Raw genomic sequence first — 70,806 nt, forward strand, 5'->3', positions numbered from 1 at the left:
GGTGGTCATCAGGGATCTTCAGATGAAGGCCAGTAGTCTTTCTCACTGTGTTCGCTGACTGACCCCTGCTTCTGTGCAAACTCAGTCCTGGAATCACATAGGCCATGTCCTTCCAGGTAGCTGTTGCAATTCCCTTATCTCTGTGCTCTCCTGCATCCGCCCATCCCAAGGCCCAGCCATCTGAAGTGAGACCATCCTGGAGTCTCCTTATCTTACAGCCATTACCACTCTCCAAATTGTAAAGGCTTCGCTTTGTTTAGTTGAGCACCCAGGACAGTTGAGTGATTAAGGTATTTACGACATCCCCCTTGCTCTTGGTGCCCCAACGGTTTCAGGTTGTAGCGAGGAGGGTGGGTATTAGGCTCTTCTCCCAGGTAACAAGTGATACAATGAGACGAAACTGCCTCAAGTTGCACCAGGGGAGGTTTAAATTGTGTATTAGGAAATATTTCTTCACCAAAAGGGTTGTCAAGCACTGGAACAGGCTGCCCAGGGAAGTGGTGGAATCACCATCCCTGGAGGTGTTTAAAGACGTGTAGATGTGGTGCTTACGGACTTGGTTTACTGGTGGACTTGGCAGTGTTAGGTTAACTGTTCGACTTGATGATCTTAAAGGTCCTTTCCAACCAAAACAATTCTATGGCTCTATGGTATTCAAGGACACCATTTCAGCCCCAGCAAGGTTCTCCGTGCCATGCCACTAATCCCACAGGCCTTTGCCTGCACGGACCACCCTGCCTGTGCGCTGCTGCCGCAAGGCATCGACTGACATCCAGAGCCAGGCAGCGGGTCCTGACCCAAGGCTTCACGAGGAGGGGCTGTCCCATCCGTGCTGCCAAAGGGACACACTCCTGGAAGTGTGCTGAGGAACCCAGGCTGAGAACTGCCCTAAATCCCGTATTTTTACTGCTCCAGAGCTTTTACGATGGTCCTTTTGCAGGCCCCCACCCAAACTTTTCAACTTGGGGGGTGGCAGGAGCCGAAGACGCGGTCGCTGGGTACCAAAAGGGCATCCGCGCGGTACCAGGGCCTGGAGGCTGCAAATCTCCTTCTTCCCCGCGGCAGCGCGGCGGCGAGAGCCGAGCCCACCCAGAAGCGCGGCCCCCGGCGGGGCAGGCCCAGCGGCCCTGACAGGGCGGGTCCCGCCACCGCCCTGCCCGCCCCAGCCCCTGCGGAGCGCCCACGCGGGGACGTGCGGCCGCCGGGGACCCGGGGAGACCCCCAGGGACCGCGGCCGCCACACGACACCCGCCCGCCCGCACGCCCGCCCGCACGCACGCCCGCCCGCACCAACGTTCGCCCCGCGCGCGGGAGCCGAACGGGCTCGCGCCGGTCTGGAGGGAAAAAGCACGACGGCGCCCCGCGCCCCGTCCGGGCGAGGTGATTGGTGGGGAGGCGGTGACGTCGTCAGCGAGCGCCGACGCCACCGCGTTGGATCCCGAAGGAGGCGCGCTGTTCCCGCCAGCATCGCGGAGCGTTGTGCTCCCGCCGCTCCCATCGCCGCCCGGCAGCTCCTCCCTCCTTCCCTTCCTCCCTCCTTCTCCGCCGCGGCGGCGGTGGCGGCCAGGTGCCTCGGGGGCCGGCCCGGCACGGCCGGTGTCGCTGCCGCTCCCTCCCTTGCCCGCCCGGGGCTCTCCGCGCCCCGCCGGCGTCGGCCCTGGTGCGCGACAGGTGCGTGCGAGGCGTGTCGCGGGTGTCCGGGGGGTGCTGGCCGTCGTGGAGGGAGGAGGGGGCCCCGGGCAGCTGGGGGCAGGGGTGGGCAGGTGCCTCCCCGCTGTCTGGCAGCGCCGCCGGCGTCCCATTTCCATGGGAGCGGGGACGCGCGCTCGGGAGCGCCCGGTCGGCGCGGCCCTGTCGCCGCTCCCCGGCCGCCGGTCGCTTCGCCCGCGTTTGTCCGAGCTGTGTCTGACGAGCTCTGCCACCTCTTTCCGCTCGCTGGTTTTTCCCGCAGCAGCCGCCCGGCCGAGCCGCCTCCTCTCCTGCAGCCGGGAGCGCTCGGCTGAGAGCATGAGTCTGTACAACTTGGGCCGCTTCCGCTTCGAGAGGAAGAGAAGAGCCGCGGAGGAGGAAACTGCGTGTCCTTGGGCAGCGCAGGTGCAGGCGGCTGGTTGCGCCGCGGCGGGCGATGCTGCCGGAGGAGCCGAGGATGAAGCTCCCGCCGGCAGCAGCGAGCCAGGTGCTGCCCCGTCGGGTGTGACACACAGAGCCGGTGAGTCGGGTGCTGGGCAGGGAGCGTAAGAGCAGCGTCAGCGCTTGGTGTCTAGAAATGAGCAGTTGTTGTCTTTTGGGTCTGTGTTGGTTGGTGCTTTGTTTTACAAATGTGCTTTCCTACGCACACGCAGTTTCTGCAAAAGTATCCTTATGTGTAACGGTGCTCGCTGTAATTGCACCTGTGCGGTTATGGCCGAGGCAGAAACCTTCTGGTAACCAAAGCTGAAATGATTTTTTCAGATCAGTGTACGAGCCACAATTTGAGTGTTTAAAGTGTGTTAAGGTTTCCTATTTATTTATTCTTCTTACTGATATTTACACTAATACAGTGTCTCGGGGCTTTCAGAGAAAAACCCATTTGTTGTCCGATAAACGCAACACTACACAGACTTAACTTTTTTACTGGAGTCCCAGGGTTATGCCATGTGGCGTATCACAGATAAAACTGAAAAGAAAGAAAACAGTTTCTTTTCAGATGGGCCTGGTTTTGTAAAGAGCTGAGAAACCTGCTGCTGATTCTCGCAAGCTGGTTGTGTTAATAGCTTTGTAGCAGTGTTTGTCCTCTCTCCTGGCAGTAGCTTGTGGTTTTCACGGAAGTGTGAAAAACTTGCTTGTGTAGTAAGTTATTGGTTTGTTTGGCTGATACACTAGATAGGTGCTGTTTCTGTTTGGGTTCATCAGTTAAAACGAATAAACAACTGTAATGGCTGTCAGCTGCATAATCCCATTCACCAGCAGCTTTTCTGCTACTGAAGGAGTAAGAATGGAAGAACAAAAATTATTTGTTGCTGATTATTTTATACATTTCAGACATTCCGTATAACTTGTGATACAGGTGTCAAGACACAAGTGTTATTGGAGAGATCAAACAGACTTTGACTATGCATTTAGTCAGTAATGGAGCAACAATATAAGTTGTTTTGCATACAAGTTTCCCTTGGTGGGAAGGCAGTTTATCACAGTACCTTATCTATGCGATAACAGAGAACCTTTGACGTACAGGGAGGAGTTAATCTTTTAAAGGTGAGCCAAGGTCTAGGAGTTAGTGAATGCAGGTACCTTTCCTGAACTGTGAACCTAGGTGTGAAGTAATGGATGGTGCTGCTTGTTTTATGGCTTGTCTTTGGGATTTATTTTTTTTTATATTATATTTTTTCCTTTCATCTGCCTGTGGACTGTATTGGAACTACACAAATTAGAATAATTACGATCATGAATTTGAAAATGAGATTTGTGTTCAAAAAGCATGCCTACAAAGCTTCAGCAATGAATTGAAATAAAAGTTGTAGATGAAGTTAAGCTTCTGTGTACAATCATGTTATTTTGTTGATATCCTCTCTGTACAATTCAAATATTTAACGCAAATGACTGCACTTTTAGGTTACAATGTTCAGAGTGTCACATCATTTGCTTGCACTGCGGCTGTGTTTTTGTGTTCTCATCTGTTGTCATTTTCTTTATGATCTGAGGAAGCCGTGTCCTTTGCTTACGTCACACTTTGCAGAGTATAATTCTACTTAAAGCATTTCTGGAAAAAAGTAATGACTGCAGTACCTAGTGAAGTTTTCTGAGGGTTCATGGGAAGATATGTTGAAGTAATCATCATTTTTAAATGGTCTCTTTAAGAAGTGCCTTAGGGTAACACTGATATTTAGGATTATTTTGGCAAATGAGACTTTCCTTTGAAAATGGCATATGAATTAGCTTGTGGACTTGAGCCTGCTTTCCCAAACTAGGTGGAAATTACTTTCCATGTGACAATGTTTGTTGTGCAGTGGTAGTAAATGTGGTAAGCCTCTAAGTATTACCTCAGTTTTGTTTTTATTTGGGAGAGAAGAGGCTGAGTGAAAGGTATGGTTTGTGTAGGAGATTATATTTAGAATTATAGGGCAATGTGTTATGGCTCTGCAATAGACATATGCTTACTGAAAGACTGTAGTGAGTATGACTTATTTAAAACTAACAGTGTGAGTAAGTCCAGTAGAAAATTTACTTGAAAGTATTTCCACACAAAATGTCTTTTTTCGCAAAGATGTGGCTACTTAATTTTTCACAACTAAAACTATTTTGGTCATCCAGGCACTCTTTTGGATTGGAAAGCAAGCGTGCTTTTTGTGCGTGTGTGCTTGTTCACTGGTCTCCTTTGGCAGTCTGGGAGGGGAAGTTGGCTGGAGATGCTGGTATCAGAGATCAGATCTCTGCAGGCAGTTAGGCTTCCAAAAAAGATTTAACTTGCAATACTATTTCAGATCATGAACTAGGACTTTTTACAGTAATTTGGTCTAGTAACAGTTGCTGCTTCAAGCAAAGCTAACGCGCAGAAATAGCGTTAATGTGTTCTTGCCTTCATGAGCTGCACACGGCGTCAGTCAGAAAATGCACCTGACTGGGCAGGTCTTAATGCTAAGATGATAATATCTTGATAATCACCAGGGCCCAAAGATATTAAGAAAGTTCTGGCTCGTATGAACTATTCATAAGTAATATGGTTATCAGTGATATTTAGTTATCACTGACTTAATATGCATAGTCTTCTTTCAGACGTTTGGATTTAACGTTGAAAACTGTTTTGTGATAACCTCTCCGGTGTGCACCTGAGCCAGAAATCAGGCATCAGCACTTCCAGATGGCAGGGAAGTACATACTCCAGCTCGCGGTTGGGATTCAGCCTTGATTACTTACCAACTTTCCAAAAGCAGTCAGCTTGAATAAAAACAGACAGACATGTACTTTTATGCAACTTGTGTGTAAAACACTTGGCAATTATAAAAAAGAAAAGCTATTTCAGTTTTTCTATATGAGAGGTAATTGCTAAACTACTGAAGAAAACTTGGAGGTAAACAAGCACATACTTTCAAGCAGCTGCTTTCCTTGAAGTTTCGATGTATCTGTGGACTATAACAGGAAACGATTATGGAGACTGGTAAACATCTTGTGCAGTTAATAAGTAGCTACTATAGTGTTGGTTTGAATGATCCTGCTATTTTGGGGTGAACTTAATGGAAGTAATTAATTCTTCTTTTCTGCCTCGATTCTTTTTAAAGCTGCTTTTTGTAAAAGGAAACTGAAAGGTTCTCCCACAAACTGCAAAACCAGAAATAAGCAGCTCGCAAAAAAGCCAAAAGCTGATTACGTAAGTACCGTTTTTTCTCTCTGTGCATTGTAGAATAAGTGGCATTACCTGACTTGGTCAATGACAGTGGTGGCCTGAACGTGGTGTGTTTTGTCAGAAAATCCTATCAAATTCAAATCTTGCCATCTGAATGAGGTTTTTGTACTTTCTTCTCCCTGGCAATTCTGAATGGCATTACCTGCTTTGTTCTTTAGTGTTTGTGGATTTGCATCCCACTAGCCTGTTCTCTGCTTTCATGGAAGTGGTTGATGGCAGGTAGCAGTATGTGAGGCGCTGAGTACCATTCAGATCTTGTGACCATCAGTGGGAGTCACAGGCTACCGATCACCTTGCCTCCTCAGGTCATTCCTTGTTTTTCCTCAAATAGATGAAGTTCAACATGTGTTGCTAGTGTTCTTCTGTGTTATGGGAGTGGTGTTGGTTACATATATATTTGAAAGTATGACTTAGGGAAATCTTTAAAAGGAATGAATTGGTTACATTTAAAGGAATGATTCCTTTGACGTCTGCTAATAAATAGGGACTATGTAAATGATCCTGGTGCATTCAGGTTGATATTTGGCAGATCTTACGCACAGTCCTACAGTGCTGTCATGAGGCCAGCTCCCAGGCATCCCAGTAGACATCCTTGAAAGCCACTTATGGTAGAGAAAAGGAATTCTACAGTAAATACTGGAGGCTGGATGGAGGATGGTGACTATCTTTGTGTTGAAATTGAACCAAATATTGTCCTCAGAACAAAATGAAGGAAACGCAGAGTTTTCCATGAAAGCAAAAATAATATTACTAAGATGTTCCTCTGCTTCTTGGAGGAGAGCTGTGGATTTTGTGAGGCAAGATTTGCTGGGGTATGGGTTTGTTCCTCCTCACTAAAGCACTGGGTTAGGTTACAAAGGAGACTTTACTGAATTATCACCCAGCCAGCCTAGCAAACAGTGCTTCACTGGACCTGGCTTCATGCAACAGTTTGGTTTCTGTGCTTGACGGTTCCATTCCAGTTAAAAGGGGAAGGATTGGGGAAAATAAAGCTGAAACACGGGTTTTTAGAATTCTTGATAGTGAATTGTAGTGAGAAAACTTGCAGGGCTTTTTTTCTAGCTATTGCTTTTCCTCTGGTCCTAAGGTGACTCCTAAGACTAGAGCATACTTTGCCAGCTATTGTACGTACTGTAGCTGTGCCCTTAACAATACCCTAGGCTCACTGAGGAAAGGAACTGTGTCCCCTGTTACCCGGAGTGCTTCTGGGTGATGTGGTTTGTGCCTCTTTCAGCAAATAGCATCATTCAGCGAGGTAAATATTGATCAAACCGGTTGGCATCTCTGCTGTAGATAATTAGATCTGTAACCTCTTTGCATTCAAAGCTCTGAGAAGAAACTTGCATAATTTTGTGGTGAATGCACAAGAGGGCAGCTTGTGGCATGTAGAAGTTTTGGCACTCGTTCATGAAAAACCTCCCTTTTTTCAGGCTGACAGTGAAGTTATTGTTGATGAAAACTTTTGTCAGGTTTTGATGTGACTCCGTGGTGTTGTGACACAGTATTTGTGGATTTTTTTTTTACCCATAAATGTTCATATAAATACACCAATTGACATGTTTCTAGACTCTGGTGGGTTAAATACTGCACGCTTGATAATCTAACCTTACTGACTGACTGTTTAACCCTGCCATCCTCTGCCTTAAATATAATCCAGAATTGCTACTAACTTTTTATTTTAAAGAAATACGCAGTAGATAGTTCTAAATTATTTATATTTTGGTATGTAACTTTTCACTGTGTATGCTTATCAAGTAAAGAACACCAGTCTTTCATGACTGAAGACATTTTGTATGCCAGTGAAAGTTTTGGTCTTACTTTGAGCATTGGCTATGTAGGAGGAATCACTTCTGCAACTTGGATTTGCCTTAAGTGCTTTTGTCATTTAGAGTGGCTCTTTAAAAGTAAGCAATATTGATTAGGCTTGATTGTTTTCAATTGTTTTTTTATTCTGTTCATATTCTTGTAATTTACATGAAACCTAACAGATTTCTTTTTTTAACGTAGCTGGGCGAGTCAGAACCCCAAAGACAATGGGAGAGGCAAGAGACGCTTGTGAAGAAGCTGCAAAATGCATTCCCTGGATTGGAGAAGAAGGTGAGCTCATGTCTCCTGATGGCACATCAGGTTTTGACTTCTTAAGAAAATTGCAGCTGTTGGCAGTCCAAATGAAACAGTCCTTACACCAGCAGCACTCTTGGAAAGAGCCCAGGGTAGGAAGGTCTTCGCTGTTGCTGCTTTGGGAATGTAACTTGCCCTGAATTCAGAGCAGTTGGATGTAATCAAGACTCTATGGGACTTCTTATCCTACTTTTTTGGTCCCATGATAAGCCTGGCATAATCAAATTTGATGACCTGCTGTTAAAATATATGGGGAAATTACCCCTCCCTCTCTCTCCCACTCTTCTCCCCTGGATGACCAGATATCCTGTGTGCTTTGTATTAGTTTAGTACCTGACGATACTCAGCAACTGGTCAGGGCCTTTTAATACTGTGCTTTGAATTGTTGGAAGCAAAGTTTGTTTATGTATGTTCTTACCCTTTTGAAAAGTGGAGTGCAGCTCTGCCTAAACTGAGTGTGTAAGGGTAAGCTGAAGGGATTTCCTTTATTTTGAGTCATCTGATTTACGGGGGTTTTCTTTGCCTTGTGCAATGAAAATTAAGTGTTAGTGCTATAACGTTGTTATGTACAGAAATGTAGTTTTTGCTTATCTTACCACAATACAAAATTCCTTATCTTTTACTAGGAAGTGAGAACTGTACTTGAGGGTCATAACTGGGTGTTTCATGAAGCAGTGGAGGCCCTGAGAACATTTGCAGAGGACAAGGGTAAAGACAGATTTATAATTCATTTTATCCTAAGGTAAAACAAACAGGCTTGTGATATAAATCTTTTCTAATATCCAGCAATGACAGCTGTGACAGCACTATGCCTAGAAACTTGCACTGATACTTGAAATTAGTATTAAGGTGGAGGATAAAAGAAGGAAAGTCAATTTTTCTGTATTTTTAAGTGTCATGATTATTTATCTTTTGCTCTGTAAGGAGAGTTAAATTTATTTGCCCTGCTAATACAGATTTACATAAGAAGTTGTAATTACATATGGGTATATCATAAAATATATTTTGAAATGTGTCAAAGCTGACACCTGCTCCCCTCCTGCTTATTTAAAAATAAGTTTTGTTTTTTAACTGGAGTGATTTGTAAATCAGTACTTGCAAGTAACTGCATAGGTGACAAGTGACATACACTATTTTATCCTTTTAAAATATATTCTAAGAGAGAAAAATAGTAGAAATAGGCCTTAAATTATGCAACCATTTTATAAATACCAATGCATTAAATGTGGTAGGGAGCAAGAAGCGTGATTCCAGGTAAATCTGCGAGTTACAACTTAAATACCGTTTAATGAGTTGATTAAACTGTTAGACAGCTGTCAGATATATATATGTTTTGCTGTATCAGCTATTTAAGTGTTCTTGGGATACGATAGTATTCTTAATTGGATTCTTTTCAAGTGGAGAGAACTATCGGTATGCATGAGGCTGGGTCCTTACTGCATCTCCTTCTCAGAAGGTAGATATTGGGGTTGGAGTCAATCAGCATCAAGCTGGCATTGGGTGGAAGAGAAAGTGTTGCAAGTGCTTTCTTCCAAAGAAGGAAGAAAAATCCATACAAGTAATTTCTGAAAATGACTTGATCACGTTCTGTGAAATAACCTCAATCTTACTTTAAGACCCTATTTTGATTGGAAATACCTCGTTCTCCCACTTTCTTTAAGAAGTGCATGTTCTTTTTGTCCCACCTCTAGTGCTGTACTGAGATGCATTAAAGTGGAAAAAATATATAATATCCATGGTGAAAGTAGGCTTGTTTTCTGAAATCAGCAGAATTAATATCTTTGCAGTCAGGCAGACTGGGACCGGTATCTCATCCCAGCAATACATCGGAGTTCTTAACTACCTGCTCTTACCTCAGAGTTTCTGAAGCTCACACGTATTACATAGCGTTGATCATCTGTAGTTTAAGATAGTTACTTAAAAGCTTCTGCTATTTGAGCAGTATATAAATCAGCATTGATCGTCTTATATTCACAGTTGGTACTATCTCCATGTTTTAAACAGACTTGCCTGGTGTTTGCTCCTCTTTTCTGTTCATAACACCTGCTGTTAAGTTGTTGTGTGTTAAATACTAGAATTGTGTTTTATGTCTCTATAGGTTTTATTCTGGAAGAACAGTGGATTTTTATATTTGCCTTTCACCAGTATGCGTTGACTTGTTGCTTTCTATATTGCATGCATAGGTTTGGAATCCATCCCCTGGCCTGAAGCCTCTGGCAACAGCAGAAGTGACAAGAGTGAAATGAAGCTGAAGCAGAAATCTGCCAGGAAGGAGCAGAAGGGCTTTTGGAAGAAGGACAAAGGCAAGAGGAGCATTTGGAGTACTAACAGAGAAACAGCAGACTCGGAGGACGAGTCAGCTTCCGAAGGCGATGGTAGCTCCCTTGACAAGGACTACAGCAGCAGCGATGAGCTGGTGGAGGATGGCTACAAAGCGAAAATCCTTGCCTTCCTGCAGGATGCTTCCCCGAGCGAACTGGCTTTGATTCCCCAGTGTTCTGAGAAAAAGGCTCAGAAGATAATAACGCTCCGGCCCTTTAACAGCTGGGAGGCTCTGGTAGGTCTGCATTCTTCTTTTCCTATCCCCAGCCTGCCTGGAGTCAAGGTAGCTTCAGCCTAGGGAGGCTTAGATGGGTGGCCTTATCCTGATTAGGCTAAAATGCTCTGTTCCTCCTAAGCCAATAGCATTTCAAATAGTGTCATATGACCTGATTTTGAGTGAATTAGGGGGTGATTTTCCTGGCAAACTCAAGCTGATTGGCTGACATTACTGTCACTCGCTCTGTAGCATAGAAAGTTGGTTGATTTCACTTCAGAAGAAGAAACTAGAGCTTTCACTTGGGAAGGAGGTATTTGCTAGCCTGTTCTGAGCTCTGGGAGCTGAAAACCCATGCAGGAGGCAAGACCGTGGCAGAACCTTTACTGCAGACGTTCGAACAGCAGCAGCAGCAGCTTCTGGGGTAGCTCCATGATTGAAGGTGCCAGCATGGATATTTTCTGTTTCATACAAGAAACAGTCGTTGTCTTTTTTTTTTTTTTGTCTTTTCTTTAATCTACTGCAGCTTAGTCTCTAGCATGGTTTTGCAGCTGAGCAATGCAGCCATTTTTTAGTGGAGCGAGCTGCTGTGTTTTAATTAATAAAAGGTAAAGCATCAAAAGGCTAAACCACAGTCCACAACAGAAGGGAAAACGATATCTCTTGGTAAGTAGTTTATCTACTGTCACTGGGTTGTTACTTTCAAATGTTTCCTGTGGTTGGTTTGTTGCCTTCACATTTCATGCAGTTTCAGTTAACTGCAAGACATCAGACCTGATAAAAGCAATGTCCTGGTAAGAAATTTGAAGCGCATTATGGCAGATTTTCTTTGTTTAATTTGTTAGTGCTTTGGATTTTAAAGCAGTAACTGTGCATAGGCCCTCTTACAGAGTAATTGATATGTCTTTTCATCAGTATGTGTTCTGAAACCTCCTCCACTGATGTATGCAAGAAGCATTTGTATTTTTTCAGAGCAGAATAGAACTTCTTCAGTATGTGTAAAACAATAACATTTATTATTCAGTGTGTGAAATATTTTACTGCGAAACAGTAAGAGATACTAAACAGATTTTTAAGGAAAACAAAATGATCTTTATATGTTGTTTTGCAAGGCGGGGAAACGAGAGGAGGATACTTGAAAAAAATGCAAGGTACAGGTATGCTGCAAAAGAAATCCGTTTTGCCCCAAGCCTTTGGCTTCTCACAGAACATCTGTCATACGGTTACTCAGAATCACAGAATCACAGAATGTTAGGGATTGGAAGGGACCTCGAAAGATCATCTAGTCCAATCCCCCTGCCGGAGCAGGATTACCTAGATCATGTCACACAGGAACGCATCCAGGCGGGTTTTGAATGTCTCCAGAGAAGGAGACTCCACAGCCTCTCTGGGCAGCCTGTTCCAGTGTTCGGTCACCCTCACCGTAAAGAAGTTTTTCCTCATATTTATGTGGAACCTCCTGTGTTCCAGCTTGCACCCATTGCCCCTTGTCCTGTCAATGGATGTCACTGAGAAGAGCCTGGCTGCATCCTCATGACACTTGCCCTTTACATATTTATAAACATTAATGAGGTCACCCCTCAGTCTCCTCTTCTCTAAGCTAAAGAGACCCAGCTCCCTCAGCCTCTCCTCATAAGGGAGATGTTCCACCCCCTTAATCATCTTTGTGGCTCTGCGCTGGACTCTCTCTAGCAGTTCCCTGTCCTTCTTGAACTGAGGGGCCCAGAACTGGACACAATATTCCAGATGCGGCCTCACCAGGGGAGAGCAGAGGGGGAGGAGAACCTCTCTTGACCTGCTAACCACACCCCTTCTAATACACCCCAGGATGCCATTGGCCTTCTTGGCCACAAGGGCACACTGCTGGCTCATGGTCATCCTGCTGTCCACTAGGACCCCCAGGTCCCTTTCCCCTACGCTGGTCTCCAACAAGTCTGTCCCCAACTTGTACTCATACATGGGGTTGTTCTTGCCCAGAACAAGAACAACTTCTTTATTCCTTTCTAAACTTTTTGGATTTTGCCTGAGCTTAATTGGTTGCAGAAATATTTGCTACAGGGCTGTTCTTCTTTTCTCTGTGTAAAATATTTAACAGAAAAAAAGCAGTATGGCCCTGTTTGCCTTCAAAATTTGTCTTTCATGAAGATTGCTGCTGTCAGCAACCACATGTTTATGTAGCATTGTGAATACTTGCCCAGAGGAGAAGCAGTTTGCAGCAGGTCTTAGCAGATGTTTCGTATCAGTGTGGATTTAATTGTTTATAAAGATTCAGTAGCTTAGTGACCCAAGGTTTTCCCTACTAATTCATAAGAGTGGTAGAATAATGGAGAGAGCTGATTCAGTTTCAGCATTAAAGAAATTGGCTTGGTTTTAAGGTCTCTTTTTACCGTAATGATATCTCTCGTAACACAACGTAAAGCACTAGAAGTTGTTACCCCTTGTTCATTATTAGAAGAATTGAGGAAGATCTTAGGGCTTGCAGCCTGCGATTAAGACTAAAGCCTACTTATTTGGAAACTGAACGTCTTATTCCAGGAAAACGTAAATTAAAATGGCTTTTTTATTCTAGACAAGCTTTTTAAGTCGGATTGAAATTTTTTCAGATGCATTTAAACAAATTTCAAACTTGTAAAGTTATTAAGAATACTTGAGAGCACTTATTCTTTAGAACAGATCTTTAAGACAGATGTTTAACTAGATCTTTTTAACACTTAAAATACACAGAAAAAAAATAAGCATGGTTCTTGAAAAATAAGTGTAGAGGGCTGAAAATGTCATTGCATACAAGGAGTAATTCCTTTGGCAATTTAGAAATGCCCATAGTAGCATTAATGAGCAAGCATTAATTTATTTGGCCGAGGGACATGGGGGATCGCTCCACGTAACGTCCACCGAGGCACAAAAGAACACTCATTATATACATTATAGAAAAATGAATATTCATACAATTCCGAGAAAAGGCCGCCTACTCCAAGAAACCTTATACGTATGCTAATACATTATGTAATGTCTTTGCGCATGCGTACTAAATTGGGGAAGGGGTCTTGGGTGGTCTCTGGGGGTTGTAATTCCCCCATAGTTACGCTGTCTGCCTTATGACCCCGCTTCCGCGCAGGCGCGGTTGAGGCCTTTTTGTTGGCACGTGCAGGTGGCTCCGAGGAGAAGATGCTGTTCTGGTTCTCACAGGATTTCTCTCTTCTCCTGGCACCAGAGCTTGTGAATCAGGTCAATTTAGACACTACAAAGATGTTGTTCACAGTCTTGTTTGTCTTTGGCCCTTCTTTGTAATTAGTGAGGAATTTAACAGAGACCTTGGATTCTCTAAGTATAAGCGCAAGCAAGAGCCAGTGATAGATATAACTTTAAGCGTTATCAGTCCCAGAAGCAGACACTGCCTGCAAAACGTGCAGTTAGTTTCAGAAAGTGCAGTTATTTTAGCTGAAAGGAAAATGACTGAAAGGGAAGTCGATTCTGTCTAAAGGTTACCCAGAGTAGGCCTTTTAGGGCCTGCTCTGAGGCCCACTTTTACTAAACCGTCTGGTGTCAGTCCCAGGTGCCTGTGCTGTAGAAGCAAGGCCAAGTGTGGAGCTGAGACAGAAGAGGAGCTTGGAGGTGTGATGCCTGAATGAGAGATGCTGGAGCAGAAGTTCATGAGGAACAGCTCGGCCCTGCTGAGAACTGGGGATTATAGCACGAGAGGAGCAGATGGGGATGTAGGGGTAGGCAAACTAAAGGGTGGTCAGCAGAAAGCAGGGCTGTGAGGAGGGAGAGGAAGGAGCCCTGAGAACATGGCTCGCTGTGGAGGGCAAGGGGAAGCTGAGGGTTTAGAGCAGACTGCAGGACAGGGTGGAAAGGAAAGTTCAGCTCCCTCTGTCTTGGTCTGATGTCATGTGTTCGGTAGCTTTTGTGCAAGGGGCCAGTGTTCAGTGATGTTTTCCTCTTTTGGTGCAAGCCTGCCCTGTACTGGCTTCACGCTGTACAGCTCCTGAAGACAGACGTGCGTTACTAATGTGACAGCCATTAGAGAGATACCTCCCCTCCTGGTGGGCCCTTTCCTAAACTGGCTTCCCACCTTCCTCTCCTGTTTGCTTCGGGGTCCTGGTGACACCCCACTGGCACACATTGCGGGTTGACAGACAGCATGATTTCTTTCCTTGGTGGAAGCAATTCTGGGCACCCATCGCCCTTCCTCCTCACCCTCACTCGTCTAAAAAACTCATTGGCGTTGAGGTATATTTTAACAGCGTTCTCTTTTCCAGACTGTTGGAATTGGCCAGTGTTGGAAACGGCAGCTCCCAGTGCCATCTCCTCAGCAGACGGGCTGTAAACACGGGCACGCAATGGCAATACCTGCCTGCGTTCAGTGCGTGCCAAGAAACAAGGGCAGAGCCGAGACTGGCTAGAAAACTTCTTTGGAAGTGTTGACATGTGTGTCTTAGCCTGGTTTAACGTATGAGTGTTGGTAAACTTTCTGGGTTTTGTTTAAAGTGGAAGAAAAACACAAAAAGACCAAGAACCCCCAAAACTCTAATGGCAGACTGTCAGTAGAGGGCATCCCTTCATTCCCTGCCCCCATCCCCTCCCCCCCGGTGTCAAAGCATAGCCTGCTTGTACACTTCAGCTTAACAAAGCTTGCTTTTACTCTGCAATGTGGCAATATTGATCAGGTCCTTAACATAGAATAGCTGGATCATACGACCTCTTCTTTTTTTTAAGGAAGGAATTCCAGGAGGATATATCCCTGTGAAGTCTTGTGCTAAATTTTAACAGGTCCCTGGTTTAAAATTCAGAAAAATCTGTGTGGAAATTACTTCCATTTTAACGAAAGGATGGCAAATCCAAAGGATCTTGTATTCTTCAATTCTTTAAATGTACTAATAAGAAAGGAAAATGCCTGTCCTTCACAGTGAAATAACTTCATGCATAAATACACATGAAAACAATATAATTATAAATATAACCCCAGTTACTGCAGAAGTCAATGTATTAGAAGGTTTTGCACTTTCTGAAGGAGGAAAGAAATAGGAAAATTTAAGTTTTAGTTAAAGACACAATGTTACTTGGGAGGTGTGTGGCTGACACAAGGTTGCGAGAATGAGACTCATGGGTAGCAATTCTCACAACAGCAAAGAGATCAAGAGCTCTTGGAGAAAGCACTTGTTCATGATTGAAGTGGGGAGGATTGTGACATGGAGCCATTATTTAAAAAAAAAATTGGTTCTAGATTAGTTGCATCTTCTAGCAAGCATGAATGAAGCAGCCTCTGCTCTTGGTAGTAGACCCAGAGTAGAAAGCAGGGGAAGAAGATAGCCTTGGTTAAGATGGTAACACATGTGTTTTGAGAAGATGAGGACATGGTGGCAGAGCAGTTACAGCCCTTAGAGATCTCTTCTCAGACAAGATAGGAGGGAATACCCTCTTGCGGGCTGGGGAGCCACAGTGATACTGCATGGGGGCTGTCCACACGGCCCCGCCGCACGCTCTTGATTCAAACACCGGTGTCCTTCACCTTTGTAAACCAGGCGCACTCAGGAGTGGTGGACAGGCCTTGTGTTAGTTTGTATTTGCATCGGGATTCTGGTATCTTGACTTGTTCTCTGACAGTTTGTTTGCTGTGACATTTAGAAAATGTATTTGTGTATTTTCTCTTGTTTTTCCCTCTGTAAAATGAGGATAATACTGGCTTGAAACATCAATGTGCACAAAAATGGAGAAACTGAATGGTGCTAAAACCTTGTCAGGATGATGGTACTGCCAGTGAAAATGTATTGGCAAGTGCTAACGACCTGATAGATTTGTGTAAGTTTGTGTTTCATAGATTTTGCAGGAGGTCGGGTTCATTGCAAAGAAAAAAGAGCTCAGGTGAATCTTGGCTTGGTGACGAAATTCTCCTCCAAGTCTGAAATGTGAAGAACTGAAAAGAATGAACCAATTCTTGCTGATCTTTTGGGCTTGTCACTACTTGATGACTAAAAAAAGCGTGACACAGTTTTGGGAGACTCCTTATCCCTGAAATTTTTTTAGTGTACCCAAGTCCTGTTTGAATGTGCCGTTTGTGGTACAGATAGAACTGGGACTGAGTAATGCCGAGCTCCGAACAGATTCGTAACAAAATCTTACTAGCCCTCCTGATGCGTTGCTTTGCCTTGATCCCTACATCTTACATCTTTAGTATCTAATAGGGATTGCTTAAAAGGATATCTAGTGATTACAATTTTTTTTTCCCTTTTATGGTTTTGTTCTCTTACTGGGCCCGGCCTTCAAAACTCGCTTTGCGCTGTATGTCTGCCTCCCCTTGGGGATTTTAGGAGTTTAATGCGCCTATATTTTACATTGGGAACTCTTCAGAGAAATTGTCTCTTGTATTTTAAGATATATTTTACTGTGCGAGGAGCTGTAATGATGACCTTCAGTGTGGATTCAGAGAGTTTTGCAAGGGCCAAGTGTGTAAGGCTTATTTGAAGTTTTGAGAGGAGATCTGGATGCTGTTCTGTCTGCTACTTGAATTACTTACTGCGTGCAGCAGCTGTGGATTTTCACTGTAGCACCTTTGCTGCTATTACCAGTGTTCATAGTGTTTTTTTGTTATTTTGCAGTTTACAAAAATGACTAAGACTACTGGTTTGTCAGAAGATGTAGTGTGGAACTGCAAGATACTGCTGAAGGAGAGGGACGTGGTCCTCAAGCTGATGGATAAATGTGATGAAATTTCAAGTAACCTGGCAATACAAGTATCCAGGATGACTGAAGGTGGAGGATGTGAATGGAACATAGATCAACCCTCCATTCTGAATCAGAGGTGTCTTTCCTCTTTTTATACTTAGAATGGTGTTGGATGATATACTTGAAGACTGGGATTTTCAAAACTGTAGTCTCTGAGAGCAGAGTTGCAAATGTTTGACCCTCAGCAGCTCTCAATGAGATGGCTAGTGATGTGCAACACGTGAGGGAATTCAACAAATGTTTTTAAGTGTATCAGGAAAGCTGGTGAAGAGGATAAGAACATAAAACGAAAAAGATGTAACAGTGCTTAATACCTCGTTTTACTTGCTTCCGTTTTTGATGATTGTAGAAGCCAGCCTTGAGTGATGGGATCATGAGTTGTCAACTTATCTCAAACAAAAGGCCAAACAAAACTGCTTCTGTAATGGGGGACCTTATATTTCAAAGATGCCAAATTGAAATGAATCTGAGCAAACTTGTGAAGTTTATTAGCTGGACTGAAGACCTCGGTCAGGAAGTTCAGATGTACAAAATGATCTGGAGCTCTGTATCCAGCGGGAGGGGCAGTGGGGATATGTTGGGGGGAAGGATTTATTTCAGAGAGGTAAATCAGTAAGGATCTCCAAGTGGATATTGGGAATAAAGAGAGAGCTTAGGAGGAATGGAAGTGGGTATGGTGGGGAGCATTATCCTAAGGGTTAGGAAGCATAGAGGTGAAGTGGGAATGGCTGGGCTAGCAACTTGGATTAGACTTGAAGGCTGTTAGTGGTAAATAGCAAAAGGATTTTCAGCTATGTCAAAATAAAAACTGAGAGGAAGAGGGAGCTATTGGGAGGGAGCTTATCAGTGATTCTTCTTTGACAAAAATGCTGAACTAGGTGACTTGCTGTAGAGTGTGTTTTGTGGGTTGTTTTTTTGTTTGGTGCTGACACCAGCAGTAATTGTACAACAGAGCAAACTTAGCGATGCACCTGCTAAATGCCACTCAACTTTTTGTGTATTTTAAAAGTTAGTAGTTGTGTAACTGCTTTTAACTGGTTGTAGATGACTGATTTTAGAAGAAAGATGTTCCTTGTAACATTCATTTTGATCATTTAAGACATATGAAAATTCAGATAAACTACTTAGAAATTTCAGGAATGCCCTTTGGTATTCACGTGACTGATTAAATAGAGTTTGTTGTGTTTTTCACTACACCAGGAGATCTGGAGTGCCTTAAAATATAGGCAGTGTTAAACTACCATTCTGTCATTAATACAAGTGTAAAGCTGTGTTTCGTGGAGAAACAAATAAAAGATGGTAACACGTTCATCTTGATTTCTTAACAGTTTGGAACTCAAGCCGTATCAGAAGATAGCTTTGAACTGGTTGGCGCTGCTGCATGAGCACAGGGTGAATGGCATATTGGCTGATGAAATGGTAAGTGTGAAACTGATTATTTAAGAATCGTTAAAAGTTTGACAAAAATGACTTTGTTAAATTATTTAATTTCCTAGAAACCTCAAGCAGAGTGTAAGTCATTTGTTTTAGCTAATATAACTTAGGTTGCAAACAGTTTCTCCAAATGTTTAGAAGCTTCTGAGCTCTCACTTTCAATTTGGAAGTCAAAGGTAGCCTAAGATTCATGGACACCGATAATTACAAGTCACATGGTGTTTTCTGCTGCAGTGGAAGCAGTTTCTATCACAATGGATGATCCTCAAACCATTCATATTAGTAGTTCCTTGCCCATAACTAGAATTCATTCTGCTGTCCAGCAGTTAGTTGTAGTGAGCCCCCTGTCACGGTTTAAAGCTGGGCTGGCTATTAAACCTGCGGCAGATGCTCTCTGTTATCCCCCTCCTCCCCCCAGAGGGAAAGGGAAAGGGAAAAGGGAGAGAGACTTCTGGGTTGGAAAATTAAAACAGTTTTAATAAACTATAATAATGAAAAAGAGTATAATAACAATAATAGAAATAATCAAATATATACAAATATATATACAAAACCAAGATTGAGCTCCCCTGAAGTCAGCCACGTCACCACCGGCACTGCAGGGCAGGCTCCGGGAAGGCCCAGGCTGGGCCTAGCGACGGTCGAGAGCTGGATTCAGGAACGCACGGATCAGGATCAGGAGCAGCAGGAAAACAGACGGAGTCCTCCTTGGACACCGGCCATAGCAGAAAGAGAGCGAGACCCTCGTGATCCCCCCCCTTTATACCGAGAATGACGTGTGTGGGATGGAATACCCTCGTTGGTCAATTTTGGGTCACCTGCCCTGTCTGCTCCCCGCTGCAGCTGCGACCCCCCTTCGGCTCTTCACTTGTAAGCAGTGAGGAATTCAGCAGTGACCTTGGTTTCTCTAAGAATAAGTACAGCAAGAGCCTTACTGCACAACATCCCTACCGGTACCTCAGCGATAACTACAAACTTCGAGCGTTATCAGTCCTGGAAGCAGACACTGTCTGCAAAAACATGCAGTTAGTTTCAGAAAGTGCAGTTACTTAGAGGAGACTTAGCTGAAAGTAAAAATCACTGAAAGGAAAATCGGCCTGGTTTAGGCCAAACCAGGACAGCCCCTGTCTTCTACCTTTCTCTGTCAGTTTCAAAACAGGTAGTTAACAATACAGAAGAACCTCAGTAGGTAGAAAGCTTTTCTGCTTCTCCAGCATTTTGACCATCTCTTGTCATTATGCTCCCCATAAGCTTTGAAATAAGAGAGAAAAGCGGGTGGGTTTGAGGTTTTGTTTGGTGCTGACACCACCAGTAACTGTACAACAGAACAAACTTAGTGATGCAGCTGCTAAATGTGTTGCCAGTTCCTTTTAATCCTGGCTGCTCTTCATCTGTGACAAATCATGAGTGAATGGATGGGTTTGCTTCACTAAGACTTTGGCAGAGTTTCTCAACTTCCGTACGTTTCATATTTGTAAGAACTACCTTATGTGCATATTTTGTGGTAGGTAAGATAAATTTTTAAATCCATGACACAGAAGACAGGAAGATGAGCATTGGCAGAAACACAGGGTTATCTTAAAGAAATCTGATTTCCATACTAAATTCCACTTCAGAAATAGCTGGAATATCCTTTGTACAAGTGGCTCAAATGGAAAGAAACAATTAGTTTCCAAGTAATCATTTGTCTGCAGCACTGTTTCAGGAAGGTAAATTTTTGAAGAAGGTTTGAGGGATGAACCTGAACTAAAATGAAAAGCTTCATAAATGGAAAAGATGAATCCCTGTTGCTCAAATGTTGAGCTGAAAAGATAATTGAGTTTGATTGCGATTGTACTTAAGAAGGAATTGTCTTCTGTGAAACAATGTGGTTAAACAGGACAATTTTTCTACCCACGTTTGTAATCTTTAGTTGACATTGACTAGACTGTAACTGTCTTATGAGTACAAAACAGTATTATGTTCTACAGATTGTAAGTTTGTTTAAATGGATTTGTTTTCTCTTAGGGCTTAGGAAAAACAGTTGAAGCTATTGCATTTCTAGCTTATCTCTACCAAAAGGGCAATAGAGGTCCCCATTTGATAGTTGTGCCAGCTTCAACGTTAGGTAAGTTACAAGATTCAAAAGTATTGGTTTGTTATAAAAAAAAAAACCTGGACAGACTGTGAAACAAAGATAATTTTGTGAAAGAAAACTTAGTTTTCTTATGGTGATATTCAACTCCTTAAGTAATTTGAATTGGAATGCAAACCACACTGAAGGCATGCTTGTTCTGAATTAATCAGACCTAACATGGATTTTTTTTTTAATAAGCGCTGTATGCTTTACAAAATATAAAGCTACTTGCTACGATTTGAACTTGTTTAGCAAAATAAGTCTTTTTACTTACTGAATATGGGCTGAAATTGCTAGCCTTCAGGCTGTGCTTAGGGTTAGGATACGTCAGAGAAGCTGATGAGTTTGAGCAGAAACTAGTTCTCTGTGGAGTTAAATTTGGTTTTGTTGAATGGTTGTAGAAAGGAGAAAGTGGCAAGTTTAATTTAGACAGAAGATGCTGCTTTTAATATAAAATACTTATTTGGGCATCAAAAATTTCTCTTAACATCCGAAAAGCTTCCGCTCGTTCAACATCAGTTCAAAGTTGCCATTTTCAGTGTGCCTTTAAAATCCACTAGAAGCCATTTTTTTAAATAACTCTTAAAACTGCACGTTACTTCAAAGCTGAGGTGTACATAAAAGTGTTAACGAAGGTGCTTTTGTGAAGAGATTCATAGAGGCTCATGAGTTACAGTGGCAGGCTGGTCCAAGCCGACCAGCATGGGGATGCCTGGGAAGCGCGGTCTCCCTGCAGCTTTCCTGACCCTTTTCCAAAGGAGTCTCCTCAGCCCTGATCTGGGTCAAGTGGCATTTACCAGAGACCTCCTTCTGCTGTGCTTTGGGGTCAGCATTTGTGTTGGCTGTCAGGTAGCTTCCCCTTGGGCACGGTATTGTTGCCTGTGGTCGCTCTGCTGGCTGCACTCCTGGAGCCGGGTCGAGCTGTCAGGCTGCTTGCCAAATCCCAGAGGCACTGTCTCTCCTGATGAAACACTTCTGCATGCAAGTACTGACAACTGAAGGGATTTGCTTTCTGAGGAATGAACTGTCTAGGGAAGAAATCGGGCTGAAAAGTTCAGCACTGTATTGTTTTACATGGTGGCTACAGACTGTGTGGGTTCTGTTTCTGTAAGGGTTTGAAGCACAGGCTGGTTAAGCAAGTGTCATTTAAAGCCCGCTTGTGGGTTGTTTGATTTTCTTGAATATTATCAGTTTTCCATCATTTTGACAGAAAGTTTCTTAACCTTCAGGAGAATTTAAAGGGATTTGCTTTAAAATCAGATGTTTAGCTTAATGCTGAGGTGTGTCTGAAGTTATGTAAGACGTAATAAAGTATAAATGACTTGGTTTTTATTTGAATGATGTCTTACAGATAACTGGGTAAGAGAAGTTCATCTGTGGTGTCCTCATCTGAACGTCCTTGTTTACCATGGTGAGGAATGTAATGTGGAAATTAAGCCAATGATACAGTTGCTTGCACGGTCAGCCTAAGAAAAGATGAATTGCTCATGGAAGCATTGTTTTAAGACAGTTGTTTAAACACACATTTATTGCCAACTGTATTTCTGTGTACTGTCTTAATTTTTATAGGTCTATAAATTATATATATAAGTAATTGTGTTCATTGTGTGCTTTGTCCTTTCACAGGATCCCAAGAAGATCGGAAAGATCTGAGGGAGGACATCATTAATGAAGTTGTGGATTTCAATGTGATTATAACTACGTAAGTACAATAATTAAATAACAAGTGAGATTCGGTTAGCTCCTGCTGACCTCTAGTGGTACAACAAAACAAAGTTCGGAATTTTATTAATGCCATAGCAGGTACTGTGTAATAGGTGCTTCAGATAGTATTTATCTATCTATTAATAAATACTAATGGATACATATTACTTTGTGATAGATTTGCACAGCTTTTTGGAAAGTGTTATGGAGGGCACTGTTCATCAAGTAGACTGTAATTATTTGCCAGTAGTAAATTGTGTTATGGTTGGTTACTTCTAGGCGGTTTGACATAGTGCCCCTCGTGCGTGTGTTCTGTCCATAGCTCTTAACGATTTTAGGGAATTTAATAAGATTGCGATAGCAGTATGTTCATGTTAAATTTGCCTTTAACGTGTCTTTTACGATGTCTTTCTCTGGCAGATACAACTGTGCAATTAGCAGCCCAGGTGATCGAGGGCTGTTTCGCAGGCTGGAGCTTAACTATGCAATTTTTGACGAAGGTCATATGCTCAAGAACATGAGCTCCATACGCTACCTGCACCTTATGACAATTAATGTAAGCACTGTAGTACTGGTACAGTAATAATATAGTTACAACTTATTTTCCAAGATGGTATTTTCATCAAAATCATTTTTAAGAAGGTGATCTTTAAGCGGTTAAACTATGGCTTGTACTTGCAATTGAAAACTTGTGCATAAGTACTGTATGACATTAGAAAAGATGTGATACGAGATTAGAGATGTTAGATATGGGTTAGAGATGTTAAAAGGAAGCTCACTGCTCTGGTGCAGCCCTCTGATTATTACCCTTTGTTAGTTATCCAGGTTGGTAATGATGAGGTTGTAGAGAGAAGTCTGAAGGCAATCAAAAAGGACTTCAAGGCACTGGGGCAACTAGTTGAAGGTTCGGATGCACAGGTGGTGTTTTCATCAATACCTCAAGTGGTAGGGAAAAACACTGAAAGGGGGTGGAAAACACACCTGATTAACACATGGTTCAGAGACTGGTGCCACCGTTGGAATTTTGGGTTCTTTGATCATGGGGAAGTTTATATGGCACCTGGTCTCCTGGCGACAGATGGAGTACATCTGTCTCAAAGGGAAAAAAGGATCCTCGCAAGGAGTTGGTGGGGCTCATTGCAAGGGCTTTAAACTAGGCTCGAAGGGGGAAGGGCTAAAATCAGGCTCACTGGAGATGAGCCTAAGGACAGCCTTGAAACTGCTGTCCTATTTAAGGTGGATAATGGTGGTACATGGGGCAATAATAACACAGGGCTCACTAATAAGTTAGTAATCAAGGAAGTGGCCAGGAATGGTCAGATAGCAAGAGTGAAAACTGGTGGCTTAACTCCCTCTCTGAAGTGCTTATATACCAATGCACGGAGTATGGGAAATAAACAGGAGGAGCTGGAGATCTGCCTTAGATTGCATGACTATGATATAGTTGCGATCACTGAAACATGGTGGGACAGCTCCCATGACTGGAATGTTGTCATGGATGGCTATGTACTATTTAGGAAAGACAGACAAACAAGGCGAGGCGGTGGTGTTGCTCTTTATGTGCAAGAGCAACTGAAATGTATTGAGTTCTGTCCAGGGCGGGAGGAGGAACAGGTTGAAAGCTTGTGGGTAAGAATTAAGGGACATGCAAAGGGGAGTGAAACTGTTGTGGGGGTCTACTATAGACCACCAAACCAAGAAGATGATGTTGATGAGGCCTTCTACAGACAACTGGAGGTAGCCTCTAGAACACACTCCTTGGTACTCATGGGTGACTTTAATCACCCTGATATTTGTTGGGAAGCCCACGCAGCTAGACATGTTCAGTCAAAAAGGCCCTTGCAGTGCATCAATGATAACTTCTTAATTCAGGTAGTGGAGGAACCAACGAGAAAAGGTGCACTGCTGGACCTTGTATTAATGAATAAAGAAGGACTAGCTGGGGACATTAAGGTTGGGAACAGCCTTGGCAACAGTGATCACGACATGGTGGAGTTTAGTATTTTACAAGGTAGAAGTAGGGCAATAAGTAGGATTACAACCCTGGACTTCCGCAGGGCCAACTTTGTACTATTCAAAGATCTACTTGTAGGAATCCCATGGGCTAAGACTCTGGAGGGCAAAGAAGCCCAAGAAAGTTGGTCAGTTTTTAAATACCACTTCCTCCAAGCCCAAGATAGGTACGTTCCCTTGAGTAAAAAATCGGCTAGACGTGCTATGAGACCTGCATGGATGAGCAAGGAGGTTCTGAAGGAAATCTCGCGGAAGAAAGAAATTTACAGTTTGTGGAAGAAGGGTCTTGTCACTTGGGAGAACTATAGGGAAGTTGTCAGAACGTGTAGGAAGGCAACGAGAAAGGCCAAAGCCCTCTTAGAACTAAAACTGGCAAAGGAAGTAAAAGAGAACAAAAACGGCTTCTTCAAATATATCAGTAGCAAAAGGAAGAACAGGGAAAGTGTGGGCCCTCTGCTGAATGAGGCGGCAGCCCTGATAACCGAGGATGCAGAGAAGGCAGAGTTGCTGAATACCTTCTTTGCTTCAGTCTTTAATCCTAAGACCAGCCCTTGTGATCTTCAGACCCTGGATGTAGGAGAGGAAGCCTGGAGGAGGGAAGACTCTCCACTAGTCAGTGAAGACTGGGTTAGTGATCAGTTACAGAAATTGAACACACACAAGTCCATGGGCCCCGATGAGATGCACCCAAGAGTGTTGAGAGAACTGGCTGATGTTGTTGCTCTTACCGCTCTGCATCATCTTCGCAAGATCGTGGCAAACAGGAGAGGTGCCTGAGGAGTGGAGGAAAGCCAATGTCACTCCAGTCTTCAAAAAAGGCAAGAAGGAAGATCCAGCAAACTACAGACCAGTCAGCCTCACCTCCATCCCTGGAAAAATGATGGAGCGGCTCATTCTGGAGGTCATCTCTAAGCACATGGAAAAGAAGGTTATCAGGAGCAGTTAGCATGGATTTACCAAGGGGAAATCATGCTTGACTAACCTGATAGCATTCTATGATGTTGTGACTGAATGCGTAGACGCAGGGAGACCAGTGGATGTAGTCTACCTTGACCTTAGCAAGGCATTTGACACAGTTTCCCATGACATTCTCGTGAGCAAACTCAGGAAGTGTGAGGCAGAAGAACAGACAGATGGATTAAGAACTGGCTACACAATAGAGCCCAGAGTGGTAATCAATGGTGCCAAGTCCAGCTGGAGACCTGTAACTAGTGGAGTCCCCCAGGGATCGGTGCTGGGTCCAGTCCTGTTCAACATCTTCATCAACGACCTTGATGAAGGGACAGAGTGTCTTCTCAGCAAGTTTGCTGATGATACAAAGCTGGGAGGTTTGGCTGATACACCTGAAGGCTGTGTGGCCATTCAGCGTGATTTGGACAGACTGGAGAGCTGGGCAAAGAGGAACCTAATGAGGTTCAACAAGAATAAGTGCAGAGTCCTGCACCTGGGAAGGAGTAATAAAATGCACCAGTACAGGTTAGGAGGTGATCTGCTAGAGAGCAGCTCCGTGGAGAAGGACCTTGGAGTCGTGGTGGACAAGTTATCCATGGGACAGCAATGTGCCCTTGTGGCCAAGAAGGCCAATGGTATCCTGGGGTGCATTAAGAAGAGTGTGTCCAGCAGATCGAGGGAGGTCCTCCTCCCCCTCTACTCTACCCTGGTGAGACCTCACCTGGAGCATTGCGTTCAGTTCTGGGCTCCCCAGTTCAAGAGGGACAGAGATCTACTGGAGAGAGTCCAACGGAGGGCTACAAGGACGATTAAGGGACTGGAACACCTGCCTTATGAGGAAAGGTTGAGAGACCTGGGGCTTTTTAGTCTGGAGAAGAGAAGACTGAGAGGAGATCTGATTAATGTGTATAAACATATGGGGGCTGGGTGTCAAGAGGAAAGGGGCAACCTCTTTTCACTTGTGCCCTGCGATAGGAGAAGGAGCAACGGATGCAAACTAGAGCACAGGAAGTTCAACCTCAACACGAGGAAGAACTTCTGTACCATAAGGGTTACAGAGCACTGGAACAGGCTCCCCAGAGAGGTTGTGGAGTCTCCTTCTCTGGAGACTTTCAAGACCCGTCTGGATGCGTTCCTGTGTAACCTACCCTAGATTGGTCCTGCTCTGGCAGGGGGGTTGGACTCGATGATCTCCAGAGGTCCCTTCCAACCCCTAACATTCTATGATTCTATGATATGGGAGCAACAATTAGTACATTAATTTAAAAAAAACCAACCAAACAAGAAAAACGCTAATAGAGCCAGGAAGGCTTTTCTTACGTCTGGATTAGACTTCTTGAATAGTCTTAAATTGATACGTGTTCAGTTCCCCACAGATCTGTAAACCATTTTGTTGAGTTAAACAGGAAATTATTCAATGAGATCTAAATATACTTAAAGCTTAAATAGTTACAATTTAAACCAAGCTCATTTTCTCCGTTCTCCATAGCTGTGTTGTTTCTGCCAATATTAATTTTTAACCTATTCGACTAATGTTTCCCACTGCTGTTTTCCGCTTTGGACAAATAGGCAAAGAATCGCTTACTGCTAACGGGGACTCCGGTTCAAAATAACCTGTTGGAATTGATGTCCCTCTTGAATTTTGTCATGCCGTGTATGTTCAGCAGGAGCACAAGAGAAGTCCGAAGGATGTTCTCTTCAAAAGCAGTAAGTATTATATATTCTCTTCTTGAAAATAACTTTTTTTGTTAGGACGCTGATGTTGCTTTATCACTTCTGGTTTATATTGGTATCTTACGGAAACAGGTAGTGTGATTATGAAAATCTAGAAAATGAAACAATGAAATAAACCTTTTAATGTAAAAATGTGTCATAACAGGGTATCTCAGAACACTAATGGTCCTGTTAGATCTGTCTGTTGTGGCTGAGTTTTTCATGAAGTTAGAATAGTTAAGGCAGCATTGGTACAGCTGAAAACTTCATGCTGTAATTGAATTCTTGCAATATTTTCCTTAGAAGAGTGCTGAAGCACAAAGCATATATGAAAAGGAGAGGATTGTACATGCAAAGCAGATAATAAAACCATTCATCTTGAGAAGAATAAAAGATGAGGTAATGTTTTATCTTTCAAATAATGGCTTCATATTATCAAAAGGCCTGATAGTCTTTGAGACTAACAGTAGAATTTAATGTCAAATCTTATCACTGCTAGTTCTACCTGTTTGTCTGGGAAGAGCAAGAAACTTAAGCTATCTTTCATCTTTTAGGAGTTTGCAAGTAAAAATGTGAGCTGTTGCAGCTTTGGGTTTTGATGCTCATTATTTGCTGACTGTTTACAGTTGGGAAATTTAGTTAGGAGAGATCACGGAAAGATGTTTCAGTGCACTGCTAAGCGGTGAGAGGTGAGAAATCCTCCACATTAACCACAAAAATATTTGTGACTTGAGAGTAGTGATGTTTTATTTTAACTGAAAGGATTAAGATTAAGGCAGTGAATGTGCATGTGTGTATTTGTGCATATGTATGACTAGAAATGTGCGTTTTAAGTTATTTTGGTGTCTTCAAAATGTTTCTCTTTCATTCTAAAATCCAAACCCTATTTAAATTCTTCTATTTAGAATTGCATAGATAAAAGAAAGGAAAACTTAGTAGTGATCCGAAAAATGTTTCTGTGCACTTGCATACTTAGTAGTCATTGGCTTGAAGGGGGTATCTCTGACTAGCAGGAGTGTAGGTTCCAGGTATTGCATGTATTATTATTTCATGTGGTTTTGGAGTGTCCAGAGCATGTTACTTGTTGGGGGGAGTGATGTATAATGCAAAACGAGTTCTGAGTTTGTAAGTCGAACTGCTGACTCAGCAAAGTTGCAGCCAATGAAAGGAGTTGGGATGGGGAGAATGAACAGAGAAGCTTAAAAGCAGGCTTGTAAGATAGTATAGAATTACTGACCACTCACTACAGTACAGTTTTTACCCGGTATGTTTTTATTTTGTCAGGTCCTTAAACAACTACCTCCCAAAAAATATTTCATTGAATTATGCGCCATGTCTGAGAAACAGGAACAACTATACTGTGATCTCTTAAAGAACGTCAAGAAAACTGTTAACAGTAATGGTATGTGAGGGTCTCGTTTACTTTTGCTGGATTTTTCTCATGCCCAGACATGTGTCGAATGTGACTACAAAGCCCTTGCTTTGTAGAAATGTCTCACGCTCATAAACTGATTATATCCCTTCTATGAATTTTTCCAAAGTTCAGGTAATAGTTGAAATGTCAAATTCAATCCTTAGAAATAAAGTTCCTCTGAGAGATAAAGATGCGTCAGATAGGCATCTATGTACTGCTTCTGAATAGACCTTATTTCTTTGTTTACAGAGAAAAACTCTGATATGGGAAATGTAATGATGCAACTTAGAAAAATGGCTAATCACCCTCTCTTGCACCGTCAGTATTACACAGATGACAAGCTCAGGACAATGTCCATGCTTATGCTCAAGGTAAGGTGATGAGATTCAGAAGCAATCCTTAATTTCTCAGAATTTTTAATGCAACTTAAATAGATTTTGTTTTTTAATTGTCAGTCCTCTGGTCAAGAGCGTGTCTTTGCAAAACTTAATTTATTGTGGCTTTTTTTTATTTCTCTGCATCTATCCAGTGCTCTAATCAAGCTCTGTCTGTGTTTAACACTGGTGGGCTTTTTTTGTATCAGATATTAGAAGGGAGCGAACAGTTGTGGGACTGCAGTCATCTCCTGTTCATTAGCTCCCACTTAACACCTCATCCCTTCAGCCCAAAATTTAAAACCAAAGTACTTATGAAAAAAATCCTGGGTGGGCACTTGAGTTTACTAGTATTTTCTGAGTAGCAAGAAATCGAGGCTGTACAGAAGTAAAACAAGAAAGGCGTAAGTATTGAACTGTGGAGGATTATTTTTTTAATTTGGGTGGGGTTAATGCCTGTGGAGTTGGGGGAAAATTGTTGCTTCTTTCTGAAGTATAAAAAAACCCTGAATGTGCAGCAGGTCCTCTAAGAAAGTTACAGCTGGCTTTGAATATCTGCAGCTTTGTTTTAGAATAAAGCCAGTCAAGGCTGGGGGGAAGGGAAGAAGTCACCCGTTGGTTTATGGAGGATTTTTGTCCCTTGTTATTCCTACTCATACCATCGTACTCTCCAGATGTGGCTTTTCTTTTCCTCTTTCTTCCAGGCATGACATCCCTCTACCCACCCTACATCTTGGGCAGGGCTTCCCATGTCTTCTACCATCTTTCCAAGGATTGGACCTCCCTTTTAGGGAATGTTTCTTCAGGGGAAGAGGTCTGATTCAGGGGTCAAAGGTCATAGGGCTTGATGGGAACTAGGTAATTTTTATGGAGGTTGAGCATATTCTTCTTAGTTTTTGGTTCTTGTAAAAGCTAAATTGCAAAGTAATGATCCTCTACTATAAACCTGGGGTGGCAGTGTTCATCTTTTGTTGCTTGCATGAGGCACGCTCTGGCATTTGCCCATGTCTAGTCGTGCTACTTTGTTCTTTCAGAAACTTTGGGTGTTATTGTGTGGTGTTTCTGTTTTTTCCTGTCTGTCTGGCGAGATTGTGTATTGCATTATTTGCCTTCATTTTTTGCTAACAGGAACCCACCCATTACGATGCTAACCCTGACCTTATCCTTGAAGATATGACGGTAATGACAGATTTTGAGCTGCATTTGCTTTCTAAGCAATATTCTCACATCAATGACTTCAAGTTAGAGATGGATCAGATCTTGGATTCTGGCAAGTTTAGAGCGCTGGAACGCATTCTCTCCGACCTTAAAGAGAAGGTTGGTACTCGAGATGGTTGACTCATCTTTTCCTGTCCATCTAAAGGGTGGCTCTAAATAACGGGTTAAATTAACGTCTGCTGGCTGTATGTGCAACCCAGTTGCTGTTTTGTGGAGTATTACAATGTGATTTAGTGCATGTGCAGTATTGCAAAGCAATACTTAGAGCTTTTAATGTGCAGTCCTGCCTCCACAGGTCACCTTAGAGACAGCTGAAATAAGCTTCCCCATTTTTCCAAGTTTTAGAACATTCATCCTGAGTTGACGCTACTTTCTCGATGTACGCAGGGCTAGCGTCATTTTCACAGCTCATGAACTTTGACCTTTTGGCAATTGAATAAGACTGTATTACATAAGAATAATCATGTATGTGTTAAGCCAGTGTAAAGGTAAGAAGAGGTCACTGCTTTGAGTCATAGATTCAAACTGGCTTATTTTACAAATAAGCATGTACCGTAATACTTCAGAGTATCCTGAATTTGCACAAGTGTTCATCTGTTCGATTATTTCAGACAAGAGTGCTACTGCTCTGTATTATATGGAATATAGCTTAAACTTAAGTTGGTAAAGAAAATGTTTTGTTGATGTTTGTAGTGGAGTAGGTCTGTCATTTATGGATTTGATAGGTGATTTCTAGATTGCTTAAGTCCCGTAAGTACAAAGTAAGTAAAAAATTACTGCACTGACAAAAGGTGGGTTAATTCAGCAGAAATACTGGATATGATATCTTCACTGAAAGTCAGTCCTGACTTGATGAAGTTCAGCTTAGTCTTTTAGTTTGGAAAATAGGGATTCGGTCAAAGTAAAATCATGTATTTGCACCAATAAAGTATTTGTGTAGTTTGTTATCTGTAATGGACGTGTTTTAAAGCTTTTGTTTTGCTTTGTCATTTCCAGGGTGACAGAGTTGTATTGTTTAGCCAGTTTACTATGGTGCTGGATATCTTGGAAGTTTTCCTAGAACACCACCAACATAGATATATTAGGTTGGATGGAAAAACACCCATTTCTGATCGGTATGTGGCTCTTTTGCTGAAGATGAGAGAGAAAAAAATGAATGTGTGCATGGCGGGGGGGGAGGTGACTTAAACCCCTTACCTTTGTTTTCCAGTGTATAGAATTGTGTGATCACTGGGCATTGACTATAGAAGGGGTTTAATGTTGGATTTCAGATCACCTTAGTAAGGATGAGGCTGAAAGGTGAATTTTGGATGGTCGGGTTACAGTCTTGGCCATTGAAATGGAAACTTGTGTCTTCAGCAGTTCATGGCGTGTTTGATTTGCTTGTGTGTCAGCATGCCATAACAAAAGCTCACCTGTAGATATTCCTTGGAAGTAAAGTAGATCTGTTACAATAGGCAGATAAACCCCTTTGTTTCTCTGGGACAAACCATTTACTCTGTCCTTCACAGCTGAAAATGTTGTAGTGCTTTTCTTGTATTTGAGCTGTGCTGGTTTTCTGCCGTTTCCTGATTTTTTAAAATTTTTTTTTAGATGCTCTTCCCTTCGTTTCAAAAGCCTGTCATTCTTGCTGTGGTGTTACTTCCCACTTAGAGTTGAAATCTGTTACTTTCCTTGTATGTGCAATTAGTACAGAAGAGAGTCATGAAGCTAAATTCCTCCCTCCCCCCACCCCCGTTTGTTTCATGTACTTCAGTCTTCCCTCGTCCTCCAACTTGCTCTTTGTATTCTATGATCACCCAAAATCTTTTTGCAAGCCTCTTTTCGTTCCTTGCTATCGATCTGTCACTCTGAGTATGTTTCTCTGGTCACTGCTGAGGACTGTTGGTACCCTTTTTCCTTCTGCGTAACGTCTGTACTTTTGACGTGCTTTGCAATGCCACTGTCCTCCCTTTCAAAAGATCATCATCTCAACTTCTGTATTCGACTCGGGAGCCAGTGTGGTGTTTTCTCCAAGGACTGATGCATGTTTTCTTGTGTTCTGCAGAATACACCTAATAGATCAGTTCAATACAGATATGGGTCTATTTGTATTCCTCCTGACAACCAAAGCTGGCGGTTTAGGAATTAATCTGACCTTGGCAAATGTTGTCATTCTGCATGATATTGACTGCAACCCTTACAATGACAAGCAAGCAGAAGACCGATGCCATAGAGTAGGTCAAACAAGGTAAGACTTTTTAATGACAATGCTTGGCTTTTCTTGGAGGCAGGGTCTCAAAGGAGGCTAACAAGACAATGTTTTATGATTAAAATTTCCATTTTAAGCAGAGACTTGCATAAACCGTGTCTGGGTTGTGTGGGATATAGGTAATTTTAATTGTCTCCGTCTGTGTTGCTGCCAAAAGAAGCCTTATTTACATTCTTCTCCTTTCTCCAGTTCTCTATAACTCTCGAATTCTCTGTAATTCTCAAATTTCTGGTGCTAGGAACTATTTCAAGGCAGATCTGAAGTCTCTGGGTTTGTTTGGCAAAGCTGTTTGTTCTCTTCAGGAGACTTGTAAGCTCTGAAGTGCCACCCTGTCATAAGAGTGAACCCATGGACTGTTTTAGAGTCCTCCATCAGAATAAGCTAGCCTGAGCAATAGAATATGTTTAATAACTGGTAATTCAAGTGTAGTATGGGATGAGGTGGACGTTGAGTTGTTTCTATTAACGGAGTTTTTTGTGACCGTCCAGACTTTGCGGTGGCTGGGAGTGCAGGAGAAAACAAGCTTTCTGGCAGTACAGAGCACAGTTGGTCCCGACAGAAAAACTAGCAGCTCTTTGTATTGCCCTTTTGTTCATTTCCTCCTTCCTGTTTTAAACCACTGCCAGCTGAGCAAAGGCACAGCATCCTCCCCTTGTGCACTAATCCAAAGAAACTATTAAAATGAATTTATCCTATTTTGTGCTTTCCAGAGAGGTAAAAGTCATAAAGCTAATCAGTAAGGGGACTATTGAAGAATCCATGCTGAAAATCAGCCAGCAGAAACTGAAGTTAGAAGAAGATATGACTGCAGCAGATGCAGGTAAGTCTCTTGCCCACAATGATGTCCACTTAAGTGAATTAAGGTAAGAGTAAGAGGGGAAGTTCAGAAGGAAAGGCTGGTTTCTGACCCCTGCCTTCCTGCACTGGCCAGGTACTGAAACAAATTCCTGAAGCCGTGTGCTATGTTTTTACGCTGAGGGTGGTGAGACACAGGCACAGGCTGCCCAGAGAGGTGGGAGATGCCCCATCCTTGGGAAGATTCAAGGTCAGGTTGGACAGATCTCTGAGCAACCTGATGGAGTTGAAGATGTCCCTGCCCATGGCAGGGGGTTGGACTAGATGACCTTTAAAGGTCCCTTCCAACCCAAACCATTCTATGATTCTGTGATTCTGTGAAGGTTGCTGCAATATATTATTCTGAAAAAAACAAGGTTCTGGATGCAGACAAGCCTTTTTTTTTTTTGTCATGTTAAACTACAAAGATGTATTTGTGCTGATTATTGTTTGGTTAGACAGGAAGTGCCCTCTGAGTCTGACCCACAAATCAATGACAGACTCATACAAGTAGAGGATTTTGTATAGTTTTGAGAAGCTAGACTTCTGTCTGTCTATGTGAAATATTTTGAGCTGTACTAACGCTTGTTTTTATTCCTCAGGAGAAGAAGGAACCGTTCCATCAGATATAGCGACACTACTAAAAGCTTCATTAGGCCTCTAAAAGGTAAATACGTTGTGGAATTCAAGGAAGAAAGGTGATGTTGTACCCCAAAGGCTCTTAAGTTACTGATGACCATGAGTTTTATGAACATTTGTAACTTTTTATAGTTTCTTTATTGTATTCCTCATGGTATTGAAAATTTTTAACACCGATAGCATTGTTCTGATGCTTAAAAACAAAAATGGCCCAAATGTGCCAATATCGGATGCTGAATAAACATAATTTTACTTTTCAAAACAGGGACCTAAGTAGTACTTGTTTTAACAAATGTGCTACTGCTTAAGATTTGTCAGTATTTTTTTAATTATTTCTACCTCCAAGTACATATCTAAAAACTGTCTGTTTCACTGGATTACACGGGTAGATTTTTTTTAAATGTGCCTTATTTGACAATGCTCGAGTCTGTTTCTGCTTGTTTTGGTTCATTTGCTGTACTGTACTGGTTTTGTACCAACTTGTTCAAATAAAATTCCATAGATTAACAAAATGTTTTCATTTTGTGGTTATTTGTGGGGGTGGAGGGGAGTGTGATAACTTGCATGTTATAAATCCAATAGGCAGCTTTCAAACTAGCTGAAATGTTCCATTTGAACTGACTTGGCTTTATCCAGCATTAGTTAATTACTAATGTTTCATTATACTCTGATCACAGTTGTGTTAGGATATTGATTATAAAAACAGGATTCCTGCCAAATGAAACTTTCCAGCCAGGTTGCAATTTTTTCGTCAGACCTTGGTGTAGACACCAGATGTGCACTCTGCCAGTGGAGCGCCCTAAACACAAAGCTTGTGTCTTGCTCTCTTCTTGAAGTTTCAGTGAATTTTGAATTCATCTCAGTGAAATGAAGAGCTTCAGTGGTATCAGTGATGAGGTGCCTCCACCTGAAGTTTATGATCTGCTGGCAAGGATGTGAGTTGAGGAGGTAGGAGAGGAGGGTGTCTGTTTCCCCGGACAGAGGAAAAGACTGAAATTTGGTCTTTTGAACTCAGAGTACTTAAGATTCAGACTGCTGCTTTTTTAGAAGCTGGGGGAAGGCAAAGTATGGGGAAGTCCTTATTGCCCCTGCCCTCTGCTAAAGCCTCAGCTGCTGTATGCTCTCTGCAGAGCTCAGCAAATCTGTACCAGGCTGAGTCTCTCTGAGGACGGTGTCCCAGAATTCACTCTGGTTTGCAATATGGGCTTGACAGTTAGTTACCACTTTTCTATAGGTTGTTACCACGGTGAGAAGACACTTGTTGCATCTTTTGAAGGAACTTCAACAGTTTTATATGAAGAGTAGGGACGAGGAGCTGGTGTCCATGGTTGCTCAGTGTTTTATTCTGTCTTCAGATACTGCTAGCGATCAGTCAGTGAGGTGATCTGTGAAGTGGGCATCTGTTTTCTTTGGTTTGGTTGTGGCTGTGGGTATTTTTTGCAACTGTACATGATTTCTGCAAGTACAAAATGGATGGAAAATGAAAGCTTTTAAAATGTTTTCAAGGTTTGAACTAAACTTTACTTGGCTTTTACTAGAAATCTTGTGTGGCTGTGCTGCATGTTCCAAAATGCACAGCTGAAAGAGGGTGAAGAAATTATTTTATGGGAAGGGAGAAGGGTAAGAATTGGTTTGTCTATTGTGCCTCTTTAATTCCACCTGTTTTGTTGGACTAAATAGTGGGATTTAACAGACAACCACAAGTGTTGAATGCTGCAGTTAATTAGGTTGTCTGTTTCTGTTGAGCATGATCCTGGCTTAACTCTTATCCCATTGTATTTGCATGTTCTCACCTGTTTGCCTCAAATGTGAAATGAAACAAAATGCCTGACCTGTAGGGTGGTTTGTGTGGTGTTTCAGCCAGGTTAATGCAGCCTGGCTGAGCAGCGGTTACTCCTTAACAATCCTATCCCTAGACCTCTGGGGTCAATATCTGTCTTTAACTGCTATGAAGCTCGTATGTCTTTCTGCCTTTTTTTGTTTATTGTAACTGTTTCTACCCTCTTTAATTGGGGGTCTTAAGAGATTGCAGGGTCACCATCCCTGGAGATATTCAAAAGCCGTCTTGACACAGTCCTGGGCAGCTGGGTCTAGGTGACCCGACTTGAGTGGGTGGTTTGGACCAGATGACCTCCAGAGGTCCCTTCAACCTCAACCATTCTGTGATTCTGTGTCTCTGGTTGGGAAAGATGTACAGGGAGGGGGAAACAAATACAACTACCTGAAGTCTGTTGCTGAAGAAGAGAGGCGAGTGGGAGCTGAAGAAGGAAAAATCTAAAGAACTAGAACAAAGCGTGCAAAGAATTGCAAAGCAGGTGGAGATACCATATTGGAATGAGCAAAAGATTGGACCTTGCTTTCAGTTCTGCCAATACGTGGTTTGTCTCTGGACTGAACCACTCATATGGTTCAATGAAATAATACTTACGGTGGGAGGGAAAAGCAAGTGTGAAGGCAAACACTTTCCCAACAGTGGCCATTTTCGCAACAGCGGCTCTTCTCAGTGACATCCATTGACAGGACAAGGGGCAATGGGTGCAAGCTGGAACACAGGAGGTTCCACATAAATATGAGGAAAAACTTCTTTACAGTGAGGGTGACCGAACACTGGAACAGGCTGCCCAGAGAGGCTGTGGAGTCTCCTTCTCTGGAGACATTCAAAACCCGCCTGGACGCGTTCCTGTGTGATATGGTCTAGGCAATCCTGCCCCGGCAGGGGGATTGGACTAGATGATCTTTCGAGGTCCCTTCCAATCCCTAACATTCTGTGATTCTGTGATTTTCAGCCCAGAGGATTGCCCAAGTTTGTTGTGCTTTATCTGCTTACACCATACGCAGTGGAGTCCTCTTGCAAGCACTTGTCTCCCCTTGAGTTTGTGTAAACCGCTTGCATCTACAACCGTCCACGTTGCCAGGATTTCCACCTACCTGTTTTCCCCAGTGACGGAAGAACAAACTGTTCGTTCATTTGTTCTAAACCTGGTTTCCACCCCTGACACCAGCACACCCCAATTTGTGTCTCCTACTTACTGGAAGGGATACTGAGCTGCTGAATGTTTTTTGCAGCTGGTGTGCTGATGCAGAACTGGTGCTGGTGTGGGCACCAGCTCAGCTGGGCAGCTTTTTTGTCGTGTTTTGGGATTTTGGGGGGGTTTGGGGGTTTTTCTTGTTTGTTTGTTTGTTTTTTGTTTTTTTCAGTGGCACAGCATAAACTTCAAGAGGCTAAAGAAAGTGCTTGAGAGGCTTGAAGTTTGTTGACCACGTGGGTCTTTTTTTCCTTTTCTTTTTTGCTTAGTGTCCTTAGTCCTTCTGCACATTTATCCTTTCTGTTGATTAGCCTGCTTTCCTCCCGGTTGAGAGTCTACAATAAACAAAGTATTGTTGAGATTGCATCTCTCCGGGAAGGTTTATTCATCTCTTCTCCCTTTAAGAACCCGCAGAACATTAATTGAGTTGATCAAGCACTTTATTAGTAGTGGGGGAAATGTGGTTGAAACCACACCTCTCCCTCAGGCTCTACTCTACTAAATCAGCTTTTTGGAGTCTCTCCTATAAATGGATACAAGTGGTAGATTTTGATTTGGTATAGCATACCCATCTGAAATTAATTTAAATGATTGTAAAGTTAATAACTTGGGATGCTTGTCATGTTGAAAGCTAAACATGCATTTGTTTTCTCCAGTCTGAACAGCTGACCTACATGATAGTCTGTGGTCTTTTCTGGATCCAGGCTGCAATAGCTGGAAGTGCTTGCACTCTGTCTCTGAGAGCCAAAAGCCTGGGGTAGTTGTCTGCCAGGTCAGGTTTACAGGACAGAAGTGTTGTACTGGACACATCCCAGTAGAAATCAGCCCACGTTACCTGGTGGAAATGGGAGAGAAAGCAGTAAATTTTAGTTGGTAATCTCAAAAGCTGGGACTACTAATATTCTCAGCAAACTGCAGAAAGGAAACATGAATTGATCTGTTTTGTCTAAGGTGTTTTTTTTTTTTTAAAGCCTACAATTACAGAGCTAGTAATTAGGTTACAATGCAAGGCTTGACTTAAGCAAAAATTGGTTACATAAAGCCCTTGCTGCAAATATTACTTGCATTATAATATTAATCTTTCCTGCTGCTAACTGTGCTGCAGAGAAGTGTTTAATTAGCTGCCACACAGTTTTGGGTAAAAAAGAGGATTACATTTTCAGAGATGTTTTTTTCATATTGTCCTATAAATTGATCAGTGATTATAACCAGAGTTCTAAACAACTCCCATCTGTATTGACTAGTACAAAGGCATTTATAATGTTTTGTGTCAACACACTTCTAAACTGGTTCAGAAAATGCAGATCCTAGTCCTGGTTTGCCTCACTTTTCTAATAGTATGGAAAACAATTTTCTCTTTGCAATTCAGCGACCAATTGTGTATTGGTAAGAGCAAAGAGTTAGAAGAGTGGGGAGAGTTGTTTAGTGGGCTGGCATGAAATCCAGAAATTCAGCAATAGTCAATGATTTTATTTTTCTGGCAACCTGATTGGGACGGGAGAAACAAAAGTTGTACTTACAGACTTCCCTACCAGCCAGTTGCTATCCCCTAAGAAACTATCCAAATCTTTCAGTAACTCAGGGGCTTTGTTGGTGAGGATGTCATCAAATGCTTGTTTCTGGGGGAAGAACGAAACACAAAGATGCACACCAATGTGTAAGCACAACAATCAGCAAAATTGAATTTTTGGCGGTTTATTACTTGTGAAAAAGAAAGCTGAAGTCTGAAAAAGGTGAGAGTGAAATCATTTGGTCTGACCCAAACTTTGGAGTATTCTCAGTTCTCTTTGTCACTTGGATACATGCAAAGGGGCACTACGGAATTTAGGAAAGCTGAGGTAATTACCCATGAAGTGGGTTGGATGCCCAGAACACAGCATTCGTGGCTCAGCGAGCTGTGTCTTAAGCCAATTGCTCCCTTAATGAACACCTGAGAGCTCCTGGACGCTGAGACACGATGTGTGGGGTGATGCTGCCCATTTATCTGTGCTAACAGCCACCCAACTGTGGCAAGACGGGAGCCCTGCCATAGATTTGGGAAGAATCGATCTATAAAATATATTCCCAATGTCTCACGGTCATGTTTTTGGGGACTCTTTTGGATGTTATGTTTTCTAATGTACGGGGTCTCAAATTTCCAGAATCCCTTAAGCTCAGGCTTTCCGTGCTGTCAGTCAGATGCTGGTCAGTTGTTGTCCCTTACCAGCCCTTCTCGTGTGAGATGTGGAACCTGGGTTTTGAGTTTTCGCTGTGTTTACCTTTGAACTTTTATGTTAGTAGGTTATTCTGCTTTTTTTGTTTCCACAGCATTGAGATTTGAGGTGGTTAAAATATGTTTTTAAAGGCTGAATCAGTCTGCATTGAAGGATATGGACCTCATTATTTGTATGTAATGGATGAAGGATGAGGTTGTGTGTGGTGGTGGTTCTCCGGTAGCAGAAAGTTTTAAGGCTGCTTTTAAAGGGTTAGCTGTTTCCTTTGGAGAGGGGAAACTGTTTCTGGGTTTCTCTTCTCACCTGCATGGAAGCAATTGAGCTTGCAGACTGTTGTGATCATCCAGTCTGACCCGTGTGGCACGGTTTGTGCAGTTAATGTTCTTGGCCTAATTTTGGAGGAACACACTCAGGCTTGGTTAAATAAGCACCACTGTATGGGAATGGAATTATTTCAACAGCCTTGAAATTCAGGTTAACGAAAAAAGAATAAAACTTAGAAGAGGCAGCTGCCTAAATGGTCCCAAAAATGCAGGCTGAAAGAAAATCAGTATTTCTGCAGACACGTTTGAAGATTTGACATCCTTTTCTGCTGTCTGTTAAGAGCTTGGTAACTGAATGTTGTGGCTGCAAGTAACAGCCAGAAGTTTGCAGTCCAGAAATTTCCTATTTGTACCCTGTGCTGTAGAGTTTCCTTTTTTCAGGTGAGTTCCCCTGCCCCGCCCCCCCCCGACTACTGGGTGATCGTGACGGCAATGACGTCTCCCAAATACAGAAATATTCAGTCAACCCATGAAGCTGATGGTGACACGACCTGGATCCACCTTCTGGAGTGGCATGTTCTACTTGTCTCAACCCTGGAGCTCTCCAGCAATGTGTGACAAAGCTGTTGCAACGCCAGCTATTTTTTTGGGGGGCTGTAGGGTGAGGGGAGAGTCTGTGCCTGGCACGCAGGGAGCTTCCATGGGCAGCTTCTACCTCTGCTCTCTTTACCTTCCTTGGTTTCCTCTTTGCTACTGGGTAGATAGCACAGCACATCCTTTCCTCTTTCTCTGAGGGATGTGTGTTCCTGTACTCACTTGTCAGGCCAGGGGAAGTTTTCTGACTTCACTGTGTGTGAATTACTTACATGTGGCCTTGTGAGACCATGAGACGCCACTTCTACCGCAAGGTGATGGCAGGGGACTCAGGAGGAGAGAGAGAGAACTGCTAACAGTGGGGAAAAATGCTAGAGATTCCCAGAAAGTAAGTTTCTTGATCTTCCTTGGCCCCAAAACACTCCTTGCATGCATACATGCCTACAGGCATATAAGGGTTGCCTGTGAACTCTCTTCCCTTTTAAATTAATCGCTGGTGACATGATCTGGGTCCTTATTTTGGAGAAGTGCTTGAGTACGAGCTGGACACACGCAGGCGTTCTCATGGGAGTTTCCCTGTAAAGGAGCAGCAGTACTGTGGCAGTAGTGCTCTTCTACACTAACGTGTTAGCAATAGTGTGGCTGTTCCTAAATGATTAAAGATCATGAGTCAATCTCCCCAGCTGAGGAAACTTCAGGAAATCACTAGGAGATTAAGTAATTCACATTTTTGATACCAAAACCTCCAAATGCACTTTCAGATTTTCCCCTGCACGACTTCAGAGCACTTTCATATCACTTCATTATTTATTATTGGTTTTGGTCAACATTTTGTACTCTGTGGTTTCTATACTAAGATACCCTAGTCTATCTGAAGTGTTACCTTTGAATAAATAGAAGATGGCTGTGCTGGTAGTTAATAGTGAGAGCTGTTGTTACATCACCACTTTCCTAAAAGGGTCAGGTCATCTGCTTGGGTCAGAACTGCGTGAAGCCACTGTGACGCTGGAGTTAACTCATCCATCACCCTCTTCCCCAGCAGCCGATCTGCGTGCTTGCATTTGGGGCTCTGGTGAGAGGGACTGAACTGATGCCAAAAAGAACCCCCAAATGCTGTAGGACTTGCCCGGGACTGTGTTTTAAAGTAGCCATGGCAGCATGTTAGCCTGGCATCAGTATCAGAGGACTGAGGTGGGGCCACAGGGACCTGAAGAGCACAGCTACAGTGACAGGGAGGGATGTGCTACCTCCCCTCTTTAGCAGTGCCTGCTGTCCTACACCGCCCTGGTAATTGAAAAGCATTTGTCCCTGGCAGCTGATGTTATTGAAGATTGGTACTTACTAAAAGCCAAGTAGAAATCAAGCTGCAGAAGGGCAAAAGAAAGATGGGATGGAGCTGTGAATCCTGTTCAGTTAGCAAAGAGAGAAAGATTTGCGCTTATTCTGGTTGCAACAAGATACAGGTATCGCACAGTGCCAGCTGGGATGGAAGTGTCCTGTCTTTCCCCTTTGAAGAGCAGTTTGATGTATGCACATACGGCATCCTTGATTTGAGGTGAACCAGTGAGCGGCGGCCCATGCTGGCCTCATCAATGCTTCTACTGAGGGTGAAAAAAAATCTGGTGAAGAAGGAGGTGGGAGGGAGCAGAAGGCCTGTGCTGGATTAGCCTGGAGGAAGAAGCACAGAGCTCCTCCAGCTCAGCTGTGGTGAGGTGGTGGACCCAGGGGTTGGCACATGGCAGTTTCTCCAGAGGAGATGCTCAGGTACAGAGTCATGGCTTATGTGCTATCTTTGTTTAAATTAGTGATTGTCTTACTCTCACGTCCTGGTTTTTCTCTGCCCAAGGGAATAGCGTCATGAAATCATCTATGGTGTCCACAATGGCATCAGCTAGTGCCTGTTCCACAGGCGTCTGACCAGCCAGACCTGTGGGAAGCAAGCAGATGAAGGGAGGTTAGAGGCAGCGTCAGCAGGAATTTTTGATGACCCAAAGGCAAACTCTGATCTTTGTGAATGTTTCCATAAACATACGTGCTCTCCAGGGCTTTTTTGATGCTAACAACATGCATTTGACTCCTTGCATCCAGATGCAACCTCATCTAGCTTTGCTTTTTTCCCCGTCCAGCCTCATATAGCCACCTGAGGTAGTGAGTTGTTCTTTCCATCACCCAAGCCCATGTCCTGACTACTGCTTCTTTATCCTTCTCTCTGCTTTCCACCATCCCAGGACATTCAGTGAGGGTCAGCACTAATTCCTTTCTGTTAATCTTTCCCTATCCCAGCTTTCAATGTCCTTCTCCATCTCGTGGTCTTTCCATCTCTCAACACAACCTCTAAAAGTGCTTCCGTGAAAGTCTGCGTCGCTTTCCCTCTGTCCTGCCTGTTCAGCCCCATTTTGAACCTTCTCGTGACATCCTGCTTGCTTTTGATTGCTTCATGGTAATCAGCCACCTTAGCCAAACTTTGTCTTGTTTGCAGATCTGCTTTCCTCCCCTCTTGCTCTTTGGCTTGCCTGCAGTCTTCTCAATGCTGCTACTTTTTTCCCTCGTTCTCATTCCACAGACCTGCGTTCATGCTTTCACCTCTGTGCAGGTTCAGGTCATCCTTCTCTTCCTCTCTCGGTTCTTTAAGCCTCACCTGGAAGCTCTGTGGCTCCCGCAAACCATATGCCCTTCCTCTGCCAAGTCATCTCCCTTACTGAAACTTTATGCTTTTGAAGGCAAGGGATGTGCCTCTCTGTTTGGGCATCAAGTTCTGTGCACCTTCAGTAAAGAGCTGTTAGTGACAGGCACTTAAAAATGCCATTTCTTAATTGTAAAGGCTTAGTGACACCTATGCAGACTTAACAGCAGAAGTAGCAAGTTTTCACTATGAATTGGAAAATATTTTTTTTCCCCTTCCACGCATGCTATTTTCCCTGCTGTAGCTGACAGTGTGATTAACACCAAAAGCAGGACAGCACGGTCTGGGTGCGCTAGGATTTGCCAGAACCACAGACTGTGTGGCTGTTGCAAGCCAGTGGAAAAGGTGTTGGGGGAATGCCTATGTCAGAACTTCAGACCGTAGAAGGAGAACAGCCCCAGATGAGCCCCAAGATAGGAGATGGGGCGGGAGGCAGTGTGGGTGGAAGGTAGGCTTTCTCATCGTTTTTCGTTACCAGGTGGACGCTCGTCATCCTCTTCTCTTGCAAGCAGTAGATTATATCAAGGATGGAGGAAATTGGCAGGAACACAGTATGGCAGACATGCTTGAAAATATGTTGTGCCTTGAAGAATAAGGCTCTGCACTTCTGCCTGTTTCCTCAGTTGGAAAATGTGAGATCTTTTGAAAGGCAGGTTGCATCTCTTTGCTCAAAGTGTAAAAAAGCAGGATAGCACTCGCTTCCCAGCCCCCCTCTTCAATTTGCTGACGTTCAGCACACCATGAACCCGTCCGCCTTCGACCAGACCAGTTTTGCAGATGGTTTTGAATGACAGCTTGCTGACCTAAAGCAAGCTCTGACCACTCTCTTTGGTTACTTGCATTACTAAGTCTTATATCCCTTTATCTAACCCATCGAGTACTTCCGTAGCATGTAAGTATTTAAAGATGCAAGTGATGTCACCATCTGACCTCATCTCTCTGCCATCTCAGAATTGTTGCCTAAATCTGCTTCAGAGTGCTCTGCCTGCTGACCGTGAGAATCTCTAATGCTTCAAAACCTCCTCCTCCTCCTGGTCATCTCTCTGGTTAGCCTGGCAACTCAAAGTGTAGCTCCAGGGGAAATTGCTCAGAGAGCCCTCAGGAAGCCACAGGTACACACTTTGTGTCGTTCAGTGACAGGTGAATAAAGTTTATTGGCTGGAGAAGTCAGCCCAAACCCCGGGTATTGTATGCAGAGGGGAAACTCAATCAGATGTAAGAAGGGATTATTTCTGAGTACACACTTACAGTGCAAATACAGAGCTCAGCCACGTGACTTCAGCTCTGAACATCGTAGCTTCATGCTACGGGTTGTTACTTTGAGCCTTCTTTTTTGTCTGGTCTTTTTTACTTTCTACATGACATGGGGGTGACTCTACGCCCTGTCATACAGCATTCTAGCAGAAGTGCTTTGCTCTGTTTCTTCTTTCTGATCTTGGAACCACTGGGGATGCAGCCCGAGATCTCATCACGATTGCCACAGGAGCCCCAACCCAGCGAGAAAAATTGGCACCAAATTACAGTAAGGAAGTCTGCTGAGCACGGGCATGCCACCACACAGCACTCCCTGGTGCTTTTTAAACCATCGCTCTTTGAGTGGCACCTCTAACAGCATCCTATATGGTACGCTGCGTTTCTGTGCTCAGCGCTTGACGCTGGCACACAAACTGCAGATGCAACGAGAGGCTGATAACTATTAGCAGATTGTGCCTGGGAAAGGCACTAGTACCAGTATTGCCACGCTGGTGTTGACTTCTGCTTGGCTGGGCTTGCCAAGCTGGTGGTTTGTTTCTGGTTTTGCTGTGGATGTATGTTTCCTGAGCATTAAAGGTGGGTGTAGAACAGAGCAAGAAAATAGTCAAGTATGTGTTACCTGATTCTCTGGCAAGGTATCTTGCTATTGCCAGGCTCTGGTGAATGGTAACTCCATCTACTTCCAGAATGGGGAGTTTGCCGAATGGGATAGCTTGGAGGAGAAAGAAAAAGGAAAAAACATCCAAAAGTTAAATCATAGCCCTTAACAGTGGGCGTCTGTAATAGCTGCACTTCTACCACTCAGAGGGTGTGCATTGTTATAGCACCTAACAATTTCACAGTATTGCTGTAGGGAAAGGCATGGGCTAAATAAGAAAGAGTAAGGTTAAGGATATAACCAGACCACACTGCAAGAAGGCAACTAAAGCACAGAAACCAGGTATTGCATTTCCTATTTCCTAGCCTTGTGCTGTAAAGGCTGAATGTGCTCCGACACATCCTGAATTCTTTATGCAGGGAAACTTTTCCGTGGAATCTTGGTTTCTCCTTCTCTTCCCTGCTTTTTCGGCCCCAGGAGAGTGACTGCCAAGGTTAAGCAAAGTACTACTGAAGATTTTGTAGTGCAGGATCCAGCTGGAGTATGAAGTGGGAGATTGGGTAAAGGCTACAAAGGTGCTTTTTCATTTACACCTGTTTTAAATTCAGAAGCAGTGATTCAGAGAAGTATCTGTATTTCAGAACTTACATTGTGACAAGACACTTCGCTTGACAGTCATGACTAAGAGACAAATACAGCTTTCACACCAAACCACAAATGCTAAGAAGATACTCAAATTTACTTGACTTGGCTTGCATTCAAAAAAAATTCAGTCAGTCATGGGAAGAAGCCTCCAGACTTTAAGTATAGGGGAAGCCAAACTAAGCAGGCATCATGGATATCTGTAAGAGTGTTTGAGATAAGAAATTAATCTTATTTTTCAGCTGTTAATTTAGTAGCATAATGTATGTGACAACACGGACTGCTGTTTTGCCATGTTTTGGAGAAGCTGCTGGCGTGGTATCAAATGGGGCTGGAACCTCGCTGCAAAGCTTATGACAGATTTTCCCAGCTTGTTTAGGGTGATGAGAATCCGCTTGTGGGAACCCGGTGCTGTTAACTGGAGGAACTTTGAATCTCTGCATTTCAAAGGATGCTATTTCATCAATTCCAAGTACCTGATTGCAAGTGCTGGTCACAGCCAAATGCTTTGTACCTGGTTTTTATCTGGATTACACTTTATGTAAATAAGATGTATGCCCATCTTAAGCCTGTCTTGCAATGTAAAAGGGCAGTAGCGGACAAGAGAGACTGTTGGCTATTGGAAACACACAAGGTGCTTTCAAACCCGCGGGAACTGTCTTTATGGGACAGCTGGAATGACATTTGTATTCCTTGAGGTTTTTTAGTTCTTCATGAAAAGGGAAAAATAATGAAACCTCTTGCATTTGTGACCTCTTTATCAAGACAATTTCATCAATGATGACACTGCCACGTGGCTCTGTGGTTTAGCACGCAGTGTGTGAATCACATTAAGTATGGGATCTTAGATGTCAAACGTGTATCTGCAAAAGGAATTTGGCGGCTGCACAAGACAGCCAGGACTCCTCTGTGCATTTTTTTTTCTGCATCTGAACACAGTACTCATGATACCCTTTCCCCCACGCTCCCCAAGTTCAGCACACTGTGAAGCCAGTATAAATTTTGATGCTGGTGGCTAGCAGAAGCAAGAGAGCTCCAAGGGCATGAGCTGCTGTATGACAGGGAGAAAGCGAGCACTCCTAGTTGTTACGGAAACAATAATAGACTTGTTGCGCAGAAGACTTCACGTGTTTATCAAGCAGAGAGCAGCAAGGTCCTGGCAAGTCCGTGTATTGCTTCATTGAGAAGCCAGAGAGGAAAAGACGCATCCCTAAATGCCAAACTGGATAGCTTTCTGGTTGTGAAAATGAGAAGAGCCTTGGTTCTGTGCTGTTGATTAGCGGTGCAGAGTGCCCTGAGCATTGCTGCCTCCAAAGCCACAGAGCTGTGAAATAACGTTTGCTTATGCAGGACACCAGCGCTTCTTTCAAGTGAGCGCGAGTAGAGGGGATGAGGGCACGCGTGACTGCTGGACATGCCAGCGTGGTCAGCCTACAGCCATCTTCAGGTCCCCCCAGACCACACGAGGCTGTACAGCAATGCCTGACAACAGGTAACAGCAAACGTGCAGCCAGCTCAGGAGCAATAACCGCCGCCCCTGAAGGAGTCAACCGGCCTCCTTCAGGCCCCAGGAGGATTGCCCCTGAGCTGATGCAGTTGTGGCTGGGCCAACGTGACTGAGCCAGCCTCTGTAGCCGTAACTGTCAAAACACGATGATGGATGATGGTCACTGCTCAGGTTGGGAAACTGCAATTGCTTCATCCAGAAACCAAACAGACCATTTTCTGCTGTGTTCACATCCGGGGGAAAGTCTAAAAGCCACAGCTTTAACTGATGTGCAACATGCTCTAGGTGAACCTGCTTTGGCAGGGGGTTGGACTAGATGATCTCCAGAGGTCCCTTCCAACCCTTAACCATTCTGTGATTCTGTGATGTTTCACTTTGTCAGTCACTACAAGGAAAATGAAAGCCGGTTGGTTTGTATAGATATAGGGTTTTTTTAAGAAACCCTTGGTTACAGCAAAAGGAGGGAGATATCTTTCTGATAGTTGAGGAACATGGATTAAGGTGTGAAAGGCAGCTGGGTAGCAGAGCGGTAGTAATCTCTCATGGTCTGTTTCTCAGGAATCTGGCCGTTTCTGGATTCACTTTTTTTTCCCTAGTAGTCCACAGAATTGAAGGGAATTGCTATTCATTCCTTGAAAACATGAGTAATGCCTACAAAGTGCTTCTTCCTCAGTGCTGAGTTATTTTCATTAAGATCTGGTTATTCTTTCCTGGAAAAGAAGCTGAGTTTACAATTGAAAATATACAAATACAGCTTTGTTTTGTGTGCAATAGAAATATTAATACATTTGCATGATTCATAATGCAAGTATAAAATTAATTAATTGTGCAATGAAAATCTGCTCTCTTGTCCCACAAGATTTAACTGTCCAAAAGGCCTTTATGCTTTGATTTATAATGAGGCTTGGGGTTTTTTTACTAAGAGGCACCATATCTATTGCCATCGTTACTGAACAATGCACTATTTAGAGCATAACAGATGGTAAATGGGAGATGTTCCTTCCTTTCTTGTGTGTTCAAAATGCCATTTGATTTTTTCTTATAAGGAATAGGAAAAAAAAATTGTGATTTGAATATAAAAATGTAGATTTTTTTTTCTTGCTGGTAGAGTGTATATATATGCTTATACATTGACTTTTGTCAAGTATTGAGTTAATAAGCTGTAAATGAGTGCAATTCTGAGAGGTCTGAAGAAAGCACACTTGTGCTGTGCAGATCATCATTGTAAAAATCTGTCGTTTCTTCTTGACTGCAGGACATGCTATTCTTGCACACCAGAAAGTATGGCAGTATGGCTGCTTTACAGCTGAAGAAAATAGGAAAGAACAGTTAAGGGGCAGAAAATATTTATAGTACATCTCCTCTGTATTGGAGGAGAAGGTATAATGGCTTATAAAGTTGCATTTTCAGTCTGGAAAAGTTTAGGGAAAAAAAAATCTCTTTGCCTTTGAAACATCATTATCCAAAATTCATGTGACAAGACCAAAGTTTTTAGTGACCTTCAGTGAAGGTTGCTGAAAGTGACTTTCATAAGTGAAAGTCCTTTTTGCTCTTGTAACTTAAAAGAACAATTTCCTATATTGATAAATTCATAGCAAACCCAGGAGATAGATTGTGTATATATAAGACACAGGCCTTATAAGAGTAAGGCCTGTTCCTTACACTGGAACAGGCTGCCCAGAGAGGTTGTGGAGTCTCCTTCTCTGGAGACATTCAAAACCCGCCTGGACGCGTTCCTGTGTGATATGGTCTAGGCAATCCTGCCCCGGCAGGGGGATTGGACTAGATGATCTTTCGAGGTCCCTTCCAATCCCTAACATTCTGTGATTCTGTGATTCTGTGATTCTGTGAAGTTTGGCTGTTGCGGGCAGGAATGTGTTCCCTGTGAAAACTAGAGGCTTCCTTTTCCAAGTGGAGAAGAGGGGGGTGGATTTGTGTCACGCAGTTCATCCTAAGGAAGGATGCGAAGAGCCTTCCCACAGGATGGGCACAGTTTGACTGCTGGAGGCAAGGTCGGGCTTTGACAAACGACCTCAATGTGGCCCCTAGACACCTTGTCCATAGCCCATTTTTTGAAGCGCAGCAGAAACCACAGCCAGGCCGTGTACTCAGGGGCTCCAAACTGCAACAGAAAACCATCTGTCTGTACATGAATTTAAAGAGCGTTACCCTTAGACTCATGGATATGGGCTTCTGTGGCTTGCTTTGAGCCTCCTGTGGTGCTTTTGGCCCTAGCTCTGCTCATTGACAACACACATTCAATGAACCTCTGAGGATGTTCAAATGTGCCACATGTGTAAGCATTGTATTAAAACTGCTAAATTTTACATATTTTTGGTGACAGGCATGGTTCGTGTGACTCCAGAAGAACAAAGCACGTCGGTCGGTTCCTGCCACGCTCCTACATTAGATGAGCAAGTGAAAGAGGTGGCACGTGAAGCTGGAGTGTGAGAGGGATCTCATTTGGGTAGAATGAAACCTGAGGGGGCAAATCATGAAACAAGATGCATCGGAGAGCAATCGTGAATGAACAGTTAAGCCAAAGTAGTGCAGGCTGGAAGGATGTGCGTGTCACTTTGCTAGTTTTTCTTTACCCTTGATCGATTAGGGGGCTGCTTTGTACTTACGTCAGTTTATACCCTTGTGTACCCATGTGGATGTCCTTTCCGTGTTTTTCAAAACAATGTTGTCTTGCGAAGTTTCTGACTCCCACTTGAGCAAATACATTTTAAGAAAAAAACCTAGAAAAATCTGTTGCCGTCATCGTACAAACAGCGTCATTTCTCAGGCATGCACAAAATATATGACCTTTCTCTTTTAGTTTCTGCTTGCTTTGTTGCTCATCTGAAGTAGAAGGCACTACGAACGCTTGTGTTGATTTCCAGATTTAGATTGAAAACTCACTGAAAAGAGGAAGAGGGTTGTTAAAAAGCAGGCTGCTTGGAGAACTAAACCTGTAGTCTTCTTTAAATTGAACTTTCATCAGCAAATTCTTGCTTTTCCTATTATCTTGGTTATTAATTGTTTTTAGCATTGCATGCTGGAATGAAATCTCCACAGACTTTACATTTACCATGAAGAAAACCTTGACAGAGGGTGAGTGTAAGGCATCAGGCTGGTCTACAGTCTCTCTTCTCGTTTTAGGAAGGACTCACTGAAGTATCTGTGCAGTGTTTAGGAGCTGGATGCATTCTTTTTTATACATACTTTAATTTTGGTTGGCTTTTGTGACTAGAACTGTGATGTTTATGTAGTGTTTGCCGGATACTAAGCAGGGGAGACGAGGCCTGATGTGTGTTAAAAGCAAGGACATCTGTATAAGTTGTCTCCATCCCATGAAACCCCTAAGGGCTGTGATAACTGTTCCCATCCTGGCATGCCTATAGGTTCTTACTAGTGTTCAGGCCTTCCCTTTGACCATGAGCTCCTCGCTCAGCCTCCTGGGCACGACCCCAGTGGATGGTGCTCACGTGGGCCTCTTTCTCTGTCAAGGACGGGGAAGGGAAACACAACACAGAGCTGAGCACAGTTTTGTCCAAGCCTGGCAGCTGGGCTGGTTGGCAGCTGGTGTGGAGAAACCAGAGCTTAGTGCTGTGCTGTGCTTCTCACCGCTGCTCTCCCCCAGCCAGTGAGGAGCCTCTATGCAGATACAGTTTTTAATTTTCTCCTTCCCTTAGCTCTTTCTTCCTTCTCCGCTCATCTTACCTTCTTCATTACTCTTCTCCTCATCATCTCTGTTCTTTCCTCCTCACATTTATCCTGACTCGCCTCAGCTTTGCTCCCAGACGTGAGTTCAGGTTCCCCTGTTTCCCCTGAGTTGACCTGCTCTTCCCCATGTTTCCTCCTGCCTGTATTGAAATTGTCCATGGCCTTGGTGCTAAGCAGCCTGTGTTTAAGCATTTGATTGTTCCTCAAAACCTGAATAATTAATGGTTTTGCAATGAAGCAGCTTAGATTGATACCATAGTAAGGCAGCTGGATTGGTCAAAGATGGGGGAAAATAAATGTCACAGCCATGCTTCTTCCTACAATCTCTCTGTCCAGATAAGTTCTCCTTTGCCTTGAAAACTAACCATAACCGCTTTTCATTTCCATTCGTATTTGAATTGGTTCATCAGGAACAAATATATGAGATACTTTGCATCTTCCAGATAAGAAGTATATGGAAGATGTGGTTTTTTGTAAGGCTGGCAGAGGAGCAAGGCCCCTGGGAAGTGACTGGCCTGCAGCTGGGGGCGTACAGAATCTGTATCTTCTAGAAAGGGAAGATCGGGATGGTGCTTTGATCTAATCGCAGCCCAGCATTAGTGCTGTAGTTACTACAACTCATGTTCTCCTTGGAAGTGATTGCTAAGCCCTACTTTTTACCCCAAGGCAGCTATTTACAAATCTTAGCTAGAGCTACACAGCAGCAAGTCACTTGGGAAACAGAACAACCGCTCCCTTGAGGAATCCTTGTCTGCTGTCAGGTGCCTCTCAGGATTTATCTATTATCTTAGAACTATGTTCAATGCAATAATTAGTCTGTCAAGTTTCCTGAGGACCTTTCAAGCACCGTCCCACCCCTCTTAAACAGTTTATGGGATGTTTACAGCCATTAGTGCAATGAAAACATCCTTGGCTATGACGATAAAGTCTGTGTAATTGCCATGGCTTCAAATTCCCTGAACGAGCCACAGAACAAAAGCTGTCACCTCGTGCTAGCTTAATATCTCGAGGGATGGTTACTTTATGCACCATTACAGTGTATTTTCTGCTATATCATGACTTATGTCAGTGCAAGGATGCTTTTTGTGAGGAGCCTGTTATGTGTCAATACAGATCTTGAATGAGTCTATGATGTGATAGCATATAGATTTTGAATCGACTGCGGTTTAATTGGTGGCATAGTCAAGCCAAAGTGTGTTCAAAAGGAAATGTAAAATGTGAGTTTGTTTACTTATTTAAATAATTATTGACTTACACAGAGTGAAGGGTCATGTAAAGCTTCTACTCAATATTTGTCTGTTTTTTAAAATTCTGTGCTAAAGCTAGTCAATGCTAATATTTACATACTAGCTTGCTTAAGCTTGTTTATGTTATAAACTATTATAAACTACAATCCTTGCCTGAAATCAGCAACTGGAAAATTTACCAAAGATTATTTGATCAGTGACAGAAGAGAAAAAAAGAAATGTTGAGATACAGAAATTTTAATTTCAGAGTGTATAAGCCCAATGGCTTAGGATTTTATGTTACAATATGCCTCCCTCTCATACAAAAAAAAAGCACCACTTAGGTGTAAACAAAGCCAAGTGAGACAGTATTTCTAGGAGTGAGGAAGTACTTATTTGCCTGAAGGACCATTAAGGTGACAGCTTGCTGGGGGGAGCTACATGAAAAATGCCAAAACAAACAACAAAAACCATCACACTCTTCAGTTCAGGTCAAAATTAAACTTGCAGCAGCTGCAAGTCTGCTTTCTAAATGGCCTTTCTGCACATTAATCTTAATGCACACATTTTCTATTTTCCTGTCAGTTTTACAGAACTAAGAAATAAGTCTTTTCTTCAGAATAGTGACAGTATTTTCTGGTTTATATGGTATGATGATTTGGCTGGGAGGTTGGTATTTGTTGCAAAACCTTACTTTAATGTTGTGAAAATGGATGAAGCGAACCTATCCTCTGTGCAGAGACCTGACTCCTTGTGCTCTTAGACAAACCTGAGTTCTTTGATTTGTTCCCTTAGTAGCTCAAGAAACATGAAGTGCTCTCCTTGTCCAAACTTCTTCCCTAGGTATTTTTCTTTATCATACTTCATAATACTTGAAGTTTTTAAAAAGAAGGACATTATGTTGTACTTGCAGACTCTGCAGTCAAAACTGGTTTCAGATCTTTCATAGGCCAGTGGGTAAATGCAAACATGGTGTAGGCAAGCGGGCATAGCAATTTGTCTGGTATTTCTTAATATCACTTCAATATATAATTATGTAATTAGGTCAATTACTTGGACCGATTTTAATGATTTTCGAGGGCTGCAAAATAAGCAGTGTACCAAATTGCTATTACATTAGCTGCTGTTACATTAAACCAGCTGTAATTCCCCTTACCATTGCTAAACACTTACCACCCTTTGGTTTTCACCAGGATGAGACTGAATGGAACCTGCTACTTTATTTCTTTTCTTTCTGAAGTAGATCCAGTCCAGGCAAAACAGGAGAAAAATCCTGAGCTTCATAAGAAAGATTTGAATAGAGAATATGAATGACAGAAGTGTAGAAGATATCTCAGCAGGGTGAACTGTGCCTTTGTATGCGCAATGGGTTGGATGGATCCGCTCATTTCATATTTACTGTTGAACACAGCAGTAACTGAACTTTTTTGGCAAGGATCCTGTTACCTGCTTTCCTGAGGGCTGGTGCTTTTTCCTCCTCAATCCCCGTCTCCATGGAGGGAGCTGAGGCACGTTTTGAAAATTCAGGATAGGAGAGAATGCAAGTGGTTTGTTTTTCTTATGGCAAATGGTGCATCTCTGCTGTATGCAATCTTGTTGTAGCATTAAGAGACACAAACCCCGTACGACCTAGCCCCCAGCTAGGAGGCAACCATTTCTTGTGTTGAGTCATGGGCTGCAAAGTCAGCGTTTAGGTGCCTTAGGGCAGATCGGGGCAGGGGCTATCGGTCTTGTTGTACAGAGTAAGGCTGTTTACTGCAAAGCCCTGTTGCTACATTTTATTTAGAGTTTTGCTGAATGATTTGCTTGTGGGAGATTACTTTGTCTGGAAATACCGTGAGTAAGGATTGCTTCACAAAGGAGGAGGAGGAGGAGGTAGTCATCAGTTAGTTAGTTGATGTCCAGGCAACTTCCTTAGTAGCATTGTGTTGTTATGCATACAAACAAGATACTTTTACTCGTGTTTTAGTTGGTGAACCTCTTAACTTGCATATTGTCTGCAATGCAGATGCCACTGGTGGCAAAAGCCATCATCACATTGGTGCTTGAGCCAGGATTCAGGGAGCTTTCCAGAAGCAAACGTTTAGCATACTGGTATGAGAAGTAATAGCACTTTCAGACATGCATCCGACTGTTTCTTTGTAGGTGTACATTTTCCTGGTCAAATAGCACGATATATTCCAGTTCCCACCCACTGACTGACTGGAAGCATGCTGTCTACAGAAGCCTGAAATTCAAAGAACTCATAGGCCAGCATAAATTTTGCACAGATGATTTCACAAATCTGAGAGCAGCAGCTCCCATGTTTTACTAAACTTCTTAACTGCTTTGGAATTTCATCTAGGGATCAGTCGTAGTAAAGACTGCTATGAAAGGCCATTATGCAGAGAAAATGAAAAATTAACCCTCGCTAAACCTGCTAAAAAAATTTTCACATCGCAGAAAGAGAAACAAAGACATCCAAAAGTTAAATGACTTGACCAACATCCGTTAATGCAGCAGATACAGCTACAAACTGTATGGCTTAGGATTTCCCGGGTGCTTCTGCTCCCAGGGTTTTGGCAATAATGGTGTTGCAGCTGGGTGTACATTGTAGTGAACAAGTGCTGTACATATAAAGCTTCACTCAGAAGTTCGTGATGTGAGCACTGAAGAAAAGCACAGGAAGGATTTTCCTGCATTGTTTCTTGTGCTGGCTTGGACATTGGGGATATCATCAATATTGATTGGTAGATCTGCTGTTAGAACATCTTGTCCTAGGATATGAATGCCTCTGTAACCTTTAAGTCACTATTTATGCTTTGTCTTTTTAATTTGTCTTACTTAAACGTCAGTGTGCAAAACTCTTCACAGAATTATACATTACTGAGCTTTGTTTCAGGACACAGGTGGGTGTGTGTATGTGTGAATATGTGCATAGTTAAGTATGAAAAAGGCCTACGCAGAGCTTTCCTCTATTCCTCTGAATTCTCAATCTCGCCTTTAGCTCCTGCCCTGCTTCCCTGAGAACTGCGGTGGGAGAGACATAAGCTGTATCACATGGTCAGCAGGCTTAAGCTCCTAAAAAGAAAAGGTTTCTGAAGTTAGCCATCCCTAACTGAAAATATCCCGTTTCCACTGCTTCATTTGCACTCCTCTCTGTGGGTTGTTAGCCAGTGGCTTTTAGACTTGAGCACCACAGACAGGCTTCAGCTGCCACTTAGAGAGCAGCAGTGCTTGAGTATTTGTCATTCAACTGACTGCAAACGTTATGGGGATGACCAAATTTAGCTGCACCCTGCATGAATATGGTAGCCTGCTGGCAGGGCTTATTAAATGGTGTGAAAGCCTACCAAGAAACATTGCTTGATTAATGGAAATCACATCGTACATTAGTCATGCATTTTCCCCAGATTATATGATTTATTCTTCATTCCAGATGTGAAAAGCGCCATAGCCTGTGTCGCAAAACACAGGCGAAATCCATGCAGTGAAGACACAGATATCTCTCATTTCATATCCCAGTCTCCAAACTCAAGATCTGTTTCATTTGAACTAAAGTTAATTTAATGAACAGAAATAACAAATAGCTTTAATAGCTGGAAAGAGGTTACTTTTAACTAAAAAGCATGAAATGGAGTATTGCAGCCCGCAGAGTACTCTCAGAAGGGCTGTTGTTAGGAACAATGATATTCTAGCACCTCTTTTGATACCTTTGTTTTATCTTTACTCTATCAACTGATATCTCTTGTTTTCTCTCACCACCTTCCCTCTCTCAAGACCTTTCTGGTTGCAAAGCAATGTCCTGCTTGACACTCATTTCCAATTTGGCTTTCTAAAGTTGGTGTGAAGGCAGTGGTGTGGTCTTTGAGACTAAATTCTCCAAAGAACCTGGGAAGATTAACATGGATTTGGTCAGCTTTAGGCAGACAAAAGCTGAACTGAATTGATGAGGAGTAAAAGCCCAGCTGGATGACAGCAGCTAAGTCATTTTAGACTGTCTGAAGGTTTGGATGCAGACTTCTGTGAGAGCATCAGGAATGACATTTTGGCTGTCTAGGCAATAGAATTCCCACAGGCTTCATTAAACCCAGGAATTAAATGTGTTTCTGGTCATGAAACATACAGTTACCTCTTCACCTGCTTTGCCTTTCGACAGCATTTCTAGCAGAGCTTTGGATCTAAGATCCCATGCTACTTACTTGGTTTGATTTTGGGCCAGTCTGCTGCTTCTATCCTGTGGTCTTCATATTTCTTGCCCGAATAGGCAAACAGGTAGCGGCTGATTTCTGCTCGTCCTCGCAGATTGAAGTATGTCAGCTTGTACCGTGGCATGCTGGATCCCTGGAAGGGAAGACATCGTGTTGCTTTAAATATGAGTAGCACAACTCCTTTTTACAAAAGCGCACCACATGCTTGTTTTTGTAACACATGCTTGTACAACGCAAAGGACATATTACACTAAGCCACGATGTGTCGTACTTTGCAATCGTTGCATTAGTCATGCTGCTTCATTCTGCATTTGTCAACCACAATATTCAGACACGGACAATGACAGTTAAACCTGCAGTTCCTCCTTGCGTACGTCCAGAAAGATGGCTTGATTTTTTCAGACATATTAAGGACTCTCAGCTTTCATTTACTTTTCTTGTGACTCCAGACTCAGGCCAGTTCTATAACGTGTTTTTCAGGGTGCAAATCCAAACTCACATACCGTAACAGAAGATAGCTGCTGTCTTGAGCAGCAGCTTTGTTCAAGCCTGCCCTGCTCAGACTCTATTGCTTATGGAGACCTTCATCTAAGACCAAATCATGAGAATTGTCAGACTGTTGTAATTTTTCTCATTAACTATTACCCTAGTTGAGTAGGCAACTGACCTGAGTTGTTTTAGAAGCAAAAATATGCTATGGAAACTAGTCTATACTGTTGTTTTGAGAAAATCATCAAATTCTCAGTTTCTTGTACAGAAGCCAAAAGAAAACTTGACATTACTTTGTTAGGTTTTCATGTGAATTTATTCCTTCAGTTCTAGTTAGGAATCATGTAACAGGAAGGCTCTGTTTGTTTCTTGGTGTAACAGGCAACAGAAGAAAATACTCAGAAGTTTGATTGTACAAAAAGGATGGCACATGAAAGGTGAACAGCTAAGGCCCCTTTAAGTCAAAAATAAGCTTTTAAACTCTGCGTACCTAGCACCACAGTAAGGGAGATCTATGAACTCAGCTGAGATTTAAATATACTGGCTAAAAGAAACTAAAACAACCATTCATCTCCTCCCCCCAAAGCAAAGTCCTTTCTCATTTTGGCCTTAGAGTAGACTTTCCATGTCATTTACCATTCTTCTATATCCATCAGATTCAGAGTGTTAGTAATAAAGCATGCAACATGGATCATCTGCACTAGGAAACAAAGGTAACTTTTTTTCTTAATGGGTAAGTGCTGCTACATAACCTTGCAATAGAAACAACCCCCTATTTAGTCATCTTGCCTTTGAAAACACACGCTTGAGGGCAGACATATCATCAGCCTTCACTTTAGAGGGAGAGGCTCTTTGTTCAGAAACTGGGAAAGGTTGCACTTCTCTCACACTGAAAAGAGCAAAAATTCACAGCAATTGAGCACACTGGAGGCTGCTTAATTTATCGTGACAGTTACCTGTTCCCCTACAGCACACAGCAGGGTCAGAAGAGATGATTAGTAAATGGAGATTTTTCACAGCTGATGGCCAAGCAGGAGCAGATACAGAGAGTTACCAATGGAGGTATCTACAAGTGCTTCAAAACAAAGACACCACTACGATGATCTCTTTTAACTCAAGCAAGTGTGTTCCTTTGCACTGTATGAAAGAGGGAAGCTACAGTTAAAATGAGTTATATTAGGATGTGATTAGTTTTCTAGATGTGTTAATTACCAGAAAATATGTTTGTCTGCTGCTTGGCAAACACAGCTCGTAGATTACAGGTGTACCTCTTTCTTTCTCTAAAGGGAGAAATTTTGACAATTCCGAATTTTTCGCGCATGTTTTAGGTAACTGGCAAAACCTTGCTACTCTATTTTCAAATTTTGTGCCCAGATTTGTTACTTGTTGTGCTTTATTGTGCTTATATAATAATACTATATATTATTGGACTTTATTTATTTATGTAGGATGAGTTTGGATTATATGTCTACGAAGTTAATGTAAGAAGAAAGGATGAGACTGTAGCGCTTTCTTTTTACAGAATCACACAATGGTTGGGGTTGGAAGGGACCTCTGGAGATCATCTAGTCCAACCCCCTGCCAAAGCGGGTTCACCTAGAGCGTGTTGCATAGGGTCACATCCAGGCGGGTTTTGAGTATCTCCAGCGAAGGAGACTCCACAGCCTCCCTGGGCAGCCTGTTCCAGTGCTCTGCCACCCTCAAAGTAAAGAAGTTCCTCCTCATATTCAGATGGAACTTCCCATGTTTCAGCTTGTGCCCATTGCCCCTTGTCCTGTCACTGGGCACCACTGAGAAGAATCTGGCCCCTTGACACCCACCCCTAAGGTATTTCTAAGTGTTGATAAGATCCCCTCTCAGTCTTTTCTTCTCCAAGCTGAACAGACCCAGCTCTCTCAGCCTCTCAAATCCCGTTTATCCCGTTTGTCCCTGCTTCTGATTTTGTGTGGTCATTTGAGAGCAAGGAATGGCATTTTTAAAAGAGCATGTGTTATCTGAGGTTCAAATTAGACATACTTAGTGATCTGGGAGTAAAAGGGGGGAAAAAAACTCCACTTGAGTCTTACTTTCCAATCTTTTTAGAGGCAAGCGAATACTACTGATTCAATCTACATTTGGGGAGAATACGACCTTTAACCTGCAAACCCCACAGTGCCTGCTCCCTTTCTCCAGGGGTGTCTGCAGAGGTTTTGAACAGCAATAGAAGTTCCAGCGCCCTGGACTTACTACACCCCTTACACGTGGCTCCAGCATCTCAGCTACCACTAGCCCGCTTAGCCCTGTGTTAGTGGAAAGTTGTCGACAGCTGGAAGGCATTAAAAGCACAAGAACAGAAGATTTTAAGGTACAGTCCTGAGGAAGGCAGTAGACAGCTACATATAGAGCGGGCTGGAGATGAGTGAAGCGTAACATTTCTGGTGGTGAGTATTTGGTAAGAGTCTAATTCTTACCGTGGGAGAACTTTATATACAAAGACATGTATAATCAGGAGTAGTGAGGTGATGTAAAGAAAAGGGAATTTTGGCTGAAGATCAGAAAGTCTTGCTGGCTGTTGTGGTAGACTGTGGAATATTTTGGTCTGTCAAGGAAGCAGGGGAAACTATTGTTTGAAATGTCTAAAGCAAAGCTAAACAAATTTCTAATGAATACACCGTAAGGAGTAATCAAATATTTGCAGGGATGATCCACATTTAAGCTTATGACTTTTTTTCCATCTGCAAACAAAAAAACCCCAACCCTACAAGGAGTTTACCAAAAATGCTTGACATTTTAAAGGCCTCTATAGCTTTACTGTAAGCATGTTTTTGTAAATGTTTGTAGGTTTTATTTTTTATTTGTATTCTTTGTGAAATGTCAGGAGTAGCGCTTCCTAAACAAGTCCACACAGGTTTCTAAAGGAAAGAAATGGTTGTGTTCGGAATAGCTGTTACCGAACACACAGAATCACAGAATCAACCGGGTTGGAAGAGACCTCTGGGATCATCGACTCCAACCATTGCCCTGACACCACCATGTCAACTAGACCATGGCACTAAGTGCCATGTCCAGTCTTTTTTTAAACACATCCAGAGATGGTGACTCCACCACCTCCCTGGGCAGCCCGTTCCAATGTCTAATGACCCTTTCTGAGAAGAAATGCTTCCTAATGTCTAACCTGAACCTCCCCTGGCAAAGCTTGAGGCTATGTCCTCTTGTCCTATCGCTAGTTGCCTGGGAGGCCGACTCCCACTCTGCTACAACCTCCCTTCAGGTAGTTGTAGACTGCAATAAGGTCACCTCTGAGCCTCTTCTTCTCCAGGCTAAACAATCCCAGCTCCCTCAGCCGTTCCTCATAAGTCATATCCTCCAGACCCTTCACCAGCTTGGTCACCCTCCTCTGGACTCAACAAAGTTAGCTGTTGGTCTTTTTCCTTATCTTCCTTTATCCCATTCTCCCAGTGTGTTTTGTAAAGGAATGGATCATGAAGAACAAATGAAAACCATTTTTAAAATATCCAAAATTATTAAATGATTGAAAAATGTTATTTCTAGGGAAAAAGGTCTATTTGGGGTCTTTAATTTTGTGCTTTTATTTTTATTGGGGAGGGGAGGGAGGCAGGGAAATGTTTAAAACTATTTAAAATTATTTTTCTTTGTGTAGGTTTAGTCATGGCTTAAAAGCACTGGAAGACCTTGGAGGGGAGGATATTAGTGCCCAGACTTGCAAACGTTTAGCCACCTGCTTAGTGCTATTAAACCTGTCCAGGTGAGTTTGTTGCAAAGCCAAGTTCTTATAAATGCAGGAGGGGACTGATTTACCATCTACCGATAAATCTGCCATCTAAGCAGTGGTTTTTCAATCTCTAAAGCCATGAATAGATGGCTGGGTCCCACCTGTACACCTGCCCTGCCCTATGTTGACATCAGCACCTGAGGAAACCTCAGCCCCAGTTTTATCGCATGCAACTTTCAAAGCAGTGAACTCGGCTAGTCTAAATTTACTCTTAAATTAGCTTTAATATTTCAAAGATGTTGACCCTCTTAGCTGGTTTTCTGGCTTTCCTCTGTGGCTTTCTTAGAGCCAGCTTAACTGGCTGTAACATACCTTTAAACGAAAGATTAGTGGATCTCGTGATTAAATTCAGCTTGTGGAGCCACTCGGTGACAAAGTCAAACAGAAAATCTGAGAGAAGGTCAAAAGTGTATGAGAGTGGCATCCTCCGTGTTACTCATGAATCAAAATTCAGGTTGAAGCTACAAGTATCTCAGTCACCTTAGGCCAGATTTCAAATAATTTAAGACTTGTTCATGTCTTTATGGAGATACTGTATTACCTGATGAATCTGGGATACTTTTATTCCAGTTGAAGCAGGACCAAGCAGTCAATTTGAAAACTTTAAGCAAGATTAGAGTGAAAAGCCAGAGCCCAGGAAGGAAACAGCATCATTCTCTGAGAACTAAGATGCCAGTAGTACAGAAGAGAGAAAGCACATGCAGACTGGAAACAGTATGAACGTACCGGGAGGATACAGAAGCAAACAGTCCTGGTGGCTGCAAGGTATGCGATACTTTTGGTTTTACTGGATGACACTGTATGTGCCCCTGCTCTGCTTTAAAGGGTAAAACACAAGCGCACCACGTGCATTTCACCTGCTCAAGATGGGTTTCGGGTGTGTGCCCAGTGCAACCCAGAGCAGGCTGCCTCTGCCAGCCGATGCGCAGTCCTGCACACCCAGCCTGAGCCTTTGCCCCGTGAAAGTAAACACCAAAACTCTGCTGGACTTTGTAGAGGAACAGTGTTTCCTCTCTGCTTTGGAAAATCCAGCCCTCAAAGTAACACAAGGAAATATTCCTCACGCTGGTAACAAACACCAATACCTGGATGCAGATACTCAGTGTGTGAAATCAGAAAAAAAAAACACAACAAAACCAAAAGGCAGCACTTTATTTCATTTGCTTGGATAAGGTTATTAATATTTGAGGTGACAGGCAGCAGAGAGCTTTTCCCTGAGCTGGAGGTGGAAGGGGAGAAACCAGCTAAGTTGAGCTATTTGTTGACAACCATCCAAAGTCTGGCAAAGGACCTCATGGTGCAAAGTCCCCTTTAATTGCACTTTGCACCGTGAGAAATTATGAGTTTTCTTGCCTTAAAGTTTCATCATTGTTAGAGGATTTAAAAAAGCTCAAATGTTCCCTCCAAGCAAGCAAGACTGGTAGGGTTGGGTTAAGGTTCATCTGGGTATTTCTAAAAATCTGGGACTCGAACTGTCTGCCTGGAAGAGACGATGCTTTGCACTGTATGTGTACTTATTTAACATGAGAGGTCTTCATTAATTTAGGAGTCACTTAGGGGAAGGACCACAGCTAGCACCTGACACAACTCTGCCCCAATCGTGGGCCTGCCAAAAAGTGGGAGCTGGAGCGAGGGCTCTGCTGCCTGGTGTCATCAGCCTCACCTGAATTGCAACCAGACTAAGACGTGGCCCTTGAGGGAGCTCCGTTTCATTTCCCAGTGCTAATACAACTTAGGGCTGCATCTGTGAACTCAGGGCCTGTCATTGGCCACTGGGAGAGCAGGCTGGACCTTGGGATCCCCTGGAGGAAAGCCAGCATTTGCTGAAGGGCGTGAGAAGGGAAGGTGCTGCCATGTCTGACAAGGAAGGTGAAGTCGTCCCTCTGAGGACTAGCGAGTGATGATTCAGTCAATGGATACCTCTGTTTATTTTATTATAAGATCAAGCTGTTATATCAGTTTGGAGTGTTTGGGTTGCTGGAGCTGGTATTATACATTCCATTTTCATGATTTTATAAGATGAAAGTATAACAACAAATCAGCTCCCACTCACATAAGCCTACAGGTATCTTTTGCCAAGAAGCGTGTTGCTTTATGAAGTGTGAGACAGAGTTCGTGCCCTCTCTAAGCAATAACCCAGCCGAAGCTGAAAAGCTCGGTGGACGTTTTTCTTTCTTTTTGTGCTTAGTGCTGCTTTCAAAGCAGCTGCTATTTCTTTCCAAGGTGCTTCTGCAAAGTCGGCCTAGAAATTAGATGAGTAGGTTTGAAATAGATGCATGCCCCACAGCCTGATGTGGGTGTGCTGCTGGGGTGGAGGAGGCACTGCAGTTTCAGCCAATTCATATATTTACTCATGTATTTCTGTGATGTCCTAGATGTACCACGCCATGTATACAGCTTAAAGTTCTTATAACCAGTATCAGCTGAACATTTTCCATTAATGGTAACACTGGGATTTCAGAGGGAAAACTATTCCTTCTCTTTCCTAACTCCCAGTCACAGGGCACAGTAGTGCTGATGTCAATTAGGAAACTCAATTTAGAAAGGGAAAGGAGAGAAGCTGGCTGGGTCTATGGGGTTTTTTCTTTGTATATGAAGACAAAAGAGTCTTTACACATTAAAGGAGAGTTTTTTTCTTAGGCTATTATGTCAGGAGTGACCTATCCAAGTACGAAGCATGAACTTTTGGTTCTGATCTTTAGGGGTGGGGGAGAGTTGTGTCACTTTATGGAGTATGAAGAAAGATTTTTAACCAGGAGAGAGACTTACTCTGCCTTATTTCACCTGAGAAACATTAGGAATATTAAGTTCAGTTTTGCCTGTCTTGCTTATTGTCCTTCTCAGACGTGTGAATTCCTCATCCCTGTAATTGGAGAGCCGGGTATTAAAGCAGCTTTCTCCTTCCTCAATTTTAGAAAATGTTTCGCTGTCCAAGTGAGTCTTCCTGCCTTCATTTTTAAATTTTCAGTTTTCAGAGGAAGGAACCAGAGAGACAAGACTTAAATAGTTGTTGTAGAAGGCAAGTAAAGAAAAGCTTCCACAGCTATAACTTTATAAAATGCACTTTGCAGTTTTAGCAAGGTGGGAAAGATAGAAAATGTCCATGTCCAGTATTCCTTCCTTTTGTTTAACCAACCTAACATAATGGTCAGAAAGGTTTGGGGAAAGGCACGCTTGGTTACCTTCTCCTGACTGAGCAATGCCTAAAGGGCAGGAGCCAGCTGGAAAGCAGCCTTGCCCTGTCTGTGGGGCATGGTGCAGCTCTCCTCGTTGCTGATCAAACTGGTTGCTGCAGCAATGACTAAAATTTTTTCCCTCAGATGAAAAATTATTCTCTCTAAAGTCTCTCTGTGTTTGTATTTTATGTCTAAATTCAGAGCTGAAATTGCAAACAGAAATAGTGATGTATTGGCCCTTTTTGGAGAGAAAGGAGTTTGATGGTGAGAAATCGATCCATGCCAGCAAGAACCAGCCACGAGGTGGCTGTTGGTCCCCTTCTGGCTCCTTCCCTGTGAGGAAGGTTGGCGACTGCCTGGCAAAGGCCCTGGCTTAATCCAAGCTGTTTATCAGGATGTAAATAACACTAAGAGAAATAACTTTTGCCTTTCCCTGGAAAAAAACTGAGGGGTACGGTAGGTATCTTACGTGCTGTAGTCCCTAAATGGGGAAGCTAATGACTTTGGGATTCCCATTAGGAAACAGAGAACTGAAGAATCAGCATTGTCCTCTCTTATTGCACAGCGAACAGGAGAAATGCTCATTTTCCTTTTCTCGAGCATAAACTTCTCCTGCTTTTAACAAAGAGTCAAAAATATTAGAGAGTTAAGAGGTATTTTCAGCCTTTGAAAACTAAAAATAGTAATGATTTGTTGATTTGTGGTTTTTTTCTGACAAAAGATGTTTTCATGAATATTTTCTTAGTGAATAAAATAAGAAAATTTCTGCCCCCCTTTTGGGGGAGAAGGATTGGAGAATATTGGCAGATTAATGGAAGACTGCAAATCTTCCAATGGAAGGTTTCCACAGCAGTCTGTGTTTTGACAGAGAATAAAACGAAAAGCTTTAAGTAATTCTATCTAATTCCTGTCAGCTCTTAGTCTGACATAAACTGTCTTCCCAAAAAGTGATGGTCTCTTTTCCTGCACTGCCCCAATTATAGAATATAAACATTTTAATTTGATCCCTTCTTTTTCTATGCCAGAGAGCAACCTAGACCTTGCAGAGAAAAGAAAAAAAGTCTGCACACCCTTTTCTGTTTAATACACAAATCATCTGAAATAAATGTTTATGCCATTTGATGTAGGGTTCAGTTTTGAAATAACAGATCCCAAATGTATTGGTTGTGGCCGGATTCTTCTTAGCATGAGTTTCAAGATTAGGTACACGCATGGCTTAAAGCACATAGGGTTTTTTTTTTTGGTGAGATTTTGCACGTCTTTACCCAGCGTGCTGGTTATTTGCAACCTGTGGTGGAAATTAGCCTCCTAACAGGAGAAGAGTTTTTAAGGCATTGCTGTGGGATTACTGAGGAGTAATAATGAAACGAGTATGTTGAGTGACCTGATGAGTAAATCTCTGCTGTGTGAGCAAGGGCTTTTGAAAGCTTGATCTGTCAATGTCTGGGTTTAAAAAAAGAGGCTGTAGGAGAGCTTAAAGCAATTATCTGTCCAAGGAAGCTCCAGGCTTGGTTTGATGATGTAGGAAATCGGAGCTCTAGAAAAATCCTTCAAGAACACAGGGAAAAAACACATCTCGGTGAAAGAGGAAGATTAGAAAAATACTTATTCTGAGATATTTTTGTGAAGGTGAGAGTCCAATGTGACTAGACAGTGAATGGATGGTCACTGTCAAGACTGCTGTTGGAAGGAGAATACCAGGGTCCACTGGGTTTCTCCAAGCTGACTTCCAAGCTGCTGCTCTTCATGTGACTGCCCCTCAGGCAAGTGCAGTCATAATGACAAGAATTCAGATATTTGAAGTTCACTCCATTCATTTGAACTGGAGTGAATGAGGGAGCGCTTACCCGTCAGCAGGTACAAGGAGGCAGAGGCAGTGATGGCCAGGGCTTCGCTGGGCTGCCTCGGCAGCGTGCTGCTCCTTCTGCCTCACGTGCCAGGCTCTTGGGGTTAGGGCCTGAGCATCTGTGATGACTTTGCTTTCTGTCTGATCCTCAGTCTTTTGATTTGCAGCTACTTGGCCCCAGTTTTATGTAAATTACTTTTAAAATTGTTTTGTGCAGCCTCCCAAGCTGTAATGAACTTCAAATGAATAAATTGCACACCTGAGACTGTGAAATACTGGTAAATAAAATTGCAAGAGGAGAGCTCTCAGGAAAGATGCAGACTGAGGAGTGGTCAGGATAATTTTTCAGGAGAGACTATTTAAGTATCTTATTTCCTCCTCAGATGTTTTAAGAATTCCCTGAAGAATTTCGTGGTAGAAGAAAAGCCTAAATAGTCTTAATTCTTGCCAACACCAGTCATTCCTGTAAAATCCATGCCTTGAGTCTGTCTCTGTAGTCTTCAGATAAATCAGCACCCCCTCACAATATCCCTGCAAAGCAAAGAGCGCAGTTGCGAGTCACGTTGCTGTGTGTTAAGTCGTTTAGTCAGCTCTCCAAAGGCAGCTGCTGGTTTTGCCAGGATGATTTCATGTCCATTTCCTGAACTCTCAAGCTTGTCCAGCACAGTAATTTGTACAACAACTGTCTTGGCCCGCTGGCATCTTTCCTTGGCTGTGAAAAAATGAGCTTTTTTTCCTATCCCAGCCACATGTACGTGTGTGTGTATATGTACAAGGGGGAGTACAAACGCCAAATCCTGCCCCCTGACAGTCTAAACTACTTTGCTCTTGGACTGTCGCATGTTGTGAATCCGTTGTACAACTTGCCAAAAATAAACGAAATTACAGGCATGAAAGAAAAGGAATTAGGTAGGTTTTTCAGCACAATATATGTTCCCTGTAGCCGGCATGGGTGAGACCAGGCAAGGTTTTATTCACTTTGCAGGGTTCTCCAGCACCCCCCACCCGGTCTTCTGGTCCCAAATTCCTGGTGTCCTCCTGCTCTGCCCTGGGGTGCCTGTCACATACCACCCTGCCCAGGAGGCACCAGCGCAGTGGGCTGGGGCACAGATCTCATGTATTTTCAGATATTTGGAAACTCTTTTCACAGACAGAGTGAGCCTGAGGAGACCCAGGACATTGCTAAAGTGCTCTTCAGGCATTGCCAGTCTTCTTGAGAGGACCAGCTCTGGCAAGTGTGGACCTACAGCCCTGAGCAACACCTGGCCAGAAGCCTGGGGACCACCTAGATTTGGCCGTAAGTGGTAAACAAGCAAGAGCCCATGAGTTATGGTCACAAACTGCTTGGTATGTAAAACTGTATCCTGTGTGTCCCTACACTTAAGAAGAAAGTTCTTTCTGGGCAGCAGTTTGCAGCCGATTTCACTTTTGTTAATGGAAACACCAGGCAGAGTCTGGCTCTGGGACAGTGCCCATTGCTGCAGATTCCTTGCTCTGCCCCAGAGTACCCTGGCACACAAAAAAGTGCTCCTTTACCTGAGGCATACAGTTACAGAGACTGGTGTCCCACATTTGTTCTTTCCTGTCATCAGACATCAACTAACAAAAGATTGTGAGACAGTTCAAACCATCCTTTCTGCATATCTTTCTTTGTTCTCCTCCTCCATTTGCCATCTGCTACCCAAATCCAAAGCGCAGATGTGTCTGTCCGGTATCACTGAATGTCCTTGTTTTCTCTCCTGTCCCATTTCATGCTCATGCTTTACAGAGTCATTCCAGCAATGTGTTTAGTTACTTCTAAAGAGGTGCAAAATTAAGCATTTAATTTTTTTCAGTTCTTTGTTGTAGCTTATTTTATGGGAGTTTTAGCAGAATGACTCCAGATAAGCGAGGTTCTTCAAAAGGAAGGCACTTTAAAATGTATACATGGGATTTGGCAGATTCTTTTTTTTTCCTTCTTTTTTCCCCCCTCTTAGACTAACTGGCAAAAAGGTGAAAAATTCACCTGTTTGAGATTTGCAGCATATATGATAAGTCTTCAGCTGACGTGAATAAGCACAGCTTTTAGTGGCATGGCATGCCGCTTGCTAATCCAACACCAGCAACATGTCAGTGGCTCCTGGGCAGCGTAATTACTTGTCAGTAAGATTTTGATCAAAGGTATTTTGAAAGTGAGCGCCGTCTTCAATGACTTCTGCCTTCTAACTGCTTAGAAGAAGGTTGTGTATGGCAGACAGGAACCATAAATCTTAAGAGCAAACCCTTAGAGCAGCAGAGTCTGTTCGTCAGTGGCACAGGAGTGTGCTGCACTGAAGACGACTGGCTAACATGCTTGCATGTGCACAAGCCCAGAACTCTAAGAATTACGTTGTGTATATTTTTGGTTTAAAATTTGGAGAGCTTCAGTCCTATTTCTATGTAAATAGATCTGATTGTGTGTCTGGACGCACGTGCATCTGTGGCAGGGAGTAATTCACACTATGTACGCATCTTTAGGGAGAGGTGGGTTCTATTTGGGATTAAGGAAAACAAAAGAATAAACAAAAGTAAACTTACAAAAGACCTCTGTGTCTAGGTTGGTTTTTTTTGCTTTACAAAAGTTGCAACTTTTGAAAGTACCAGTGTTTACAAACAGTTCTCAGGAGCATAGAAGTCCAGGAAAAATATTTTATAGCTACAGCTTGTTTGCTTGGATAGTTTGAAATGAACAGTGAATAAAGAATGGCTTTTAACAGAGGAAATGTGTGCAGGAGGATTATGCACACAGGCAAATGACAGCAGTTAGAATTTAAAGAAAAAAAATCCTGAACAGCTATTCAGAATACCATTTTGAAGTAAAAAAAAAAAAAAAAAAAAACAGCAGCAAAAAAACCCTGTGAGTTTTGATAAGGAGAAAAATGGAGCGAGTGGAAGCAGATGCAGGAGGTTTTCCTCTATAGAATAATGGTGGGAATTAGGGCGAGAGTATGTTAATCCATTGGTGAACCAGAGGACAGGAATTTGGAAAATGGACAGAACTGAACAAAAAAATGACCTGGAGGAATTGGTTGGTGCTGCTTCGTATTCATCTGATTCCTCTGACATTAGCCTAGATTTGCCTTGGTTATGTAAGTGCGTGCGTATAAGTCAGCCTTTACATCTAATAGAATGTTGCTTTGAAATGGTTTTTCACATACTGAAAACTCCGTGCAGAGGGCCAGGAGCTTCCCCACACCAGCTTTTTGCTGCTGTGCTGATGAGGTTGTCTTTTCTTTGGAAAGCGTCTCTCTGACACGTACCCTGATTACCAAAGCAGCTCAGTACTAATAGCATCAGGTGCTGATGAGAAACAGGGGCTTGCTGTAACAACAGGATAGTGATCTGCATTTTTGCCTCTAGAAAAGCACTTCATAGTTTCTGAAGTCTGATTGTAGCAGTGCCTGTGATTGTACAGATGGCTTAAGTACAGCAGGCAGTTCAGAGATGCCTGTAAGCAGCAGAGAAGGTATATAGATGGGGTGCTTGAGTTACACTCGCAGCCGCTGTGTAAAGCTCACAGTTATCCCTCGCTATGGCAGTAGCACTAGTCAGAGACTCATGTTGAATAAACCTCGCAAAACTCTAAAAATGAAATACTCTCAGTACTCGCCCTACACGTAGCATAATTTGACGAGACTAACCCCCACGCAGCTGGTATAACAGTAGCTCTAGGGAGGGCAGAATAGGATTAGAAGAAGAAAGGGGAAAGAGAGGAGCCAGACTGGCAGTAAGCAAAGCCGAAACAGAACTCACTCTGGTGCAGTGATACGTGGTCCCTTCCTCGGTGCTCCCGAGTCCCTCTGAGTGCCAGCCTCGGTGGAAAAGGCTCATATATATGTTTATTAATATGCAAACCACTCCCCGTGACAAGTATGCAGTCATGACTCTCTCTCCCCCCTCTCTCACACACACAGTCACACGCAAAGCAAATGCATCATTCCCTCAGACAACAAGCAACCTTTGTGACTTTTTGGACTATTACAGCAAATTGAGTACTGCAGTTTTTCAGCTTGTGTTCAAGGGCAAGGAATACTTTAAAGTGCCATTTAAAAAAGATAATAAAAAAATAGACACTGGGGAGCTAAGTCAGATGATGGTTGTTTTTTTAAAATGTAAAAAGTATGGAGCAAGCCAAGAAACGTCTGTCTTAGGTTATTCCTAACTAATGTAAAGCCCTACAGTACCTGATCTAATTATAGAACAATGCCTTAAATAACTACAATCTCATTAAAACAGAGGACCCAGAAATAAAAGCAATCTGAAAAATGAAAATATAGTTTCCAAGCCTTTGTCAGGAAGAACAAAGTGATTTAAGATTCAAGGAAACTCTGTCCATGAGTAACGCACATTAGTAGTTAGAGCTCTGTGATGTTACTGCTCCTTATCACTCGTGGATGTTGTGCTTTTTTGTTTGTTTTTCTCTTTCTTTTGTACTTTGACCTTATCAAAGTCCATTCAACATTGCTGTACTTTGCTTTTCTCTTTGTGGGTGACCAGAAAGCAGCAACGTTGGAGCAAAGCTTTCTGGTGCTGAAGAGATAGGTCTGATGTGTACCGCAGAAATCTGCTTTGAAGCCTCGTTCACTTTGTATAAATAAATGCTTGTGGGCGTTCTTCACAGGTGCAGAGACCAGTGCTAACCAAAGTGCTCTCCCCTGGGATGAGGAGGTGCCAGATCCTTGTAGCTGCACCATTAATCACTTGAGGCAGGTCAACTCATATCCATGCAATACATGTTTTCCCTGGTGTCAACAGCAGAGTTTTCAACCACCAGCAGCCTTTACAGTTAAGAGAAAGTTTACGAAAAAAAAAACAAAACCCAAAAACAAACAACGCACCCAGAGTGTCTTCTAAGTGTGACGGGTGTAATCTGAGTTTAGAGCCAAATGGTCAAGGCCAGCCTCAACGGTAGCACTTCCTTGCTTTTGGACTTGCCTTGACTGCATATTCATGCTTTAACCTCCCTTTTTTTCCAGCATGTCAGTGTGGGGAGGGAGGTGGTGTGTGTGGTTTTGAGTACATCCCAAAAAGGGAAGTTTAAAGTGGTTTAACTAAAACCCCGTTTCACCAGGTTTTAATTGTTCATTGTACATAAAGCAGCCTCTGTGGGGCATGACAGTTCCTTCCGTTGCAGAGAAGCAGCTGAGATTTTTTCCCCTCATTTCATTAGCAGAAAACTGAACCAATATTTATGGTTCTCAAAGACTTTGCTCTTGGAGGGAAGTAAATGGAAGTAATATGAAACAAACTTACTGTACAAATATTTGTAAAATTTTTGAGCCGCTGAGAAGTTTGATTTACGTTAAGTTGGAGCAGAGTGTGGAACACAGCAGTACACTCTGGGTTCTGGTTCTCAAAGGGAAACAGAAGGTATTCTTCAGGAATTGCTTTCACCAGACAGCAGTTTGCTCCTACCTTGGCAGGATTGCCAGTGATAATACATGGTAAAGCATTAGTAAGAACTTTGGTAATCTAGCTTTTGCTTTCAATGTGAGATGATTAATGAATTAAAACTGTGCCTTCACTCCAAGAGTTTCCTTCCTTGAGTTGGTATAAAGCACAAGCACTTCTTTGCACTGCAATTATACCTCAAATGACTGACAAGGGAGTAAAAAGCCCTTTTCCCCTTTGCCTGTAGTAAATCTTTAACATGGATGAGGGAGTAAAGCTTTCCAACATGTGGCAGAACTGCTCTGAGGACCAACTCTTTAACTTTGAATTTTTGAATGGGTAACTCGGTCCTTGTGCAGTGGAAGCCGTGCTCAGGCCACGTGTCATGGGCAGGCGTTGTTCCCTCCCCTTGGTGCTGCTCTGAACACCTTAGGGTCTGTCAGGGAGCGCGGTTATACAAAGGGTAGGATTTACAAAGCACCTATTACTCAGGTGCGTACAGCTCTTTACAGGATCAGGAGGAAGGTTTCTTCTCCTGAAGAGAAAAGTAATTCTTCATTTCTGCCAGATTCTGCTCAATTTATATGTGAATGATCAAATAAATTCCTGCACTTCCTAAAATGGGAAGTGATTTGTGCCCAAAGGTTTAAAATAGTGAAGTTAGCAATGTGCTGAACTGATCTAACCTTAGCTCCCTCTGTTGATGGTTTCTCAGAGATTCAGCTTTCCATTTCTGTTGCCCTCTCTGCCTGCAACAGCTGTTGATGACATGAAAAACCTGCCGAACTG

General features: G+C 42.9%; 2 protein-coding genes across 2 annotated transcripts; one reads left to right on the forward strand and one right to left on the reverse strand.

Annotated features, from left to right (window-relative positions):
• The first annotated feature begins 5,301 nt into the window (after positions 1-5,301).
• On the forward strand, positions 5,302-33,933 carry LOC137664662 (SWI/SNF-related matrix-associated actin-dependent regulator of chromatin subfamily A containing DEAD/H box 1-like). The gene is made up of 19 exons (XM_068402967.1): positions 5,302-5,344; positions 7,388-7,477; positions 8,128-8,209; positions 9,685-10,058; positions 16,634-16,836; positions 18,089-18,179; positions 20,202-20,301; positions 21,662-21,721; positions 21,937-22,012; positions 22,435-22,570; positions 26,548-26,685; positions 26,995-27,090; positions 27,976-28,093; positions 28,355-28,476; positions 29,608-29,796; positions 30,694-30,812; positions 31,745-31,927; positions 32,659-32,768; positions 33,385-33,933. The coding sequence occupies exons 4-19, from the start codon at positions 9,744-9,746 to the stop codon at positions 33,444-33,446; spliced, it is 2,118 nt and encodes a 705-aa protein (XP_068259068.1). The 5' UTR covers positions 5,302-5,344; positions 7,388-7,477; positions 8,128-8,209; positions 9,685-9,743; the 3' UTR covers positions 33,447-33,933.
• Positions 33,934-37,102: 3,169 nt separating this feature from the next.
• On the reverse strand, positions 37,103-55,458 carry LOC137665113 (hematopoietic prostaglandin D synthase). Its single transcript, XM_068403916.1, has 5 exons — positions 55,317-55,458; positions 44,074-44,166; positions 41,335-41,444; positions 37,968-38,066; positions 37,103-37,282 (listed from the first exon to the last, which is right to left on the reverse strand). Exons 1-5 carry the CDS (start codon positions 55,447-55,449, stop codon positions 37,118-37,120), a joined length of 600 nt encoding a protein of 199 aa, XP_068260017.1. The 5' UTR covers positions 55,450-55,458; the 3' UTR covers positions 37,103-37,117.
• Positions 55,459-70,806: the final 15,348 nt, after the last annotated feature.

The sequence above is a fragment of the Nyctibius grandis genome, chromosome 6 (genome assembly GCF_013368605.1).
Source record: "Nyctibius grandis isolate bNycGra1 chromosome 6, bNycGra1.pri, whole genome shotgun sequence".
Lineage (NCBI taxonomy): Eukaryota > Metazoa > Chordata > Aves > Nyctibiiformes > Nyctibiidae > Nyctibius > Nyctibius grandis.

Coding starts and splice junctions, on each gene's coding strand:
- LOC137664662 (XM_068402967.1), top strand. CDS start 9,744: ATGAAGCTGAAGCAGAAATCTGCCAGGAAGGAGCAGAAGGGCTTTTGG. Junction 20,302..21,661: donor TGTGCCAGCTTCAACGTTAG/GTAAGTTACAAG, acceptor GATGTCTTACAG/ATAACTGGGTAAGAGAAGTT. Junction 30,813..31,744: donor AAAACACCCATTTCTGATCG/GTATGTGGCTCT, acceptor TGTGTTCTGCAG/AATACACCTAATAGATCAGT.
- LOC137665113 (XM_068403916.1), bottom strand. CDS start 55,449: ATGCCACGGTACAAGCTGACATACTTCAATCTGCGAGGACGAGCAGAA. Junction 44,167..55,316: donor CTGGCCCAAAATCAAACCAA/GTAAGTAGCATG, acceptor TTCTCCTCCAAG/CTATCCCATTCGGCAAACTC. Junction 38,067..41,334: donor AGAAAAACCAGGACGTGAGA/GTAAGACAATCA, acceptor TTCTTCCCCCAG/AAACAAGCATTTGATGACAT.